Consider the following 72,089-nt stretch of genomic DNA (forward strand, 5'->3'; position numbering starts at 1 on the left):
GCTTAGCTTGCAAGAACTAAGAGACTCAGTATGGCCATGTGGCCTTAATGAGAGAGACTGACTCCAACTTAACTTGCAAGAACTAAGATACACTGTGTGGCCATGTGGCCTTAATGAGAGAGACTCACTCCAGCTTAGCTTGCAAGAACTAAGAAACACAGTGTGGCCATGTGGCCTTAATGAGAGACTCACTCCAGCTTAGCTTGCAAGAACTAAGAGACAGTGTGGCCATGTAGCCTTAATGAGAGAGACTGACTCCAGCTTAGCTTGCAAGAACTAAGAGACACAGTGTGGCGATGTGGCCTTAATGAGAGAGACTGACTCCAGCTTAGCTTGCAAGAACTAAGAGACACAGTGTGGCCATGTGGCCTTAATGAGAGAGACTGATTCCAGCTTAGCTTGCAAGAACTAAGAGACACAGTGTGGCCATGTGGCCTTAATGAGAGAGACTGACTCCAGCTTAGCTTGCAAGAACTAAGAGACACAGTGTGACCATGTCACCTTAATGAGAGAGACTGACTCCAGCTTAGCTTGCAAGAACTAAGAGATACTGTGTGGCCATGTGGCCTTAATGAGAGAGACTGACTCAAGCTTAGCTTGCAAGAACTAAGAGACACAGTGTGGCCATGTGGCCTTAATGAGAGAGACTCACCAGCTTAGCTTGCAAGAACTAAGAGACACTGTGTGGCCATGTGGCCTTAATGAGAGAGACTCACTCCAGCTTAGCTTGCAAGAACTAAGAGACTCAGTGTGGCCATGTGGCCTTAATGAGAGAGACTGACTCCAACTTAGCTTGCAAGAACTAAGAGACACAGTGTGGCCATGTGGCCTTAATGAGAGAGACTGACTCCAGCATAGCTTGCAAGAACTAAGAGACAGTGTGGCCATGTGGCCTTAATGAGAGACTCACTCCAGCTTAGCTTGCAAGAACTAAGAGACAGTGTGGCCATGTAGCCTTAATGAGAGAGACTGACTCCAGCTTAGCTTGCAAGAACTAAGAGACACAGTGTGGCCATGTGGCCTTAATGAGAGAGACTGACTCCAGCTTAGCTTGCAAGAACTAAGAGACACAGTGTGGCCATGTGGCCTTAATGAGAGAGACTGATTCCAGCTTAACTTGCAAGAACTAAGAGACACAGTGTGGCCATGTGGCCTTAATGAGAGAGACTGACTCCAGCTTAGCTTGCAAGAACTAAGAGACACAGTGTGCCCATGTGACCTTAATGAGAGAGACTGACTCCAGCTTACCTTGCAAGAACTAAGAGACACTGTGTGGCCATGTGGCCTTAATGAGAGAGACTGACTCAAGCTTAGCTTGCAAGAACTAAGAGACACAGTGTGGCCATGTGGCCTTAATGAGAGAGACTCACTCCAGCTTAGCTTGCAAGAACTAAGAGACACTGTGTGGCCATGTGGCCTTAATGAGAGAGACTCACTCCAGCTTAGCTTGCAAGAACTAAGCGACACTGTGTGGCCATGTGGCCTTAATGAGAGAGACTGATTCAAGCTTAGCTTGCAAGAACTAAGAGACACAGTGTGGCCATGTGGCCTTAATGAGAGAGACTCACTCCAGCTTAGCTTGCAAGAACTAAGAGACACTGTGTGGCCATGTGGCCTTAATGAGAGAGACTGATTCCAGCTTAGCTTGCAAGAACTAAGAGACACAGTGTGGCCATGTGGCCTTAATGAGAGAGACTGATTCCAGCTTAGCTTGCAAGAACTAAGAGACACAGTGTGACCATGTGACCTTAATGAGAGAGACTGACTCCATCTTACCTTGCAAGAACTAAGAGACACTGTATGGCCATGTGGCCTTAATGAGAGAGACTCACTCCAGCTTAGCTTGCAAGAACTGAGAGACACTGTGTGGCCATGTGGCCTTAATGAGAGAGACTCACTCCAGCTTAGCTTGCAAGAACTAAGAGACACAGTGTGGCCATGTGGCCTTAATGAGAGAGACTGATTCCAGCTTAGCTTGCAAGAACTAAGAGACAGTGTGGCCATGTGGCCTTAATGAGAGAGACTGACTCCAGCTTAGCTTGCAAGAACTAAGAGACACAGTGTGCCCATGTGACCTTAATGAGAGAGACTGACTCCAGCTTACCTTGCAAGAACTAAGAGACACTGTGTGGCCATGTGGCCTTAATGAGAGAGACTGACTCAAGCTTAGCTTGCAAGAACTAAGAGACACTGTGTGGCCATGTGGCATTAATGAGAGAGACTGATTCCAGCTTAGCTTGCAAGAACTAAGAGACACAGTGTGGCCATGTGGCCTTAATGAGAGAGACTGACTCCAGCTTAGCTTGCAAGAACTAAGAGACACAGTGTGACCATGTGACCTTAATGAGAGAGACTGATTCCAGCTTAGCTTGCAAGAACTAAGAGACACAGTGTGACCATGTGACCTTAATGAGAGAGAATGACTCCATCTTACCTTGCAAGAACTAAGAGACACTGTGTGGCCATGTGGCCTTAATGAGAGAGACTGACTCAAGCTTAGCTTGCAAGAACTAAGAGACACAGTGTGGCCATGTGGCCTTAATGAGAGAGACTCACTCCAGCTTAGCTTGCAAGAACTGAGAGACACTGTGTGGCCATGTGGCCTTAATGAGAGAGACTCACTCCAGCTTAGCTTGCAAGAACTAAGAGACACAGTGTGGCCATGTGGCCTTAATGAGAGAGACTGATTCCAGCTTAGCTTGCAAGAACTAAGAGACAGTGTGGCCATGTGGCCTTAATGAGAGAGACTGACTCCAGCTTAGCTTGCAAGAACTAAGAGACACAGTGTGCCCATGTGACCTTAATGAGAGAGACTGACTCCAGCTTACCTTGCAAGAACTAAGAGACACTGTGTGGCCATGTGGCCTTAATGAGAGAGACTGACTCAAGCTTAGCTTGCAAGAACTAAGAGACACAGTGTGGCCATGTGGCCTTAATGAGAGAGACTCACTCCAGCTTAGCTTGCAAGAACTAAGAGACACTGTGTGGCCATGTGGCCTTAATGAGAGAGACTGATTCCAGCTTAGCTTGCAAGAACTAAGAGACACAGTGTGGCCATGTGGCCTTAATGAGAGAGACTGACTCCAGCTTAGCTTGCAAGAACTAAGAGACACAGTGTGACCATGTGACCTTAATGAGAGAGACTGACTCCAGCTTAGCATGCAAGAACTAAGAGACACTGTGTGGCCATGTGGCCTTAATGAGAGAGACTGACTCAAGCTTAGCTTGCAAGAACTAAGAGACACAGTGTGGCCATGTGGCCTTAATGAGAGAGACTGATTCCAGCTTAACTTGCAAGAACTAAGAGACACAGTGTGGCCATGTGGCCTTAATGAGAGAGACTGACTCCAGCTTAGCTTGCAAGAACTAAGAGACACAGTGTGCCCATGTGACCTTAATGAGAGAGACTGACTCCAGCTTACCTTGCAAGAACTAAGAGACACTGTGTGGCCATGTGGCCTTAATGAGAGAGACTGACTCAAGCTTAGCTTGCAAGAACTAAGAGACACAGTGTGGCCATGTGGCCTTAATGAGAGAGTCACTCCAGCTTAGCTTGCAAGAACTAAGAGACACTGTGTGGCCATGTGGCCTTAATGAGAGAGACTCACTCCAGCTTAGCTTGCAAAAACTAAGAGACACAGTGTGGCCATGTGGCCTTAATGAGAGAGACTGATTCCAGCTTAGCTTGCAAGAACTAAGAGACAGTGTGGCCATGTGGCCTTAATGAGAGAGACTGACTCCAGCTTAGCTTGCAAGAACTAAGAGACACAGTGTGACCATGTGACCTTAATGAGAGAGACTGATTCCAGCTTAGCTTGCAAGAACTAAGAGACACTGTGTGGCCATGTGGCCTTAATGAGAGAGACTGACTCAAGCTTAGCTTGCAAGAACTAAGAGACACAGTGTGGCCATGTGGCCTTAATGAGAGAGACTCACTCCAGCTTAGCTTGCAAGAACTAAGAGACACTGTGTGGCCATGTGGCCTTAATGAGAAAGACTCACTCCAGCTTAGCTTGCAAGAACTAAGAGACTCAGTATGGCCATGTGGCCTTAATGAGAGAGACTGACTCCAACTTAACTTGCAAGAACTAAGATACACTGTGTGGCCATGTGGCCTTAATGAGAGAGACTCACTCCAGCTTAGCTTGCAAGAACTAAGAAACACAGTGTGGCCATGTGGCCTTAATGAGAGACTCACTCCAGCTTAGCTTGCAAGAACTAAGAGACAGTGTGGCCATGTAGCCTTAATGAGAGAGACTGACTCCAGCTTAGCTTGCAAGAACTAAGAGACACAGTGTGGCGATGTGGCCTTAATGAGAGAGACTGACTCCAGCTTAGCTTGCAAGAACTAAGAGACACAGTGTGGCCATGTGGCCTTAATGAGAGAGACTGATTCCAGCTTAGCTTGCAAGAACTAAGAGACACAGTGTGGCCATGTGGCCTTAATGAGAGAGACTGACTCCAGCTTAGCTTGCAAGAACTAAGAGACACAGTGTGACCATGTCACCTTAATGAGAGAGACTGACTCCAGCTTAGCTTGCAAGAACTAAGAGATACTGTGTGGCCATGTGGCCTTAATGAGAGAGACTGACTCAAGCTTAGCTTGCAAGAACTAAGAGACACAGTGTGGCCATGTGGCCTTAATGAGAGAGACTCACTCCAGCTTAGCTTGCAAGAACTAAGAGACAGTGTGGCCATGTGGCCTTAATGAGAGAGACTCACTCCAGCTTAGCTTGCAAGAACTAAGAGACTCAGTGTGGCCATGTGGCCTTAATGAGAGAGACTGACTCCAACTTAGCTTGCAAGAACTAAGAGACACAGTGTGGCCATGTGGCCTTAATGAGAGAGACTGACTCCAGCATAGCTTGCAAGAACTAAGAGACAGTGTGGCCATGTGGCCTTAATGAGAGACTCACTCCAGCTTAGCTTGCAAGAACTAAGAGACAGTGTGGCCATGTAGCCTTAATGAGAGAGACTGACTCCAGCTTAGCTTGCAAGAACTAAGAGACACAGTGTGGCGATGTGGCCTTAATGAGAGAGACTGACTCCAGCTTAGCTTGCAAGAACTAAGAGACACAGTGTGCCCATGTGACCTTAATGAGAGAGACTGACTCCAGCTTACCTTGCAAGAACTAAGAGACACTGTGTGGCCATGTGGCCTTAATGAGAGAGACTGACTCAAGCTTAGCTTGCAAGAACTAAGAGACACAGTGTGGCCATGTGGCCTTAATGAGAGAGACTCACTCCAGCTTAGCTTGCAAGAACTAAGAGACACTGTGTGGCCATGTGGCCTTAATGAGAGAGACTGATTCCAGCTTAGCTTGCAAGAACTAAGAGACACAGTGTGGCCATGTGGCCTTAATGAGAGAGACTGACTCCAGCTTAGCTTGCAAGAACTAAGAGACACAGTGTGACCATGTGACCTTAATGAGAGAGACTGACTCCAGCTTAGCATGCAAGAACTAAGAGACACTGTGTGGCCATGTGGCCTTAATGAGAGAGACTGACTCAAGCTTAGCTTGCAAGAACTAAGAGACACAGTGTGGCCGTGTGGCCTTAATGAGAGAGAATGATTCCAGCTTAACTTGCAAGAACTAAGAGACACAGTGTGGCCATGTGGCCTTAATGAGAGAGACTGACTCCAGCTTAGCTTGCAAGAACTAAGAGACACAGTGTGCCCATGTGACCTTAATGAGAGAGACTGACTCCAGCTTACCTTGCAAGAACTAAGAGACACTGTGTGGCCATGTGGCCTTAATGAGAGAGACTGACTCAAGCTTAGCTTGCAAGAACTAAGAGACACAGTGTGGCCATGTGGCCTTAATGAGAGAGTCACTCCAGCTTAGCTTGCAAGAACTAAGAGACATTGTGTGGCCATGTGGCCTTAATGAGAGAGACTCACTCCAGCTTAGCTTGCAAAAACTAAGAGACACAGTGTGGCCATGTGGCCTTAATGAGAGAGACTGATTCCAGCTTAGCTTGCAAGAACTAAGAGACAGTGTGGCCATGTGGCCTTAATGAGAGAGACTGACTCCAGCTTAGCTTGCAAGAACTAAGAGACACAGTGTGACCATGTGACCTTAATGAGAGAGACTGATTCCAGCTTAGCTTGCAAGAACTAAGAGACACTGTGTGGCCATGTGGCCTTAATGAGAGAGACTGACTCAAGCTTAGCTTGCAAGAACTAAGAGACACAGTGTGGCCATGTGGCCTTAATGAGAGAGACTCACTCCAGCTTAGCTTGCAAGAACTAAGAGACACTATGTGGCCATGTGGCCTTAATGAGAAAGACTCACTCCAGCTTAGCTTGCAAGAACTAAGAGACTCAGTATGGCCATGTGGCCTTAATGAGAGAGACTGACTCCAACTTAACTTGCAAGAACTAAGATACACTGTGTGGCCATGTGGCCTTAATGAGAGAGACTCACTCCAGCTTAGCTTGCAAGAACTAAGAAACACAGTGTGGCCATGTGGCCTTAATGAGAGACTCACTCCAGCTTAGCTTGCAAGAACTAAGAGACAGTGTGGCCATGTAGCCTTAATGAGAGAGACTCACTCCAGCTTAGCTTGCAAGAACTAAGAGACACAGTGTGGCGATGTGGCCTTAATGAGAGAGACTGACTCCAGCTTAGCTTGCAAGAACTAAGAGACACAGTGTGGCCATGTGGCCTCAATGAGAGAGACTGATTCCAGCTTAGCTTGCAAGAACTAAGAGACACAGTGTGGCCATGTGGCCTTAATGAGAGAGACTGACTCCAGCTTAGCTTGCAAGAACTAAGAGACACAGTGTGACCATGTCACCTTAATGAGAGAGACTGACTCCAGCTTAGCTTGCAAGAACTAAGAGATACTGTGTGGCCATGTGGCCTTAATGAGAGAGACTGACTCAAGCTTAGCTTGCAAGAACTAAGAGACACAGTGTGGCCATGTGGCCTTAATGAGAGAGACTCACTCCAGCTTAGCTTGCAAGAACTAAGAGACACTGTGTGGCCATGTGGCCTTAATGAGAGAGACTCACTCCAGCTTAGCTTGCAAGAACTAAGAAACACAGTGTGGCCATGTGGCCTTAATGAGAGATTCACTCCAGCTTAGCTTGCAAGAACTAAGAGACAGTGTGGCCATGTAGCCTTAATGAGAGAGACTGACTCCAGCTTAGCTTGCAAGAACTAAGAGACACAGTGTGGCGATGTGGCCTTAATGAGAGAGACTGACTCCAGCTTAGCTTGCAAGAACTAAGAGACACAGTGTGGCCATGTGGCCTTAATGAGAGAGACTGATTCCAGCTTAGCTTGCAAGAACTAAGAGACACAGTGTGGCCATGTGGCCTTAATGAGAGAGACTGACTCCAGCTTAGCTTGCAAGAACTAAGAGACACAGTGTGACCATGTCACCTTAATGAGAGAGACTGACTCCAGCTTAGCTTGCAAGAACTAAGAGATACTGTGTGGCCATGTGGCCTTAATGAGAGAGACTGACTCAAGCTTAGCTTGCAAGAACTAAGAGACACAGTGTGGCCATGTGGCCTTAATGAGAGAGACTCACTCCAGCTTAGCTTGCAAGAACTAAGAGACACTGTGTGGCCATGTGGCCTTAATGAGAGAGACTCACTCCAGCTTAGCTTGCAAGAACTAAGAGACTCAGTGTGGCCATGTGGCCTTAATGAGAGAGACTGACTCCAACTTAGCTTGCAAGAACTAAGAGACACAGTGTGGCCATGTGGCCTTAATGAGAGAGACTGACTCCAGCATAGCTTGCAAGAACTAAGAGACAGTGTGGCCATGTGGCCTTAATGAGAGACTCACTCCAGCTTAGCTTGCAAGAACTAAGAGACAGTGTGGCCATGTAGCCTTAATGAGAGAGACTGACTCCAGCTTAGCTTGCAAGAACTAAGAGACACAGTGTGGCCATGTGGCCTTAATGAGAGAGACTGACTCCAGCTTAGCTTGCAAGAACTAAGAGACACAGTGTGGCCATGTGGCCTTAATGAGAGAGACTGATTCCAGCTTAACTTGCAAGAACTAAGAGACACAGTGTGGCCATGTGGCCTTAATGAGAGAAACTGACTCCAGCTTAGCTTGCAAGAACTAAGAGACACAGTGTGCCCATGTGACCTTAATGAGAGAGACTGACTCCAGCTTACCTTGCAAGAACTAAGAGACACTGTGTGGCCATGTGGCCTTAATGAGAGAGACTGACTCAAGCTTAGCTTGCAAGAACTAAGAGACACAGTGTGGCCATGTGGCCTTAATGAGAGAGACTCACTCCAGCTTAGCTTGCAAGAACTAAGAGACACTGTGTGGCCATGTGGCCTTAATGAGAGAGACTCACTCCAGCTTAGCTTGCAAGAACTAAGCGACACAGTGTGGCCATGTGGCCTTAATGAGAGAGACTGATTCCAGCTTAGCTTGCAAGAACTAAGAGACAGTGTGGCCATGTGGCCTTAATGAGAGAGACTGACTCTAGCTTAGCTTGCAAGAACTAAGAGACACAGTGTGCCCATGTGACCTTAATGAGAGAGACTGACTCCAGCTTACCTTGCAAGAACTAAGAGACACTGTGTGGCCATGTGGCCTTAATGAGAGAGACTGACTCAAGCTTAGCTTGCAAGAACTAAGAGACACAGTGTGGCCATGTGGCCTTAATGAGAGAGACTCACTCCAGCTTAGCTTGCAAGAACTAAGAGACACTGTGTGGCCATGTGGCCTTAATGAGAGAGACTGATTCCAGCTTAGCTTGCAAGAACTAAGAGACACAGTGTGGCCATGTGGCCTTAATGAGAGAGACTGATTCCAGCTTAGCTTGCAAGAACTAAGAGACACAGTGTGACCATGTGACCTTAATGAGAGAGACTGACTCCAGCTTAGCTTGCAAGAACTAAGAGACACTGTGTGGCCATGTGGCCTTAATGAGAGAGACTGACTCAAGCTTAACTTGCAAGAACTAAGAGACACAGTGTGGCCATGTGGCCTTAATGAGAGAGACTGATTCCAGCTTAACTTGCAAGAATTAAGAGACACAGTGTGGCCATGTGGCCTTAATGAGAGATACTGACTCCAGCTTAGCTTGCAAGAACTAAGAGACACAGTGTGCCCATGTGACCTTAATGAGAGAGACTGACTCCAGCTTACCTTGCAAGAACTAAGAGACACTGTGTGGCCATGTGGCCTTAATGAGAGAGACTGACTCAAGCTTAGCTTGCAAGAACTAAGAGACACAGTGTGGCCATGTGGCCTTAATGAGAGAGACTCACTCCAGCTTAGCTTGCAAGAACTAAGAGACACTGTGTGGCCATGTGGCCTTAATGAGAGAGACTCACTCCAGCTTAGCTTGCAAGAACTAAGAGACACAGTGTGGCCATGTGGCCTTAATGAGAGAGACTGACTCCAGCTTAGCTTGCAAGAACTAAGAGACACAGTGTGACCATGTGACCTTAATGACAGAGACTGATTCCAGCTTAGCTTGCAAGAACTAAGAGACACTGTGTGGCCATGTGGCCTTAATGAGAGAGACTCACTCCAGCTTAGCTTGCAAGAACTAAGAGACACTGTGTGGCCATGTGGCCTTAATGAGAAAGACTCACTCCAGCTTAGCTTGCAAGAACTAAGAGACTCAGTATGGCCATGTGGCCTTAATGAGAGAGACTGACTCCAACTTAACTTGCAAGAACTAAGATACACTGTGTGGCCATGTGGCCTTAATGAGAGATACTGACACCAGCTTAGCTTGCAAGAACTAAGAGACACAGTGTGGCCATGTGGCCTTAATGAGAGAGACTCACTCCAGCTTAGCTTGCAAGAACTAAGAGACACTGTGTGGCCATGTGGGCTTAATGAGAGAGACTCACTCCAGCTTAGCTTTCAAGAACTAAGAGACACAGTGTGGCCATGTGGCCTTAATGAGAGAGACTGACTCAAGCTTAGCTTGCAAGAACTAAGAAACACAGTGTGGCCATGTGGCCTTAATGAGAGAGACTGATTCCAGCTTAGCTTGCAAGAACTAAGAGACACAGTGTGGCCATGTGGCCTTAATGAGAGAGACTGACTCCAGCTTAGCTTGCAAGAACTAAGAGACACAGTGTGACCATGTCACCTTAATGAGAGAGACTGACTCCAGCTTAGCTTGCAAGAACTAAGAGATACTGTGTGGCCATGTGGCTTTAATGAGAGAGACTGACTCAAGCTTAGCTTGCAAGAACTAAGAGACACAGTGTGGCCATGTGGCCTTAATGAGAGAGACTCACTCCAGCTTAGCTTGCAAGAACTAAGAGACACTGTGTGGCCATGTGGCCTTAATGAGAGAGACTCACTCCAGCTTAGCTTGCAAGAACTAAGAGACTCAGTGTGGCCATGTGGCCTTAATGAGAGAGACTGACTCCAACTTAGCTTGCAAGAACTAAGAGACACAGTGTGGCCATGTGGCCTTAATGAGAGAGACTGACTCCAGCATAGCTTGCAAGAACTAAGAGACAGTGTGGCCATGTGGCCTTAATGAGAGACTCACTCCAGCTTAGCTTGCAAGAACTAAGAGACAGTGTGGCCATGTAGCCTTAATGAGAGAGACTGACTCCAGCTTAGCTTGCAAGAACTAAGAGACACAGTGTGGCCATGTGGCCTTAATGAGAGAGACTGACTCCAGCTCAGCTTGCAAGAACTAAGAGACACAGTGTGGCCATGTGGCCTTAATGAGAGAGACTGATTCCAGCTTAACTTGCAAGAACTAAGAGACACAGTGTGGCCATGTGGCCTTAATGAGAGAGACTGACTCCAGCTTAGCTTGCAAGAACTAAGAGACACAGTGTGCCCATGTGACCTTAATGAGAGAGACTGACTCCAGCTTACCTTGCAAGAACTAAGAGACACTGTGTGGCCATGTGGCCTTAATGAGAGAGACTGACTCAAGCTTAGCTTGCAAGAACTAAGAGACACAGTGTGGCCATGTGGCCTTAATGAGAGAGACTCACTCCAGCTTAGCTTGCAAGAACTAAGAGACACTGTGTGGCCATGTGGCCTTAATGAGAGAGACTCACTCCAGCTTAGCTTGCAAGAACTAAGCGACACTGTGTGGCCATGTGGCCTTAATGAGAGAGACTGACTCAAGCTTAGCTTGCAAGAACTAAGAGACACAGTGTGGCCATGTGGCCTTAATGAGAGAGACTCACTCCAGCTTAGCTTGCAAGAACTAAGAGACTCAGTATGGCCATGTGGCCTTAATGAGAGAGACTGACTCCAACTTAACTTGCAAGAACTAAGATACACTGTGTGGCCATGTGGCCTTAATGAGAGAGACTCACTCCAGCTTAGCTTGCAAGAACTAAGAAACACAGTGTGGCCATGTGGCCTTAATGAGAGACTCACTCCAGCTTAGCTTGCAAGAACTAAGAGACAGTGTGGCCATGTAGCGTTAATGAGAGAGACTGACTCCAGCTTAGCTTGCAAGAACTAAGAGACACAGTGTGGCGATGTGGCCTTAATGAGAGAGACTGACTCCAGCTTAGCTTGCAAGAACTAAGAGACACAGTGTGGCCATGTGGCCTTAATGAGAGAGACTGACTCCAGCTTAGCTTGCAAGAACTAAGAGACACAGTGTGGCCATGTGGCCTTAATGAGAGAGACTGATTCCAGCTTAACTTGCAAGAACTAAGAGACACAGTGTGGCCATGTGGCCTTAATGAGAGAGACTGACTCCAGCTTAGCTTGCAAGAACTAAGAGACACAGTGTGCCCATGTGACCTTAATGAGAGAGACTGACTCCAGCTTACCTTGCAAGAACTAAGAGACAGTGTGGCCATGTAGCCTTAATGAGAGAGACTGACTCCAGCTTAGCTTGCAAGAACTAAGAGACACAGTGTGGCCATGTGGCCTTAATGAGAGAGACTGACTCCAGCTTAGCTTGCAAGAACTAAGAGACACAGTGTGGCCATGTGGCCTTAATGAGAGAGACTGATTCCAGCTTAACTTGCAAGAACTAAGAGACACAGTGTGGCCATGTGGCCTTAATGAGAGAGACTGACTCCAGCTTAGCTTGCAAGAACTAAGAGACACAGTGTGCGCATGTGACCTTAATGAGAGAGACTGACTCCAGCTTACCTTGCAAGAACTAAGAGACACTGTGTGGCCATGTGGCCTTAATGAGAGAGACTGACTCAAGCTTAGCTTGCAAGAACTAAGAGACACAGTGTGGCCATGTGGCCTTAATGAAAGAGACTCACTCCAGCTTAGCTTGCAAGAACTAAGAGACACTGTGTGGCCATGTGGCCTTAATGAGAGAGACTCACTCCAGCTTAGCTTGCAAGAACTAAGCGACACTGTGTGGCCATGTGGCCTTAATGAGAGAGACTGACTCAAGCTTAGCTTGCAAGAACTAAGAGACACAGTGTGGCCATGTGGCCTTAATGAGAGAGACTCACTCCAGCTTAGCTTGCAAGAACTAAGAGACACTGTGTGGCCATGTGGCCTTAATGAGAGAGACTCACTCCAGCTTAGCTTGCAAGAACTAAGAGACACAGTGTGGCCATGTGGCCTTAATGAGAGAGACTGATTCCAGCTTAGCTTGCAAGAACTAAGAGACAGTGTGGCCATGTGGCCTTAATGAGAGAGACTGACTCCAGCTTAGCTTGCAAGAACTAAGAGACACAGTGTGACCATGTGACCTTAATGACAGAGACTGATTCCAGCTTAGCTTGCAAGAACTAAGAGACACTGTGTGGCCATGTGGCCTTAATGAGAGAGACTCACTCCAGCTTAGCTTGCAAGAACTAAGAGACACTGTGTGGCCATGTGGCCTTAATGAGAAAGACTCACTCCAGCTTAGCTTGCAAGAACTAAGAGACTCAGTATGGCCATGTGGCCTTAATGAGAGAGACTGACTCCAACTTAACTTGCAAGAACTAAGATACACTGTGTGGCCATGTGGCCTTAATGAGAGATACTGACACCAGCTTAGCTTGCAAGAACTAAGAGACACAGTGGGGCCATGTGGCCTTAATGAGAGAGACTCACTCCAGCTTAGCTTGCAAGAACTAAGAGACACTGTGTGGCCATGTGGCCTTAATGAGAGAGACTCACTCCAGCTTAGCTTGCAAGAACTAAGAGACACAGTGTGGCCATGTGGCCTTAATGAGAGAGACTGATTCCAGCTTAGCTTGCAAGAACTAAGAGACAGTGTGGCCATGTGGCCTTAATGAGAGAGACTGACTCCAGCTTAGCTTGCAAGAACTAAGAGACACAGTGTGACCATGTGACCTTAATGAGAGAGACTGATTCCAGCTTAGCTTGCAAGAACTAAGAGACACTGTGTGGCCATGTGGCCTTAATGAGAGAGACTGACTCAAGCTTAGCTTGCAAGAACTAAGAAACACAGTGTGGCCATGTGGCCTTAATGAGAGAGACTGATTCCAGCTTAGCTCGCAAGAACTAAGAGACACAGTGTGGCCATGTGGCCTTAATGAGAGAGACTGACTCCAGCTTAGCTTGCAAGAACTAAGAGACACAGTGTGACCATGTCACCTTAATGAGAGAGACTGACTCCAGCTTAGCTTGCAAGAACTAAGAGATATTGTGTGGCCATGTGGCTTTAATGAGAGAGACTGACTCAAGCTTAGCTTGCAAGAACTAAGAGACACAGTGTGGCCATGTGGCCTTAATGAGAGAGACTCACTCCAGCTTAGCTTGCAAGAACTAAGAGACACTGTGTGGCCATGTGGCCTTAATGAGAGAGACTCACTCCAGCTTAGCTTGCAAGAACTAAGAGACTCAGTGTGGCCATGTGGCCTTAATGAGAGAGAATGACTCCAACTTAGCTTGCAAGAACTAAGAGACACAGTGTGGCCATGTGGCCTTAATGAGAGAGACTGACTCCAGCATAGCTTGCAAGAACAAAGAGACAGTGTGGCCATGTGGCCTTAATGAGAGACTCACTCCAGCTTAGCTTGCAAGAACTAAGAGACAGTGTGGACATGTAGCCTTAATGAGAGAGACTGACTCCAGCTTAGCTTGCAAGAACTAAGAGACACAGTGTGGCCATGTGGCCTTAATGAGAGAGACTGACTCCAGCTTAGCTTGCAAGAACTAAGAGACACAGTGTGGCCATGTGGCCTTAATGAGAGAGACTGATTCCAGCTTAACTTGCAAGAACTAAGAGACACAGTGTGGCCATGTGGCCTTAATGAGAGAGACTGACTCCAGCTTAGCTTGCAAGAACTAAGAGACACAGTGTGCCCATGTGACCTTAATGAGAGAGACTGACTCCAGCTTACCTTGCAAGAACTAAGAGACACTGTGTGGCCATGTGGCCTTAATGAGAGAGACTGACTCAAGCTTAGCTTGCAAGAACTAAGAGACACAGTGTGGCCATGTGGCCTTAATGAGAGAGACTCACTCCAGCTTAGCTTGCAAGAACTAAGAGACACTGTGTGGCCATGTGGCCTTAATGAGAGAGACTCACTCCAGCTTAGCTTGCAAGAACTAAGCGACACTGTGTGGCCATGTGGCCTTAATGAGAGAGACTGACTCAAGCTTAGCTTGCAAGAACTAAGAGACACAGTGTGGCCATGTGGCCTTAATGAGAGAGACTCACTCCAGCTTAGCTTGCAAGAACTAAGAGACTCAGTATGGCCATGTGGCCTTAATGAGAGAGACTGACTCCAACTTAACTTGCAAGAACTAAGATACACTGTGTGGCCATGTGGCCTTAATGAGAGAGACTCACTCCAGCTTAGCTTGCAAGAACTAAGAAACACAGTGTGGCCATGTGGCCTTAATGAGAGACTCACTCCAGCTTAGCTTGCAAGAACTAAGAGACAGTGTGGCCATGTAGCCTTAATGAGAGAGACTGACTCCAGCTTAGCTTGCAAGAACTAAGAGACACAGTGTGGCGATGTGGCCTTAATGAGAGAGACTGACTCCAGCTTAGCTTTCAAGAACTAAGAGACACAGTGTGGCCATGTGGTCTTAATGAGAGAGACTGACTCCAGCTTAGCTTGCAAGAACTAAGAGACACAGTGTGGCCATGTGGCCTTAATGAGAGAGACTGATTCCAGCTTAACTTGCAAGAACTAAGAGACACAGTGTGGCCATGTGGCCTTAATGAGAGAGACTGACTCCAGCTTAGCTTGCAAGAACTAAGAGACACAGTGTGCCCATGTGACCTTAATGAGAGAGACTGACTCCAGCTTACCTTGCAAGAACTAAGAGACAGTGTGGCCATGTAGCCTTAATGAGAGAGACTGACTCCAGCTTAGCTTGCAAGAACTAAGAGACACAGTGTGGCGATGTGGCCTTAATGAGAGAGACTGACTCCAGCTTAGCTTGCAAGAACTAAGAGACACAGTGTGGCCATGTGGCCTTAATGAGAGAGACTGACTCCAGCTTAGCTTGCAAGAACTAAGAGACACAGTGTGGCCATGTGGCCTTAATGAGAGAGACTGATTCCAGCTTAACTTGCAAGAACTAAGAGACACAGTGTGGCCATGTGGCCTTAATGAGAGAGACTGACTCCAGCTTAGCTTGCAAGAACTAAGAGACACAGTGTGCCCATGTGACCTTAATGAGAGAGACTGACTCCAGCTTACCTTGCAAGAACTAAGAGACAGTGTGGCCATGTAGCCTTAATGAGAGAGACTGACTCCAGCTTAGCTTGCAAGAACTAAGAGACACAGTGTGGCCATGTGGCCTTAATGAGAGAGACTGACTCCAGCTTAGCTTGCAAGAACTAAGAGACACAGTGTGGCCATGTGGCCTTAATGAGAGAGACTGATTCCAGCTTAACTTGCAAGAACTAAGAGACACAGTGTGGCCATGTGGCCTTAATGAGAGAGACTGACTCCAGCTTAGCTTGCAAGAACTAAGAGACACAGTGTGCGCATGTGACCTTAATGAGAGAGACTGACTCCAGCTTACCTTGCAAGAACTAAGAGACACTGTGTGGCCATGTGGCCTTAATGAGAGAGACTGACTCAAGCTTAGCTTGCAAGAACTAAGAGACACAGTGTGGCCATGTGGCCTTAATGAAAGAGACTCACTCCAGCTTAGCTTGCAAGAACTAAGAGACACTGTGTGGCCATGTGGCCTTAATGAGAGAGACTCACTCCAGCTTAGCTTGCAAGAACTAAGAGACACTGTGTGGCCATGTGGCCTTAATGAGAGAGAATCACTCCAGCTTAGCTTGCAAGAACTAAGAGACACAGTGTGGCCATGTGGCCTTAATGAGAGAGACTGATTCCAGCTTAGCTTGCAAGAACTAAGAGACAGTGTGGCCATGTGGCCTTAATGAGAGAGACTGACTCCAGCTTAGCTTGCAAGAACTAAGAGACACAGTGTGACCATGTGACCTTAATGAGAGAGACTGATTCCAGCTTAGCTTGCAAGAACTAAGAGACACTGTGTGGCCATGTGGCCTTAATGAGAGAGACTGACTCAAGCTTAGCTTGCAAGAACTAAGAAACACAGTGTGGCCATGTGGCCTTAATGAGAGAGACTGATTCCAGCTTAGCTCGCAAGAACTAAGAGACACAGTGTGGCCATGTGGCCTTAATGAGAGAGACTGACTCCAGCTTAGCTTGCAAGAACTAAGAGACACAGTGTGACCATGTCACCTTAATGAGAGAGACTGACTCCAGCTTAGCTTGCAAGAACTAAGAGATACTGTGTGGCCATGTGGCTTTAATGAGAGAGACTGACTCAAGCTTAGCTTGCAAGAACTAAGAGACACAGTGTGGCCATGTGGCCTTAATGAGAGAGACTCACTCCAGCTTAGCTTGCAAGAACTAAGAGACACTGTGTGGCCATGTGGCCTTAATGAGAGAGACTCACTCCAGCTTAGCTTGCAAGAACTAAGAGACTCAGTGTGGCCATGTGGCCTTAATGAGAGAGACTGACTCCAACTTAGCTTGCAAGAACTAAGAGACACAGTGTGGCCATGTGGCCTTAATGAGAGAGACTGACTCCAGCATAGCTTGCAAGAACTAAGAGACAGTGTGGCCATGTGGCCTTAATGAGAGACTCACTCCAGCTTAGCTTGCAAGAACTAAGAGACAGTGTGGACATGTAGCCTTAATGAGAGAGACTGACTCCAGCTTAGCTTGCAAGAACTAAGAGACACAGTGTGGCCATGTGGCCTTAATGAGAGAGACTGACTCCAGCTTAGCTTGCAAGAACTAAGAGACACAGTGTGGCCATGTGGCCTTAATGAGAGAGACTGATTCCAGCTTAACTTGCAAGAACTAAGAGACACAGTGTGGCCATGTGGCCTTAATGAGAGAGACTGACTCCAGCTTAGCTTGCAAGAACTAAGAGACACAGTGTGCCCATGTGACCTTAATGAGAGAGACTGACTCCAGCTTACCTTGCAAGAACTAAGAGACACTGTGTGGCCATGTGGCCTTAATGAGAGAGACTGACTCAAGCTTAGCTTGCAAGAACTAAGAGACACAGTGTGGCCATGTGGCCTTAATGAGAGAGACTCACTCCAGCTTAGCTTGCAAGAACTAAGAGACACTGTGTGGCCATGTGGCCTTAATGAGAGAGACTCACTCCAGCTTAGCTTGCAAGAACTAAGCGACACTGTGTGGCCATGTGGCCTTAATGAGAGAGACTGACTCAAGCTTAGCTTGCAAGAACTAAGAGACACAGTGTGGCCATGTGGCCTTAATGAGAGAGACTCACTCCAGCTTAGCTTGCAAGAACTAAGAGACTCAGTATGGCCATGTGGCCTTAATGAGAGAGACTGACTCCAACTTAACTTGCAAGAACTAAGATACACTGTGTGGCCATGTGGCCTTAATGAGAGAGACTCACTCCAGCTTAGCTTGCAAGAACTAAGAAACACAGTGTGGCCATGTGGCCTTAATGAGAGACTCACTCCAGCTTAGCTTGCAAGAACTAAGAGACAGTGTGGCCATGTAGCCTTAATGAGAGAGACTGACTCCAGCTTAGCTTGCAAGAACTAAGAGACACAGTGTGGCGATGTGGCCTTAATGAGAGAGACTGACTCCAGCTTAGCTTGCAAGAACTAAGAGACACAGTGTGGCCATGTGGTCTTAATGAGAGAGACTGACTCCAGCTTAGCTTGCAAGAACTAAGAGACACAGTGTGGCCATGTGGCCTTAATGAGAGAGACTGATTCCAGCTTAACTTGCAAGAACTAAGAGACACAGTGTGGCCATGTGGCCTTAATGAGAGAGACTGACTCCAGCTTAGCTTGCAAGAACTAAGAGACACAGTGTGCCCATGTGACCTTAATGAGAGAGACTGATTCCAGCTTACCTTGCAAGAACTAAGAGACAGTGTGGCCATGTAGCCTTAATGAGAGAGACTGACTCCAGCTTAGCTTGCAAGAACTAAGAGACACAGTGTGGCCATGTGGCCTTAATGAGAGAGACTGACTCCAGCTTAGCTTGCAAGAACTAAGAGACACAGTGTGGCCATGTGGCCTTAATGAGAGAGACTGATTCCAGCTTAACTTGCAAGAACTAAGAGACACAGTGTGGCCATGTGGCCTTAATGAGAGAGACTGACTCCAGCTTAGCTTGCAAGAACTAAGAGACACAGTGTGCGCATGTGACCTTAATGAGAGAGACTGACTCCAGCTTACCTTGCAAGAACTAAGAGACACAGTGTGGCCATGTGGCCTTAATGAAAGAGACTCACTCCAGCTTAGCTTGCAAGAACTAAGAGACACTGTGTGGCCATGTGGCCTTAATGAGAGAGACTCACTCCAGCTTAGCTTGCAAGAACTAAGAGACACTGTGTGGCCATGTGGCCTTAATGAGAAAGACTCACTCCAGCTTAGCTTGCAAGAACTAAGAGACTCAGTATGGCCATGTGGCCTTAATGAGAGAGACTGACTCCAACTTAACTTGCAAGAACTAAGATACACTGTGTGGCCATGTGGCCTTAATGAGAGATACTGACACCAGCTTAGCTTGCAAGAACTAAGAGACACAGTGTGGCCATGTGGCCTTAATGAGAGAGACTCACTCCAGCTTAGCTTGCAAGAACTAAGAGACACTGTGTGGCCATGTGGCCTTAATGAGAGAGACTCACTCCAGCTTAGCTTGCAAGAACTAAGAGACACAGTGTGGCCATGTGGCCTTAATGAGAGAGACTGATTCCAGCTTAGCTTGCAAGAACTAAGAGACAGTGTGGCCATGTGGCCTTAATGAGAGAGACTGACTCCAGCTTAGCTTGCAAGAACTAAGAGACACAGTGTGGCCATGTGGCCTTAATGAGAGAGACTGACTCCAGCTTAGCTTGCAAGAACTAAGAGACACAGTGTGGCCATGTGGCCTTAATGAGAGAGACTGATTCCAGCTTAACTTGCAAGAACTAAGAGACACAGTGTGGCCATGTGGCCTTAATGAGAGAGACTGACTCCAGCTTAGCTTGCAAGAACTAAGAGACACAGTGTGCGCATGTGACCTTAATGAGAGAGACTGACTCCAGCTTACCTTGCAAGAACTAAGAGACACTGTGTGGCCATGTGGCCTTAATGAGAGAGACTGACTCAAGCTTAGCTTGCAAGAACTAAGAGACACAGTGTGGCCATGTGGCCTTAATGAAAGAGACTCACTCCAGCTTAGCTTGCAAGAACTAAGAGACACTGTGTGGCCATGTGGCCTTAATGAGAGAGACTGACTCCAGCTTAGCTTGCAAGAACTAAGAGACACAGTGTGCGCATGTGACCTTAATGAGAGAGACTGACTCCAGCTTACCTTGCAAGAACTAAGAGACACTGTGTGGCCATGTGGCCTTAATGAGAGAGACTGATTCCAGCTTAGCTTGCAAGAACTAAGAGACAGTGTGGCCATGTGGCCTTAATGAGAGAGACTGACTCCAGCTTAGCTTGCAAGAACTAAGAGACACAGTGTGACCATGTGACCTTAATGAGAGAGACTGATTCCAGCTTAGCTTGCAAGAACTAAGAGACACTGTGTGGCCATGTGGCCTTAATGAGAGAGACTGACTCAAGCTTAGCTTGCAAGAACTAAGAAACACAGTGTGGCCATGTGGCCTTAATGAGAGAGACTGACTCCAGCTTAGCTTGCAAGAACTAAGAGATACTGTGTGGCCATGTGGCTTTAATGAGAGAGACTGACTCAAGCTTAGCTTGCAAGAACTAAGAGACACAGTGTGGCCATGTGGCCTTAATGAGAGAGACTCACTCCAGCTTAGCTTGCAAGAACTAAGAGACACTGTGTGGCCATGTGGCCTTAATGAGAGAGACTCACTCCAGCTTAGCTTGCAAGAACTAAGAGACTCAGTGTGGCCATGTGGCCTTAATGAGAGAGACTGACTCCAACTTAGCTTGCAAGAACTAAGAGACACAGTGTGGCCATGTGGCCTTAATGAGAGAGACTGACTCCAGCATAGCTTGCAAGAACTAAGAGACAGTGTGGCCATGTGGCCTTAATGAGAGACTCACTCCAGCTTAGCTTGCAAGAACTAAGAGACAGTGTGGACATGTAGCCTTAATGAGAGAGACTGACTCCAGCTTAGCTTGCAAGAACTAAGAGACACAGTGTGGCCATGTGGCCTTAATGAGAGAGACTGACTCCAGCTTAGCTTGCAAGAACTAAGAGACACAGTGTGGCCATGTGGCCTTAATGAGAGAGACTGATTCCAGCTTAACTTGCAAGAACTAAGAGACACAGTGTGGCCATGTGGCCTTAATGAGAGAGACTGACTCCAGCTTAGCTTGCAAGAACTAAGAGACACAGTGTGCCCATGTGACCTTAATGAGAGAGACTGACTCCAGCTTACCTTGCAAGAACTAAGAGACACTGTGTGGCCATGTGGCCTTAATGAGAGAGACTGACTCAAGCTTAGCTTGCAAGAACTAAGAGACACAGTGTGGCCATGTGGCCTTAATGAGAGAGACTCACTCCAGCTTAGCTTGCAAGAACTAAGAGACACTGTGTGGCCATGTGGTCTTAATGAGAGAGACTCACTCCAGCTTAGCTTGCAAGAACTAAGCGACACTGTGTGGCCATGTGGCCTTAATGAGAGAGACTGACTCAAGCTTAGCTTGCAAGAACTAAGAGACACAGTGTGGCCATGTGGCCTTAATGAGAGAGACTCACTCCAGCTTAGCTTGCAAGAACTAAGAGACTCAGTATGGCCATGTGGCCTTAATGAGAGAGACTGACTCCAACTTAACTTGCAAGAACTAAGATACACTGTGTGGCCATGTGGCCTTAATGAGAGAGACTCACTCCAGCTTAGCTTGCAAGAACTAAGAAACACAGTGTGGCCATGTGGCCTTAATGAGAGACTCACTCCAGCTTAGCTTGCAAGAACTAAGAGACAGTGTGGCCATGTAGCCTTAATGAGAGAGACTGACTCCAGCTTAGCTTGCAAGAACTAAGAGACACAGTGTGGCGATGTGGCCTTAATGAGAGAGACTGACTCCAGCTTAGCTTGCAAGAACTAAGAGACACAGTGTGGCCATGTGGTCTTAATGAGAGAGACTGACTCCAGCTTAGCTTGCAAGAACTAAGAGACACAGTGTGGCCATGTGGCCTTAATGAGAGAGACTGATTCCAGCTTAACTTGCAAGAACTAAGAGACACAGTGTGGCCATGTGGCCTTAATGAGAGAGACTGACTCCAGCTTAGCTTGCAAGAACTAAGAGACACAGTGTGCCCATGTGACCTTAATGAGAGAGACTGACTCCAGCTTACCTTGCAAGAACTAAGAGACAGTGTGGCCATGTAGCCTTAATGAGAGAGACTGACTCCAGCTTAGCTTGCAAGAACTAAGAGACACAGTGTGGCCATGTGGCCTTAATGAGAGAGACTGACTCCAGCTTAGCTTGCAAGAACTAAGAGACACAGTGTGGCCATGTGGCCTTAATGAGAGAGACTGATTCCAGCTTAACTTGCAAGAACTAAGAGACACAGTGTGGCCATGTGGCCTTAATGAGAGAGACTGACTCCAGCTTAGCTTGCAAGAACTAAGAGACACAGTGTGCGCATGTGACCTTAATGAGAGAGACTGACTCCAGCTTACCTTGCAAGAACTAAGAGACACTGTGTGGCCATGTGGCCTTAATGAGAGAGACTGACTCAAGCTTAGCTTGCAAGAACTAAGAGACACAGTGTGGCCATGTGGCCTTAATGAAAGAGACTCACTCCAGCTTAGCTTGCAAGAACTAAGAGACACTGTGTGGCCATGTGGCCTTAATGAGAGAGACTCACTCCAGCTTAGCTTGCAAGAACTAAGAGACACTGTGTGGCCATGTGGCCTTAATGAGAAAGACTCACTCCAGCTTAGCTTGCAAGAACTAAGAGACTCAGTATGGCCATGTGGCCTTAATGAGAGAGACTGACTCCAACTTAACTTGCAAGAACTAAGATACACTGTGTGGCCATGTGGCCTTAATGAGAGATACTGACACCAGCTTAGCTTGCAAGAACTAAGAGACACAGTGTGGCCATGTGGCCTTAATGAGAGAGACTCACTCCAGCTTAGCTTGCAAGAACTAAGAGACACTGTGTGGCCATGTGGCCTTAATGAGAGAGACTCACTCCAGCTTAGCTTGCAAGAACTAAGAGACACAGTGTGGCCATGTGGCCTTAATGAGAGAGACTGATTCCAGCTTAGCTTGCAAGAACTAAGAGACAGTGTGGCCATGTGGCCTTAATGAGAGAGACTGACTCCAGCTTAGCTTGCAAGAACTAAGAGACACAGTGTGACCATGTGACCTTAATGAGAGAGACTGATTCCAGCTTAGCTTGCAAGAACTAAGAGACACTGTGTGGCCATGTGGCCTTAATGAGAGAGACTGACTCAAGCTTAGCTTGCAAGAACTAAGAAACACAGTGTGGCCATGTGGCCTTAATGAGAGAGACTGATTCCAGCTTAGCTCGCAAGAACTAAGAGACACAGTGTGGCCATGTGGCCTTAATGAGAGAGACTGACTCCAGCTTAGCTTGCAAGAACTAAGAGACACAGTGTGACCATGTCACCTTAATGAGAGAGACTGACTCCAGCTTAGCTTGCAAGAACTAAGAGATACTGTGTGGCCATGTGGTTTTAATGAGAGAGACTGACTCAAGCTTAGCTTGCAAGAACTAAGAGACACAGTGTGGCCATGTGGCCTTAATGAGAGAGACTCACTCCAGCTTAGCTTGCAAGAACTAAGAGACACTGTGTGGCCATGTGGCCTTAATGAGAGAGACTCACTCCAGCTTAGCTTGCAAGAACTAAGAGACTCAGTGTGGCCATGTGGCCTTAATGAGAGAGACTGACTCCAACTTAGCTTGCAAGAACTAAGAGACACAGTGTGGCCATGTGGCCTTAATGAGAGAGACTGACTCCAGCATAGCTTGCAAGAACTAAGAGACAGTGTGGCCATGTGGCCTTAATGAGAGACTCACTCCAGCTTAGCTTGCAAGAACTAAGAGACAGTGTGGACATGTAGCCTTAATGAGAGAGACTGACTCCAGCTTAGCTTGCAAGAACTAAGAGACACAGTGTGGCCATGTGGCCTTAATGAGAGAGACTGACTCCAGCTTAGCTTGCAAGAACTAAGAGACACAGTGTGGCCATGTGGCCTTAATGAGAGAGACTGATTCCAGCTTAACTTGCAAGAACTAAGAGACACAGTGTGGCCATGTGGCCTTAATGAGAGAGACTGACTCCAGCTTAGCTTGCAAGAACTAAGAGACACAGTGTGCCCATGTGACCTTAATGAGAGAGACTGACTCCAGCTTACCTTGCAAGAACTAAGAGACACTGTGTGGCCATGTGGCCTTAATGAGAGAGACTGACTCAAGCTTAGCTTGCAAGAACTAAGAGACACAGTGTGGCCATGTGGCCTTAATGAGAGAGACTCACTCCAGCTTAGCTTGCAAGAACTAAGAGACACTGTGTGGCCATGTGGCCTTAATGAGAGAGACTCACTCCAGCTTAGCTTGCAAGAACTAAGCGACACTGTGTGGCCATGTGGCCTTAATGAGAGAGACTGACTCAAGCTTAGCTTGCAAGAACTAAGAGACACAGTGTGGCCATGTGGCCTTAATGAGAGAGACTCACTCCAGCTTAGCTTGCAAGAACTAAGAGACTCAGTATGGCCATGTGGCCTTAATGAGACTGACTCCAACTTAACTTGCAAGAACTAAGATACACTGTGTGGCCATGTGGCCTTAATGAGAGAGACTCACTCCAGCTTAGCTTGCAAGAACTAAGAAACACAGTGTGGCCATGTGGCCTTAATGAGAGACTCACTCCAGCTTAGCTTGCAAGAACTAAGAGACAGTGTGGCCATGTAGCCTTAATGAGAGAGACTGACTCCAGCTTAGCTTGCAAGAACTAAGAGACACAGTGTGGCGATGTGGCCTTAATGAGAGAGACTGACTCCAGCTTAGCTTGCAAGAACTAAGAGACACAGTGTGGCCATGTGGTCTTAATGAGAGAGACTGACTCCAGCTTAGCTTGCAAGAACTAAGAGACACAGTGTGGCCATGTGGCCTTAATGAGAGAGACTGATTCCAGCTTAACTTGCAAGAACTAAGAGACACAGTGTGGCCATGTGGCCTTAATGAGAGAGACTGACTCCAGCTTAGCTTGCAAGAACTAAGAGACACAGTGTGCCCATGTGACCTTAATGAGAGAGACTGACTCCAGCTTACCTTGCAAGAACTAAGAGACAGTGTGGCCATGTAGCCTTAATGAGAGAGACTGACTCCAGCTTAGCTTGCAAGAACTAAGAGACACAGTGTGGCCATGTGGCCTTAATGAGAGAGACTGACTCCAGCTTAGCTTGCAAGAACTAAGAGACAGTGTGGCCATGTGGCCTTAATGAGAGAGACTGATTCCAGCTTAACTTGCAAGAACTAAGAGACACAGTGTGGCCATGTGGCCTTAATGAGAGAGACTGACTCCAGCTTAGCTTGCAAGAACTAAGAGACACAGTGTGCCCATGTGACCTTAATGAGAGAGACTGACTCCAGCTTACCTTGCAAGAACTAAGAGACACTGTGTGGCCATGTGGCCTTAATGAGAGAGACTGACTCAAGCTTAGCTTGCAAGAACTAAGAGACACAGTGTGGCCATGTGGCCTTAATGAAAGAGACTCACTCCAGCTTAGCTTGCAAGAACTAAGAGACACTGTGTGGCCATGTGGCCTTAATGAGAGAGACTCACTCCAGCTTAGCTTGCAAGAACTAAGCGACACTGTGTGGCCATGTGGCCTTAATGAGAGAGACTGACTCAAGCTTAGCTTGCAAGAACTAAGAGACACAGTGTGGCCATGTGGCCTTAATGAGAGAGACTCACTCCAGCTTAGCTTGCAAGAACTAAGAGACTAAGTATGGCCATGTGGCCTTAATGAGAGAGACTGACTCCAACTTAACTTGCAAGAACTAAGATACACTGTGTGGCCATGTGGCCTTAATGAGAGAGACTCACTCCAGCTTAGCTTGCAAGAACTAAGAAACACAGTGTGGCCATGTGGCCTTAATGAGAGACTCACTCCAGCTTAGCTTGCAAGAACTAAGAGACAGTGTGGCCATGTAGCCTTAATGAGAGAGACTGACTCCAGCTTAGCTTGCAAGAACTAAGAGACACAGTGTGGCGATGTGGCCTTAATGAGAGAGACTGACTCCAGCTTAGCTTGCAAGAACTAAGAGACACAGTGTGGCCATGTGGCCTTAATGAGAGAGACTGATTCCAGCTTAGCTTGCAAGAACTAAGAGACACAGTGTGGCCATGTGGCCGTAATGAGAGAGACTGACTCCAGCTTAGCTTGCAAGAACTAAGAGACACAGTGTGACCATGTCACCTTAATGAGAGAGACTGACTCCAGCTTAGCTTGCAAGAACTAAGAGATACTGTGTGGCCATGTGGCCTTAATGAGAGAGACTGACTCAAGCTTAGCTTGCAAGAACTAAGAGACACAGTGTGGCCATGTGGCCTTAATGAGAGAGACTCACTCCAGCTTAGCTTGCAAGAACTAAGAGACACTGTGTGGCCATGTGGCCTTAATGAGAGAGACTCACTCCAGCTTAGCTTGCAAGAACTAAGAGACTCAGTGTGGCCATGTGGCCTTAATGAGAGAGACTGACTCCAACTTAGCTTGCAAGAACTAAGAGACACAGTGTGGCCATGTGGCCTTAATGAGAGAGACTGACTCCAGCATAGCTTGCAAGAACTAAGAGACAGTGTGGCCATGTGGCCTTAATGAGAGACTCACTCCAGCTTAGCTTGCAAGAACTAAGAGACAGTGTGGCCATGTAGCCTTAATGAGAGAGACTGACTCCAGCTTAGCTTGCAAGAACTAAGAGACACAGTGTGGCCATGTGGCCTTAATGAGAGAGACTGACTCCAGCTTAGCTTGCAAGAACTAAGAGACACAGTGTGGCCATGTGGCCTTAATGAGAGAGACTGATTCCAGCTTAACTTGCAAGAACTAAGAGACACAGTGTGGCCATGTGGCCTTAATGAGAGAGACTGACTCCAGCTTAGCTTGCAAGAACTAAGAGACACAGTGTGCCCATGTGACCTTAATGAGAGAGACTGACTCCAGCTTACCTTGCAAGAACTAAGAGACACTGTGTGGCCATGTGGCCTTAATGAGAGAGACTGACTCAAGCTTAGCTTGCAAGAACTAAGAGACACAGTGTGGCCATGTGGCCTTAATGAGAGAGACTCACTCCAGCTTAGCTTGCAAGAACTAAGAGACACTGTGTGGCCATGTGGCCTTAATGAGAGAGACTCACTCCAGCTTAGCTTGCAAGAACTAAGCGACACTGTGTGGCCATGTGGCCTTAATGAGAGAGACTGACTCAAGCTTAGCTTGCAAGAACTAAGAGACACAGTGTGGCCATGTGACCTTAATGAGAGAGACTGACTCCAGCTTAGCTTGCAAGAACTAAGAGACACTGTGTGGCCATGTGGCCTTAATGAGAGAGACTGACTCCAACTTAACTTGCAAGAACTAAGATACACTGTGTGGCCATGTGGCCTTAATGAGAGATACTGACACCAGCTTAGCTTGCAAGAACTAAGAGACACAGTGTGGCCATGTGGCCTTAATGAGAGAGACTCACTCCAGCTTAGCTTGCAAGAACTAAGAGACACTGTGTGGCCATGTGGCCTTAATGAGAGAGACTCACTCCAGCTTAGCTTGCAAGAACTAAGAGACACAGTGTGGCCATGTGGCCTTAATGAGAGAGACTGATTCCAGCTTAGCTTGCAAGAACTAAGAGACAGTGTGGCCATGTGGCCTTAATGAGAGAGACTGACTCCAGCTTAGCTTGCAAGAACTAAGAGACACAGTGTGACCATGTGACCTTAATGAGAGAGACTGATTCCAGCTTAGCTTGCAAGAACTAAGAGACACTGTGTGGCCATGTGGCCTTAATGAGAGAGACTGACTCAAGCTTAGCTTGCAAGAACTAAGAAACACAGTGTGGCCATGTGGCCTTAATGAGAGAGACTGATTCCAGCTTAGCTCGCAAGAACTAAGAGACACAGTGTGGCCATGTGGCCTTAATGAGAGAGACTGACTCCAGCTTAGCTTGCAAGAACTAACAGACACAGTGTGACCATGTCACCTTAATGAGAGAGACTGACTCCAGCTTAGCTTGCAAGAACTAAGAGATACTGTGTGGCCATGTGGCTTTAATGAGAGAGACTGACTCAAGCTTAGCTTGCAAGAACTAAGAGACACAGTGTGGCCATGTGGCCTTAATGAGAGAGACTCACTCCAGCTTAGCTTGCAAGAACTAAGAGACACTGTGTGGCCATGTGGCCTTAATGAGAGAGACTCACTCCAGCTTAGCTTGCAAGAACTAAGAGACTCAGTGTGGCCATGTGGCCTTAATGAGAGAGACTGACTCCAACTTAGCTTGCAAGAACTAAGAGACACAGTGTGGCCATGTGGCCTTAATGAGAGAGACTGACTCCAGCATAGCTTGCAAGAACTAAGAGACAGTGTGGCCATGTGGCCTTAATGAGAGACTCACTCCAGCTTAGCTTGCAAGAACTAAGAGACAGTGTGGACATGTAGCCTTAATGAGAGAGACTGACTCCAGCTTAGCTTGCAAGAACTAAGAGACACAGTGTGGCCATGTGGCCTTAATGAGAGAGACTGACTCCAGCTTAGCTTGCAAGAACTAAGAGACACAGTGTGGCCATGTGGCCTTAATGAGAGAGACTGATTCCAGCTTAACTTGCAAGAACTAAGAGACACAGTGTGGCCATGTGGCCTTAATGAGAGAGACTGACTCCAGCTTAGCTTGCAAGAACTAAGAGACACAGTGTGCCCATGTGACCTTAATGAGAGAGACTGACTCCAGCTTACCTTGCAAGAACTAAGAGACACTGTGTGGCCATGTGGCCTTAATGAGAGAGACTGACTCAAGCTTAGCTTGCAAGAACTAAGAGACACAGTGTGGCCATGTGGCCTTAATGAGAGAGACTCACTCCAGCTTAGCTTGCAAGAACTAAGAGACACTGTGTGGCCATGTGGCCTTAATGAGAGAGACTCACTCCAGCTTAGCTTGCAAGAACTAAGCGACACTGTGTGGCCATGTGGCCTTAATGAGAGAGACTGACTCAAGCTTAGCTTGCAAGAACTAAGAGACACAGTGTGGCCATGTGGCCTTAATGAGAGAGACTCACTCCAGCTTAGCTTGCAAGAACTAAGAGACTCAGTATGGCCATGTGGCCTTAATGAGACTGACTCCAACTTAACTTGCAAGAACTAAGATACACTGTGTGGCCATGTGGCCTTAATGAGAGAGACTCACTCCAGCTTAGCTTGCAAGAACTAAGAAACACAGTGTGGCCATGTGGCCTTAATGAGAGACTCACTCCAGCTTAGCTTGCAAGAACTAAGAGACAGTGTGGCCATGTAGCCTTAATGAGAGAGACTGACTCCAGCTTAGCTTGCAAGAACTAAGAGACACAGTGTGGCGATGTGGCCTTAATGAGAGAGACTGACTCCAGCTTAGCTTGCAAGAACTAAGAGACACAGTGTGGCCATGTGGTCTTAATGAGAGAGACTGACTCCAGCTTAGCTTGCAAGAACTAAGAGACACAGTGTGGCCATGTGGCCTTAATGAGAGAGACTGATTCCAGCTTAACTTGCAAGAACTAAGAGACACAGTGTGGCCATGTGGCCTTAATGAGAGAGACTGACTCCAGCTTAGCTTGCAAGAACTAAGAGACACAGTGTGCCCATGTGACCTTAATGAGAGAGACTGACTCCAGCTTACCTTGCAAGAACTAAGAGACAGTGTGGCCATGTAGCCTTAATGAGAGAGACTGACTCCAGCTTAGCTTGCAAGAACTAAGAGACACAGTGTGGCCATGTGGCCTTAATGAGAGAGACTGACTCCAGCTTAGCTTGCAAGAACTAAGAGACAGTGTGGCCATGTGGCCTTAATGAGAGAGACTGATTCCAGCTTAACTTGCAAGAACTAAGAGACACAGTGTGGCCATGTGGCCTTAATGAGAGAGACTGACTCCAGCTTAGCTTGCAAGAACTAAGAGACACAGTGTGCCCATGTGACCTTAATGAGAGAGACTGACTCCAGCTTACCTTGCAAGAACTAAGAGACACTGTGTGGCCATGTGGCCTTAATGAGAGAGACTGACTCAAGCTTAGCTTGCAAGAACTAAGAGACACAGTGTGGCCATGTGGCCTTAATGAAAGAGACTCACTCCAGCTTAGCTTGCAAGAACTAAGAGACACTGTGTGGCCATGTGGCCTTAATGAGAGAGACTCACTCCAGCTTAGCTTGCAAGAACTAAGCGACACTGTGTGGCCATGTGGCCTTAATGAGAGAGACTGACTCAAGCTTAGCTTGCAAGAACTAAGAGACACAGTGTGGCCATGTGGCCTTAATGAGAGAGACTCACTCCAGCTTAGCTTGCAAGAACTAAGAGACTAAGTATGGCCATGTGGCCTTAATGAGAGAGACTGACTCCAACTTAACTTGCAAGAACTAAGATACACTGTGTGGCCATGTGGCCTTAATGAGAGAGACTCACTCCAGCTTAGCTTGCAAGAACTAAGAAACACAGTGTGGCCATGTGGCCTTAATGAGAGACTCACTCCAGCTTAGCTTGCAAGAACTAAGAGACAGTGTGGCCATGTAGCCTTAATGAGAGAGACTGACTCCAGCTTAGCTTGCAAGAACTAAGAGACACAGTGTGGCGATGTGGCCTTAATGAGAGAGACTGACTCCAGCTTAGCTTGCAAGAACTAAGAGACACAGTGTGGCCATGTGGCCTTAATGAGAGAGACTGATTCCAGCTTAGCTTGCAAGAACTAAGAGACACAGTGTGGCCATGTGGCCGTAATGAGAGAGACTGACTCCAGCTTAGCTTGCAAGAACTAAGAGACACAGTGTGACCATGTCACCTTAATGAGAGAGACTGACTCCAGCTTAGCTTGCAAGAACTAAGAGATACTGTGTGGCCATGTGGCCTTAATGAGAGAGACTGACTCAAGCTTAGCTTGCAAGAACTAAGAGACACAGTGTGGCCATGTGGCCTTAATGAGAGAGACTCACTCCAGCTTAGCTTGCAAGAACTAAGAGACACTGTGTGGCCATGTGGCCTTAATGAGAGAGACTCACTCCAGCTTAGCTTGCAAGAACTAAGAGACTCAGTGTGGCCATGTGGCCTTAATGAGAGAGACTGACTCCAACTTAGCTTGCAAGAACTAAGAGACACAGTGTGGCCATGTGGCCTTAATGAGAGAGACTGACTCCAGCATAGCTTGCAAGAACTAAGAGACAGTGTGGCCATGTGGCCTTAATGAGAGACTCACTCCAGCTTAGCTTGCAAGAACTAAGAGACAGTGTGGCCATGTAGCCTTAATGAGAGAGACTGACTCCAGCTTAGCTTGCAAGAACTAAGAGACACAGTGTGGCCATGTGGCCTTAATGAGAGAGACTGACTCCAGCTTAGCTTGCAAGAACTAAGAGACACAGTGTGGCCATGTGGCCTTAATGAGAGAGACTGATTCCAGCTTAACTTGCAAGAACTAAGAGACACAGTGTGGCCATGTGGCCTTAATGAGAGAGACTGACTCCAGCTTAGCTTGCAAGAACTAAGAGACACAGTGTGCCCATGTGACCTTAATGAGAGAGACTGACTCCAGCTTACCTTGCAAGAACTAAGAGACACTGTGTGGCCATGTGGCCTTAATGAGAGAGACTGACTCAAGCTTAGCTTGCAAGAACTAAGAGACACAGTGTGGCCATGTGGCCTTAATGAGAGAGACTCACTCCAGCTTAGCTTGCAAGAACTAAGAGACACTGTGTGGCCATGTGGCCTTAATGAGAGAGACTCACTCCAGCTTAGCTTGCAAGAACTAAGCGACACTGTGTGGCCATGTGGCCTTAATGAGAGAGACTGACTCAAGCTTAGCTTGCAAGAACTAAGAGACACAGTGTGGCCATGTGACCTTAATGAGAGAGACTGACTCCAGCTTAGCTTGCAAGAACTAAGAGACACTGTGTGGCCATGTGGCCTTAATGAGAGAGACTGACTCAAGCTTAACTTGCAAGAACTAAGAGACACAGTGTGGCCATGTGGCCTTAATGAGAGAGACTGATTCCAGCTTAACTTGCAAGAACTAAGAGACACAGTGTGGCCATGTGGCCTTAATGAGAGAGACTGACTCCAGCTTAGCTTGCAAGAACTAAGAGACACAGTGTGCCCATGTGACCTTAATGAGAGAGACTGACTCCAGCTTACCTTGCAAGAACTAAGAGACACTGTGTGGCCATGTGGCCTTAATGAGAGAGACTGACTCAAGCTTAGCTTGCAAGAACTAAGAGACACAGTGTGGCCATGTGGCCTTAATGAGAGAGACTCACTCCAGCTTAGCTTGCAAGAACTAAGAGACACTGTGTGGCCATGTGGCCTTAATGAGAGAGACTCACTCCAGCTTAGCTTGCAAGAACTAAGCGACACTGTGTGGCCATGTGGCCTTAATGAGAGAGACTGACTCAAGCTTAGCTTGCAAGAACTAAGAGACACAGTGTGGCCATGTGACCTTAATGAGAGAGACTGACTCCAGCTTAGCTTGCAAGAACTAAGAGACACTGTGTGGCCATGTGGCCTTAATGAGAGAGACTGACTCCAACTTAACTTGCAAGAACTAAGATACACTGTGTGGCCATGTGGCCTTAATGAGAGATACTGACACCAGCTTAGCTTGCAAGAACTAAGAGACACAGTGTGGCCATGTGGCCTTAATGAGAGAGACTCACTCCAGCTTAGCTTGCAAGAACTAAGAGACACTGTGTGGCCATGTGGCCTTAATGAGAGAGACTCACTCCAGCTTAGCTTGCAAGAACTAAGAGACACAGTGTGGCCATGTGGCCTTAATGAGAGAGACTGATTCCAGCTTAGCTTGCAAGAACTAAGAGACAGTGTGGCCATGTGGCCTTAATGAGAGAGACTGACTCCAGCTTAGCTTGCAAGAACTAAGAGACACAGTGTGACCATGTGACCTTAATGAGAGAGACTGATTCCAGCTTAGCTTGCAAGAACTAAGAGACACTGTGTGGCCATGTGGCCTTAATGAGAGAGACTGACTCAAGCTTAGCTTGCAAGAACTAAGAAACACAGTGTGGCCATGTGGCCTTAATGAGAGAGACTGATTCCAGCTTAGCTCGCAAGAACTAAGAGACACAGTGTGGCCATGTGGCCTTAATGAGAGAGACTGACTCCAGCTTAGCTTGCAAGAACTAAGAGACACAGTGTGACCATGTCACCTTAATGAGAGAGACTGACTCCAGCTTAGCTTGCAAGAACTAAGAGATACTGTGTGGCCATGTGGCTTTAATGAGAGAGACTGACTCAAGCTTAGCTTGCAAGAACTAAGAGACACAGTGTGGCCATGTGGCCTTAATGAGAGAGACTCACTCCAGCTTAGCTTGCAAGAACTAAGAGACACTGTGTGGCCATGTGGCCTTAATGAGAGAGACTCACTCCAGCTTAGCTTGCAAGAACTAAGAGACTCAGTGTGGCCATGTGGCCTTAATGAGAGAGACTGACTCCAACTTAGCTTGCAAGAACTAAGAGACACAGTGTGGCCATGTGGCCTTAATGAGAGAGACTGACTCCAGCATAGCTTGCAAGAACTAAGAGACAGTGTGGCCATGTGGCCTTAATGAGAGACTCACTCCAGCTTAGCTTGCAAGAACTAAGAGACAGTGTGGACATGTAGCCTTAATGAGAGAGACTGACTCCAGCTTAGCTTGCAAGAACTAAGAGACACAGTGTGGCCATGTGGCCTTAATGAGAGAGACTGACTCCAGCTTAGCTTGCAAGAACTAAGAGACACAGTGTGGCCATGTGGCCTTAATGAGAGAGACTGATTCCAGCTTAACTTGCAAGAACTAAGAGACACAGTGTGGCCATGTGGCCTTAATGAGAGAGACTGACTCCAGCTTAGCTTGCAAGAACTAAGAGACACAGTGTGCCCATGTGACCTTAATGAGAGAGACTGACTCCAGCTTACCTTGCAAGAACTAAGAGACACTGTGTGGCCATGTGGCCTTAATGAGAGAGACTCACTCCAGCTTAGCTTGCAAGAACTAAGCGACACTGTGTGGCCATGTGGCCTTAATGAGAGAGACTGACTCAAGCTTAGCTTGCAAGAACTAAGAGACACAGTGTGGCCATGTGGCCTTAATGAGAGAGACTCACTCCAGCTTAGCTTGCAAGAACTAAGAGACTCAGTATGGCCATGTGGCCTTAATGAGACTGACTCCAACTTAACTTGCAAGAACTAAGATACACTGTGTGGCCATGTGGCCTTAATGAGAGAGACTCACTCCAGCTTAGCTTGCAAGAACTAAGAAACACAGTGTGGCCATGTGGCCTTAATGAGAGACTCACTCCAGCTTAGCTTGCAAGAACTAAGAGACAGTGTGGCCATGTAGCCTTAATGAGAGAGACTGACTCCAGCTTAGCTTGCAAGAACTAAGAGACACAGTGTGGCGATGTGGCCTTAATGAGAGAGACTGACTCCAGCTTAGCTTGCAAGAACTAAGAGACACAGTGTGGCCATGTGGTCTTAATGAGAGAGACTGACTCCAGCTTAGCTTGCAAGAACTAAGAGACACAGTGTGGCCATGTGGCCTTAATGAGAGAGACTGATTCCAGCTTAACTTGCAAGAACTAAGAGACACAGTGTGGCCATGTGGCCTTAATGAGAGAGACTGACTCCAGCTTAGCTTGCAAGAACTAAGAGACACAGTGTGCCCATGTGACCTTAATGAGAGAGACTGACTCCAGCTTACCTTGCAAGAACTAAGAGACAGTGTGGCCATGTAGCCTTAATGAGAGAGACTGACTCCAGCTTAGCTTGCAAGAACTAAGAGACACAGTGTGGCCATGTGGCCTTAATGAGAGAGACTGACTCCAGCTTAGCTTGCAAGAACTAAGAGACAGTGTGGCCATGTGGCCTTAATGAGAGAGACTGATTCCAGCTTAACTTGCAAGAACTAAGAGACACAGTGTGGCCATGTGGCCTTAATGAGAGAGACTGACTCCAGCTTAGCTTGCAAGAACTAAGAGACACAGTGTGCCCATGTGACCTTAATGAGAGAGACTGACTCCAGCTTACCTTGCAAGAACTAAGAGACACTGTGTGGCCATGTGGCCTTAATGAGAGAGACTGACTCAAGCTTAGCTTGCAAGAACTAAGAGACACAGTGTGGCCATGTGGCCTTAATGAAAGAGACTCACTCCAGCTTAGCTTGCAAGAACTAAGAGACACTGTGTGGCCATGTGGCCTTAATGAGAGAGACTCACTCCAGCTTAGCTTGCAAGAACTAAGCGACACTGTGTGGCCATGTGGCCTTAATGAGAGAGACTGACTCAAGCTTAGCTTGCAAGAACTAAGAGACACAGTGTGGCCATGTGGCCTTAATGAGAGAGACTCACTCCAGCTTAGCTTGCAAGAACTAAGAGACTAAGTATGGCCATGTGGCCTTAATGAGAGAGACTGACTCCAACTTAACTTGCAAGAACTAAGATACACTGTGTGGCCATGTGGCCTTAATGAGAGAGACTCACTCCAGCTTAGCTTGCAAGAACTAAGAAACACAGTGTGGCCATGTGGCCTTAATGAGAGACTCACTCCAGCTTAGCTTGCAAGAACTAAGAGACAGTGTGGCCATGTAGCCTTAATGAGAGAGACTGACTCCAGCTTAGCTTGCAAGAACTAAGAGACACAGTGTGGCGATGTGGCCTTAATGAGAGAGACTGACTCCAGCTTAGCTTGCAAGAACTAAGAGACACAGTGTGGCCATGTGGCCTTAATGAGAGAGACTGATTCCAGCTTAGCTTGCAAGAACTAAGAGACACAGTGTGGCCATGTGGCCGTAATGAGAGAGACTGACTCCAGCTTAGCTTGCAAGAACTAAGAGACACAGTGTGACCATGTCACCTTAATGAGAGAGACTGACTCCAGCTTAGCTTGCAAGAACTAAGAGATACTGTGTGGCCATGTGGCCTTAATGAGAGAGACTGACTCAAGCTTAGCTTGCAAGAACTAAGAGACACAGTGTGGCCATGTGGCCTTAATGAGAGAGACTCACTCCAGCTTAGCTTGCAAGAACTAAGAGACACTGTGTGGCCATGTGGCCTTAATGAGAGAGACTCACTCCAGCTTAGCTTGCAAGAACTAAGAGACTCAGTGTGGCCATGTGGCCTTAATGAGAGAGACTGACTCCAACTTAGCTTGCAAGAACTAAGAGACACAGTGTGGCCATGTGGCCTTAATGAGAGAGACTGACTCCAGCATAGCTTGCAAGAACTAAGAGACAGTGTGGCCATGTGGCCTTAATGAGAGACTCACTCCAGCTTAGCTTGCAAGAACTAAGAGACAGTGTGGCCATGTAGCCTTAATGAGAGAGACTGACTCCAGCTTAGCTTGCAAGAACTAAGAGACACAGTGTGGCCATGTGGCCTTAATGAGAGAGACTGACTCCAGCTTAGCTTGCAAGAACTAAGAGACACAGTGTGGCCATGTGGCCTTAATGAGAGAGACTGATTCCAGCTTAACTTGCAAGAACTAAGAGACACAGTGTGGCCATGTGGCCTTAATGAGAGAGACTGACTCCAGCTTAGCTTGCAAGAACTAAGAGACACAGTGTGCCCATGTGACCTTAATGAGAGAGACTGACTCCAGCTTACCTTGCAAGAACTAAGAGACACTGTGTGGCCATGTGGCCTTAATGAGAGAGACTGACTCAAGCTTAGCTTGCAAGAACTAAGAGACACAGTGTGGCCATGTGGCCTTAATGAGAGAGACTCACTCCAGCTTAGCTTGCAAGAACTAAGAGACACTGTGTGGCCATGTGGCCTTAATGAGAGAGACTCACTCCAGCTTAGCTTGCAAGAACTAAGCGACACTGTGTGGCCATGTGGCCTTAATGAGAGAGACTGACTCAAGCTTAGCTTGCAAGAACTAAGAGACACAGTGTGGCCATGTGACCTTAATGAGAGAGACTGACTCCAGCTTAGCTTGCAAGAACTAAGAGACACTGTGTGGCCATGTGGCCTTAATGAGAGAGACTGACTCAAGCTTAACTTGCAAGAACTAAGAGACACAGTGTGGCCATGTGGCCTTAATGAGAGAGACTGATTCCAGCTTAACTTGCAAGAATTAAGAGACACAGTGTGGCCATGTGGCCTTAATGAGAGATACTGACTCCAGCTTAGCTTGCAAGAACTAAGAGACACAGTGTGCCCATGTGACCTTAATGAGAGAGACTGACTCCAGCTTACCTTGCAAGAACTAAGAGACACTGTGTGGCCATGTGGCCTTAATGAGAGAGACTGACTCAAGCTTAGCTTGCAAGAACTAAGAGACACAGTGTGGCCATGTGGCCTTAATGAGAGAGACTCACTCCAGCTTAGCTTGCAAGAACTAAGAGACACTGTGTGGCCATGTGGCCTTAATGAGAGAGACTCACTCCAGCTTAGCTTGCAAGAACTAAGAGACACAGTGTGGCCATGTGGCCTTAATGAGAGAGACTGATTCCAGCTTAGCTTGCAAGAACTAAGAGACACTGTGTGGCCATGTGGCCTTAATGAGAGAGACTGACTCAAGCTTAGCTTGCAAGAACTAAGAGACACTGTGTGGCCATGTGGCCTTAATGAGAGAGACTGACTCAAGCTTAGCTTGCAAGAACTAAGAGACACAGTGTGGCCATGTGGCCTTAATGAGAGAGACTCACTCCAGCTTAGCTTGCAAGAACTAAGAGACACAGTGTGACCATGTGAGCTTAATGACAGAGACTGATTCCAGCTTAGCTTGCAAGAACTAAGAGACACTGTGTGGCCATGTGGCCTTAATGAGAGAGACTCACTCCAGCTTAGCTTGCAAGAACTAAGAGACACTGTGTGGCCATGTGGCCTTAATGAGAAAGACTCACTCCAGCTTAGCTTGCAAGAACTAAGAGACTCAGTATGGCCATGTGGCCTTAATGAGAGAGACTGACTCCAACTTAACTTGCAAGAACTAAGATACACTGTGTGGCCATGTGGCCTTAATGAGAGATACTGACTCCAGCTTAGCTTGCAAGAACTAAGAGACACAGTGTGGCCATGTGGCCTTAATGAGAGAGACTCACTCCAGCTTAGCTTGCAAGAACTAAGAGACACTGTGTGGCCATGTGGCCTTAATGAGAGAGACTCACTCCAGCTTAGCTTGCAAGAACTAAGAGACACAGTGTGGCCATGTGGCCTTAATGAGAGAGACTGATTCCAGCTTAGCTTGCAAGAACTAAGAGACAGTGTGGCCATGTGGCCTTAATGAGAGAGACTGACTCCAGCTTAGCTTGCAAGAACTAAGAGACACAGTGTGACCATGTGACCTTAATGAGAGAGACTGATTCCAGCTTAGCTTGCAAGAACTAAGAGACACTGTGTGGCCATGTGGCCTTAATGAGAGAGACTGACTCAAGCTTAGCTTGCAAGAACTAAGAGACACAGTGTGGCCATGTGGCCTTAATGAGAGAGACTCACTCCAGCTTAGCTTGCAAGAACTAAGAGACACTGTGTGGCCATGTGGCCTTAATGAGAAAGACTTACTCCAGCTTAGCTTGCAAGAACTAAGAGACTCAGTATGGCCATGTGGCCTTAATGAGAGAGACTGACTCCAACTTAACTTGCAAGAACTAAGATACACTGTGTGGCCATGTGGCCTTAATGAGAGAGACTCACTCCAGCTTAGCTTGCAAGAACTAAGAAACACAGTGTGGCCATGTGGCCTTAATGAGAGACTCACTCCAGCTTAGCTTGCAAGAACTAAGAGACAGTGTGGCCATGTAGCCTTAATGAGAGAGACTGACTCCAGCTTAGCTTGCAAGAACTAAGAGACATAGTGTGGCGATGTGGCCTTAATGAGAGAGACTGACTCCAGCTTAGCTTGCAAGAACTAAGAGACACAGTGTGGCCATGTGGCCTTAATGAGAGAGACTGATTCCAGCTTAGCTTGCAAGAACTAAGAGACACAGTGTGGCCATGTGGCCTTAATGAGAGAGACTGACTCCAGCTTAGCTTGCAAGAACTAAGAGATACTGTGTGGCCATGTGGCCTTAATGAGAGAGACTGACTCAAGCTTAGCTTGCAAGAACTAAGAGACGCAGTGTGGCCATGTGGCCTTAATGAGAGAGACTCACTCCAGCTTAGCTTGCAAGAACTAAGAGACACTGTGTGGCCATGTGGCCTTAATGAGAGAGACTCACTCCAGCTTAGCTTGCAAGAACTAAGAGACTCAGTGTGGCCATGTGGCCTTAATGAGAGAGACTGACTCCAACTTAGCTTGCAAGAACTAAGAGACACAGTGTGGCCATGTGGCCTTTATGAGAGAGACTGACTCCAGCATAGCTTGCAAGAACTAAGAGACAGTGTGGCCATGTGGCCTTAATGAGAGACTCACTCCAGCTTAGCTTGCAAGAACTAAGAGACAGTGTGGCCATGTAGCCTTAATGAGAGAGACTGACTCCAGCTTAGCTTGCAAGAACTAAGAGACACAGTGTGGCCATGTGGCCTTAATGAGAGAGACTGACTCCACCTTAGCTTGCAAGAACTAAGAGACACAGTGTGGCCATGTGGCCTTAATGAGAGAGACTGATTCCAGCTTAACTTGCAAGAACTAAGAGACACAGTGTGGCCATGTGGCCTTAATGAGAGAGACTCACTCCAGCTTAGCTTGCAAGAACTAAGAAACACAGTGTGGCCATGTGGCCTTAATGAGAGACTCACTCCAGCTTAGCTTGCAAGAACTAAGAGACAGTGTGGCCATGTAGCCTTAATGAGAGAGACTGACTCCAGCTTAGCTTGCAAGAACTAAGAGACATAGTGTGGCGATGTGGCCTTAATGAGAGAGACTGACTCCAGCTTAGCTTGCAAGAACTAAGAGACACAGTGTGGCCATGTGGCCTTAATGAGAGAGACTGATTCCAGCTTAGCTTGCAAGAACTAAGAGACACAGTGTGGCCATGTGGCCTTAATGAGAGAGACTGACTCCAGCTTAGCTTGCAAGAACTAAGAGATACTGTGTGGCCATGTGGCCTTAATGAGAGAGACTGACTCAAGCTTAGCTTGCAAGAACTAAGAGACGCAGTGTGGCCATGTGGCCTTAATGAGAGAGACTCACTCCAGCTTAGCTTGCAAGAACTAAGAGACACTGTGTGGCCATGTGGCCTTAATGAGAGAGACTCACTCCAGCTTAGCTTGCAAGAACTAAGAGACTCAGTGTGGCCATGTGGCCTTAATGAGAGAGACTGACTCCAACTTAGCTTGCAAGAACTAAGAGACAGTGTGGCCATGTGGCCTTTATGAGAGAGACTGACTCCAGCATAGCTTGCAAGAACTAAGAGACAGTGTGGCCATGTGGCCTTAATGAGAGACTCACTCCAGCTTAGCTTGCAAGAACTAAGAGACAGTGTGGCCATGTAGCCTTAATGAGAGAGACTGACTCCAGCTTAGCTTGCAAGAACTAAGAGACACAGTGTGGCCATGTGGCCTTAATGAGAGAGACTGACTCCACCTTAGCTTGCAAGAACTAAGAGACACAGTGTGGCCATGTGGCCTTAATGAGAGAGACTGATTCCAGCTTAACTTGCAAGAACTAAGAGACACAGTGTGGCCATGTGGCCTTAATGAGAGAGACTGACTCCAGCTTAGCTTGCAAGAACTAAGAGACACAGTGTGCCCATGTGACCTTAATGAGAGAGACTGACTCCAGCTTAGCTTGCAAGAACTAAGAGACACAGTGTGGCCATGTGGCCTTAATGAGAGAGACTCACTCCAGCTTAGCTTGCAAGAACTAAGCGACACTGTGTGGCCATGTGGCCTTAATGAGAGAGACTGATTCCAGCTTAGCTTGCAAGAACTAAGAGACACAGTGTGGCCATGTGGCCTTAATGAGAGAGACTGATTCCAGCTTAGCTTGCAAGAACTAAGAGACACAGTGTGGCCATGTGGCCTTAATGAGAGAGACTGATTCCAGCTTAACTTGCAAGAACTAAGAGACACAGTGTGGCCATGTGGCCTTAATGAGAGAGACTGACTCCAGCTTAGCTTGCAAGAACTAAGAGACACAGTGTGCCCATGTGACCTTAATGAGAGAGACTGACTCCAGCTTACCTTGCAAGAACTAAGAGACACTGTGTGGCCATGTGGCCTTAATGAGAGAGACTGACTCAAGCTTAGCTTGCAAGAACTAAGAGACACAGTGTGGCCATGTGGCCTTAATGAGAGAGACTCACTCCAGCTTAGCTTGCAAGAACTAAGAGACACTGTGTGGCCATGTGGCCTTAATGAGAGAGACTCACTCCAGCTTAGCTTGCAAGAACTAAGCGACACTGTGTGGCCATGTGGCCTTAATGAGAGAGACTGACTCAAGCTTAGCTTGCAAGAACTAAGAGACACAGTGTGGCCATGTGACCTTAATGAGAGAGACTGACTCCAGCTTAGCTTGCAAGAACTAAGAGACACTGTGTGGCCATGTGGCCTTAATGAGAGAGACTGACTCAAGCTTAACTTGCAAGAACTAAGAGACACAGTGTGGCCATGTGGCCTTAATGAGAGAGACTGATTCCAGCTTAACTTGCAAGAATTAAGAGACACAGTGTGGCCATGTGGCCTTAATGAGAGATACTGACTCCAGCTTAGCTTGCAAGAACTAAGAGACACAGTGTGCCCATGTGACCTTAATGAGAGAGACTGACTCCAGCTTACCTTGCAAGAACTAAGAGACACTGTGTGGCCATGTGGCCTTAATGAGAGAGACTGACTCAAGCTTAGCTTGCAAGAACTAAGAGACACAGTGTGGCCATGTGGCCTTAATGAGAGAGACTCACTCCAGCTTAGCTTGCAAGAACTAAGAGACACTGTGTGGCCATGTGGCCTTAATGAGAGAGACTCACTCCAGCTTAGCTTGCAAGAACTAAGAGACACAGTGTGGCCATGTGGCCTTAATGAGAGAGACTGATTCCAGCTTAGCTTGCAAGAACTAAGAGACACTGTGTGGCCATGTGGCCTTAATGAGAGAGACTGACTCAAGCTTAGCTTGCAAGAACTAAGAGACACTGTGTGGCCATGTGGCCTTAATGAGAGAGACTGACTCAAGCTTAGCTTGCAAGAACTAAGAGACACAGTGTGGCCATGTGGCCTTAATGAGAGAGACTCACTCCAGCTTAGCTTGCAAGAACTAAGAGACACAGTGTGACCATGTGAGCTTAATGACAGAGACTGATTCCAGCTTAGCTTGCAAGAACTAAGAGACACTGTGTGGCCATGTGGCCTTAATGAGAGAGACTCACTCCAGCTTAGCTTGCAAGAACTAAGAGACACTGTGTGGCCATGTGGCCTTAATGAGAAAGACTCACTCCAGCTTAGCTTGCAAGAACTAAGAGACTCAGTATGGCCATGTGGCCTTAATGAGAGAGACTGACTCCAACTTAACTTGCAAGAACTAAGATACACTGTGTGGCCATGTGGCCTTAATGAGAGATACTGACTCCAGCTTAGCTTGCAAGAACTAAGAGACACAGTGTGGCCATGTGGCCTTAATGAGAGAGACTCACTCCAGCTTAGCTTGCAAGAACTAAGAGACACTGTGTGGCCATGTGGCCTTAATGAGAGAGACTCACTCCAGCTTAGCTTGCAAGAACTAAGAGACACAGTGTGGCCATGTGGCCTTAATGAGAGAGACTGATTCCAGCTTAGCTTGCAAGAACTAAGAGACAGTGTGGCCATGTGGCCTTAATGAGAGAGACTGACTCCAGCTTAGCTTGCAAGAACTAAGAGACACAGTGTGACCATGTGACCTTAATGAGAGAGACTGATTCCAGCTTAGCTTGCAAGAACTAAGAGACACTGTGTGGCCATGTGGCCTTAATGAGAGAGACTGACTCAAGCTTAGCTTGCAAGAACTAAGAGACACAGTGTGGCCATGTGGCCTTAATGAGAGAGACTCACTCCAGCTTAGCTTGCAAGAACTAAGAGACACTGTGTGGCCATGTGGCCTTAATGAGAAAGACTTACTCCAGCTTAGCTTGCAAGAACTAAGAGACTCAGTATGGCCATGTGGCCTTAATGAGAGAGACTGACTCCAACTTAACTTGCAAGAACTAAGATACACTGTGTGGCCATGTGGCCTTAATGAGAGAGACTCACTCCAGCTTAGCTTGCAAGAACTAAGAAACACAGTGTGGCCATGTGGCCTTAATGAGAGACTCACTCCAGCTTAGCTTGCAAGAACTAAGAGACAGTGTGGCCATGTAGCCTTAATGAGAGAGACTGACTCCAGCTTAGCTTGCAAGAACTAAGAGACATAGTGTGGCGATGTGGCCTTAATGAGAGAGACTGACTCCAGCTTAGCTTGCAAGAACTAAGAGACACAGTGTGGCCATGTGGCCTTAATGAGAGAGACTGATTCCAGCTTAGCTTGCAAGAACTAAGAGACACAGTGTGGCCATGTGGCCTTAATGAGAGAGACTGACTCCAGCTTAGCTTGCAAGAACTAAGAGATACTGTGTGGCCATGTGGCCTTAATGAGAGAGACTGACTCAAGCTTAGCTTGCAAGAACTAAGAGACGCAGTGTGGCCATGTGGCCTTAATGAGAGAGACTCACTCCAGCTTAGCTTGCAAGAACTAAGAGACACTGTGTGGCCATGTGGCCTTAATGAGAGAGACTCACTCCAGCTTAGCTTGCAAGAACTAAGAGACTCAGTGTGGCCATGTGGCCTTAATGAGAGAGACTGACTCCAACTTAGCTTGCAAGAACTAAGAGACACAGTGTGGCCATGTGGCCTTTATGAGAGAGACTGACTCCAGCATAGCTTGCAAGAACTAAGAGACAGTGTGGCCATGTGGCCTTAATGAGAGACTCACTCCAGCTTAGCTTGCAAGAACTAAGAGACAGTGTGGCCATGTAGCCTTAATGAGAGAGACTGACTCCAGCTTAGCTTGCAAGAACTAAGAGACACAGTGTGGCCATGTGGCCTTAATGAGAGAGACTGACTCCACCTTAGCTTGCAAGAACTAAGAGACACAGTGTGGCCATGTGGCCTTAATGAGAGAGACTGATTCCAGCTTAACTTGCAAGAACTAAGAGACACAGTGTGGCCATGTGGCCTTAATGAGAGAGACTGACTCCAGCTTAGCTTGCAAGAACTAAGAGACACAGTGTGCCCATGTGACCTTAATGAGAGAGACTGACTCCAGCTTAGCTTGCAAGAACTAAGAGACACAGTGTGGCCATGTGGCCTTAATGAGAGAGACTCACTCCAGCTTAGCTTGCAAGAACTAAGCGACACTGTGTGGCCATGTGGCCTTAATGAGAGAGACTGATTCCAGCTTAGCTTGCAAGAACTAAGAGACACAGTGTGGCCATGTGGCCTTAATGAGAGAGACTGATTCCAGCTTAGCTTGCAAGAACTAAGAGACACAGTGTGACCATGTGACCTTAATGAGAGAGACTGACTCCAGCTTAGCTTGCAAGAACTAAGAGACACAGTGTGGCCATGTGGCCTTAATGAGAGAGACTCACTCCAGCTTAGCTTGCAAGAACTAAGAGACACTGTGTGGCCATGTGGCCTTAATGAGAGAGACTCACTCCAGCTTAGCTTGCAAGAACTAAGCGACACTGTGTGGCCATGTGGCCTTAATGAGAGAGACTGACTCAAGCTTAGCTTGCAAGAACTAAGAGACACAGTGTGGCCATGTGACCTTAATGAGAGAGACTGACTCCAGCTTAGCTTGCAAGAACTAAGAGACACTGTGTGGCCATGTGGCCTTAATGAGAGAGACTGACTCAAGCTTAACTTGCAAGAACTAAGAGACACAGTGTGGCCATGTGGCCTTAATGAGAGAGACTGATTCCAGCTTAACTTGCAAGAATTAAGAGACACAGTGTGGCCATGTGGCCTTAATGAGAGATACTGACTCCAGCTTAGCTTGCAAGAACTAAGAGACACAGTGTGCCCATGTGACCTTAATGAGAGAGACTGACTCCAGCTTACCTTGCAAGAACTAAGAGACACTGTGTGGCCATGTGGCCTTAATGAGAGAGACTGACTCCAGCTTAGCTTGCAAGAACTAAGAGACACAGTGTGGCCATGTGGCCTTAATGAGAGAGACTGATTCCAGCTTAGCTTGCAAGAACTAAGAGACACAGTGTGGCCATGTGGCCTTAATGAGACTGACTCCAGCTTAGCTTGCAAGAACTAAGAGACACAGTGTGACCATGTGACCTTAATGAGAGAGACTGATTCCAGCTTAGCTTGCAAGAACTAAGAGACACTGTGTGGCCATGTGGCCTTAATGAGAGAGACTGACTCAAGCTTAGCTTGCAAGAACTAAGAGACACAGTGTGGCCATGTGGCCTTAATGAGAGAGACTGACTCCAGCTTAGCTTGCAAGAACTAAGAGACACAGTGTGCCCATGTGACCTTAATGAGAGAGACTGACTCCAGCTTACATTGCAAGAACTAAGAGACACAGTGTGGCCATGTGGCCTTAATGAGAGAGACTCACTCCAGCTTAGCTTGCAAGAACTAAGAGACACTGTGTGGCCATGTGGCCTTAATGAGAGAGACTCATTCCAGCTTAGCTTGCAAGAACTAAGAGACAGTGTGGCCATGTGGCCTTAATGAGACTGACTCCAGCTTAGCTTGCAAGAACTAAGAGACACAGTGTGGCCATGTGGCCTTAATGAGAGAGACTGACTCCAGCTTAGCTTGCAAGAACTAAGAGACACAGTGTGGCCATGTGGCCTTAATGAGAGAGACTGATTCCAGCTTAGCTTGCAAGAACTAAGAGACACAGTGTGGCCATGTGGCCTTAATGAGACTGACTCCAGCTTAGCTTGCAAGAACTAAGAGACACAGTGTGACCATGTGACCTTAATGAGAGAGACTGATTCCAGCTTAGCTTGCAAGAACTAAGAGACACTGTGTGGCGATGTGGCCTTAATGAGAGAGACTGACTCAAGCTTAGCTTGCAAGAACTAAGAGACACAGTGTGCCCATGTGACCTTAATGAGAGAGACTGACTCCAGCTTACCTTGCAAGAACTAAGAGACACTGTGTGGCCATGTGGCCTTAATGAGAGAGACTGACTCAAGCTTAGCTTGCAAGAACTAAGAGACACAGTGTGGCCATGTGGCCTTAATGAGAGAGACTCACTCCAGCTTAGCTTGCAAGAACTAAGAGACACTGTGTGGCCATGTGGCCTTAATGAGAGAGACTCACTCCAGCTTAGCTTGCAAGAACTAAGAGACACAGTGTGGCCATGTGGCCTTAATGAGAGAGACTGATTCCAGCTTAGCTTGCAAGAACTAAGAGACAGTGTGGCCATGTGGCCTTAATGAGAGAGACTGACTCCAGCTTAGCTTGCAAGAACTAAGAGACACAGTGTGCCCATGTGACCTTAATGAGAGAGACTGACTCCAGCTTACCTTGCAAGAACTAAGAGACACTGTGTGGCCATGTGGCCTTAATGAGAGAGACTGACTCAAGCTTAGCTTGCAAGAACTAAGAGACACAGTGTGGCCATAATGAGAGAGACTCACTCCAGCTTAGCTTGCAAGAACTAAGAGACACTGTGTGGCCATGTGGCCTTAATGAGAGAGACTGACTCCAGCTTAGCTTGCAAGAACTAAGAGACACAGTGTGACCATGTGACCTTAATGAGAGAGACTGACTCCAGCTTAGCTTGCAAGAACTAAGAGACACTGTGTGGCCATGTGGCCTTAATGAGAGAGACTGACTCAAGCTTAGCTGGCAAGAACTAAGAGACACAGTGTGGCCATGTGGCCTTAATGAGAGAGACTGATTCCAGCTTAACTTGCAAGAACTAAGAGACACAGTGTGGCCATGTGGCCTTAATGAGAGAGACTGACTCCAGCTTAGCTTGCAAGAACTAAGAGACACAGTGTGCCCATGTGACCTTAATGAGAGAGACTGACTCCAGCTTACCTTGCAAGAACTAAGAGACACTGTGTGGCCATGTGGCCTTAATGAGAGAGACTGACTCAAGCTTAGCTTGCAAGAACTAAGAGACACAGTGTGGCCATGTGGCCTTAATGAGAGAGACTGACTCCAGCTTAGCTTGCAAGAACTAAGAGACACAGTGTGGCCATGTGGCCTTAATGAGAGAGACTGATTCCAGCTTAGCTTGCAAGAACTAAGAGACACAGTGTGGCCATGTGGCCTTAATGAGACTGACTCCAGCTTAGCTTGCAAGAACTAAGAGACACAGTGTGACCATGTGACCTTAATGAGAGAGACTGATTCCAGCTTAGCTTGCAAGAACTAAGAGACACTGTGTGGCCATGTGGCCTTAATGAGAGAGACTGACTCAAGCTTAGCTTGCAAGAACTAAGAGACACAGTGTGGCCATGTGGCCTTAATGAGAGAGACTGACTCCAGCTTACCTTGCAAGAACTAAGAGACACAGTGTGCCCATGTGACCTTAATGAGAGAGACTGACTCCAGCTTACATTGCAAGAACTAAGAGACACAGTGTGGCCATGTGGCCTTAATGAGAGAGACTCACTCCAGCTTAGCTTGCAAGAACTAAGAGACACTGTGTGGCCATGTGGCCTTAATGAGAGAGACTCATTCCAGCTTAGCTTGCAAGAACTAAGAGACAGTGTGGCCATGTGGCCTTAATGAGACTGACTCCAGCTTAGCTTGCAAGAACTAAGAGACACAGTGTGGCCATGTGGCCTTAATGAGAGAGACTGACTCCAGCTTAGCTTGCAAGAACTAAGAGACACAGTGTGGCCATGTGGCCTTAATGAGAGAGACTGATTCCAGCTTAGCTTGCAAGAACTAAGAGACACAGTGTGGCCATGTGGCCTTAATGAGACTGACTCCAGCTTAGCTTGCAAGAACTAAGAGACACAGTGTGACCATGTGACCTTAATGAGAGAGACTGATTCCAGCTTAGCTTGCAAGAACTAAGAGACACTGTGTGGCCATGTGGCCTTTATGAGAGAGACTGACTCAAGCTTAGCTTGCAAGAACTAAGAGACACAGTGTGCCCATGTGACCTTAATGAGAGAGACTCACTCCAGCTTAGCTTGCAAGAACTAAGAGACTCAGTATGGCCATGTGGCCTTAATGAGAGAGACTGACTCCAACTTAACTTGCAAGAACTAAGATACACTGTGTGGCCATGTGGCCTTAATGAGAGAGACTCACTCCAGCTTAGCTTGCAAGAACTAAGAGACAGTGTGGCCATGTGGCCTTAATGAGAGAGACTGATTCCAGCTTAGCTTGCAAGAACTAAGAGACACAGTGTGGCCATGTGGCCTTGATGAGAGAGACTGACTCCAGCTTAGCTTGCAAGAACTAAGAGACACAGTGTGACCATGTGACCTTAATGAGAGAGACTGACTCCAGCTTAGCTTGCAAGAACTAAGAGATACTGTGTGGCCATGTGGCCTTAATGAGAGAGACTGACTCAAGCTTAGCTTGCAAGAACTAAGAGACACAGTGTGGCCATGTGGCCTTAATGAGAGAGACTCACTCCAGCTTAGCTTGCAAGAACTAAGAGACACTGTGTGGCCATGTGGCCTTAATGAGAGAGACTCACTCCAGCTTAGCTTGCAAGAACTAAGAGACTCAGTGTGGCCATGTGGCCTTAATGAGAGAGACTGACTCCAACTTAGCTTGCAAGAACTAAGAGACAGTGTGGCCATGTAGCCTTAATGAGAGAGACTGACTCCAGCTTAGCTTGCAAGAACTAAGAGACACAGTTGTGGCCATGTGGCCTTAATGAGAGAGACTGACTCCAGCTTAGCTTGCAAGAACTAAGAGACACAGCGTGGCCATGTGGCCTTAATGAGATAGACTGATTCCAGCTTCACTTGCAAGAACTAAGAGACACAGTGTGGCCATGTGGCCTTAATGAGAGAGACTGACTCCAGCTTCACTTGCAAGAACTAAGAGACACAGTGTGGCCATGTGGCCTTAATGAGAGAGACTGACTCCAGCTTAGCTTGCAAGAACTAAGAGACACAGTGTGCCCATGTGACCTTAATGAGAGAGACTGACTCCAGCTTACCTTGCAAGAACTAAGAGACACTGTGTGGCCATGTGGCCTTAATGAGAGAGACTGACTCAAGCTTAGCTTGGAAGAACTAAGAGACACAGTGTGGCCATGTGGCCTTAATGAGAGAGACTCACTCCAGCTTAGCTTGCAAGAACTAAGAGACACTGTGTGGCCATGTGGCCTTAATGAGAGAGACTCACTCCAGCTTAGCTTGCAAGAACTAAGAGACACAGTGTGGCCATGTGGCCTTAATGACAGAGACTGATTCCAGCTTAGCTTGCAAGAACTAAGAGACAGTGTGGCCATGTGGCCTTAATGAGAGAGACTGACTCCAGCTTAGCTTGCAAGAACTAAGAGACACAGTGTGCCCATGTGACCTTAATGAGAGAGACTGACTCCAGCTTACCTTGCAAGAACTAAGAGACACTGTGTGGCCATGTGGCCTTAATGAGAGAGACTGACTCAAGCTTAGCTAGCAAGAACTAAGAGACACAGTGTGGCCATGTGGCCTTAATGAGAGAGACTGACTCCAGCTTAGCTTGCAAGAACTAAGAGACACAGTGTGCCCATGTGACCTTAATGAGAGAGACTCACTCCAGCTTAGCTTGCAAGAACTAAGAGACACTGTGTGGCCATGTGGCCTTAATGAGAGAGACTCACTCCAGCTTAGCTTGCAAGAACTAAGAGACAGTGTGGCCATGTGGCCTTAATGAGAGAGACTGACTCCAGCTTAGCTTGCAAGAACTAAGAGACACAGTGTGGCCATGTGGCCTTAATGAGAGAGACTGACTCCAGCTTAGCTTGCAAGAACTAAGAGACACAGTGTGGCCATGTGGCCTTAATGAGAGAGACTGATTCCAGCTTAGCTTGCAAGAACTAAGAGACACAGTGTGGCCATGTGGCCTTAATGAGACTGACTCCAGCTTAGCTTGCAAGAACTAAGAGACACAGTGTGACCATGTGACCTTAATGAGAGAGACTGATTCCAGCTTAGCTTGCAAGAACTAAGAGACACTGTGTGGCCATGTGGCCTTAATGAGAGAGACTGACTCAAGCTTAGCTTGCAAGAACTAAGAGACACAGTGTGGCCATGTGGCCTTAATGAGAGAGACTGACTCCAGCTTAGCTTGCAAGAACTAAGAGACACAGTGTGCCCATGTGACCTTAATGAGAGAGACTGACTCCAGCTTACATTGCAAGAACTAAGAGACACAGTGTGGCCATGTGGCCTTAATGAGAGAGACTCACTCCAGCTTAGCTTGCAAGAACTAAGAGACACTGTGTGGCCATGTGGCCTTAATGAGAGAGAATCATTCCAGCTTAGCTTGCAAGAACTAAGAGACAGTGTGGCCATGTGGCCTTAATGAGACTGACTCCAGCTTAGCTTGCAAGAACTAAGAGACACAGTGTGGCCATGTGGCCTTAATGAGAGAGACTGACTCCAGCTTAGCTTGCAAGAACTAAGAGACACAGTGTGGCCATGTGGCCTTAATGAGAGAGACTGATTCCAGCTTAGCTTGCAAGAACTAAGAGACACAGTGTGGCCATGTGGCCTTAATGAGACTGACTCCAGCTTAGCTTGCAAGAACTAAGAGACACAGTGTGACCATGTGACCTTAATGAGAGAGACTGATTCCAGCTTAGCTTGCAAGAACTAAGAGACACTGTGTGGCGATGTGGCCTTAATGAGAGGGACTGACTCAAGCTTAGCTTGCAAGAACTAAGAGACACAGTGTGCCCATGTGACCTTAATGAGAGAGACTGACTCCAGCTTACCTTGCAAGAACTAAGAGACACTGTGTGGCCATGTGGCCTTAATGAGAGAGACTGACTCAAGCTTAGCTTGCAAGAACTAAGAGACACAGTGTGGCCATGTGGCCTTAATGAGAGAGACTCACTCCAGCTTAGCTTGCAAGAACTAAGAGACACTGTGTGGCCATGTGGCCTTAATGAGAGAGACTCACTCCAGCTTAGCTTGCAAGAACTAAGAGACACAGTGTGGCCATGTGGCCTTAATGAGAGAGACTGATTCCAGCTTAGCTTGCAAGAACTAAGAGACAGTGTGGCCATGTGGCCTTAATGAGAGAGACTGACTCCAGCTTAGCTTGCAAGAACTAAGAGACACAGTGTGCCCATGTGACCTTAATGAGAGAGACTGACTCCAGCTTACCTTGCAAGAACTAAGAGACACTGTGTGGCCATGTGGCCTTAATGAGAGAGACTGACTCAAGCTTAGCTTGCAAGAACTAAGAGACACAGTGTGGCCATGTGGCCTTAATGAGAGAGACTCACTCCAGCTTAGCTTGCAAGAACTAAGAGACACTGTGTGGCCATGTGGCCTTAATGAGAGAGACTGACTCCAGCTTAGCTTGCAAGAACTAAGAGACACAGTGTGACCATGTGACCTTAATGAGAGAGACTGACTCCAGCTTAGCTTGCAAGAACTAAGAGACACTGTGTGGCCATGTGGCCTTAATGAGAGAGACTGACTCAAGCTTAGCTGGCAAGAACTAAGAGACACAGTGTGGCCATGTGGCCTTAATGAGAGAGACTGATTCCAGCTTAACTTGCAAGAACTAAGAGACACAGTGTGGCCATGTGGCCTTAATGAGAGAGACTGACTCCAGCTTAGCTTGCAAGAACTAAGAGACACAGTGTGCCCATGTGACCTTAATGAGAGAGACTGACTCCAGCTTACCTTGCAAGAACTAAGAGACACTGTGTGGCCATGTGGCCTTAATGAGAGAGACTGACTCAAGCTTAGCTTGCAAGAACTAAGAGACACAGTGTGGCCATGTGGCCTTAATGAGAGAGACTGACTCCAGCTTAGCTTGCAAGAACTAAGAGACACAGTGTGGCCATGTGGCCTTAATGAGAGAGACTGATTCCAGCTTAGCTTGCAAGAACTAAGAGACACAGTGTGGCCATGTGGCCTTAATGAGACTGACTCCAGCTTAGCTTGCAAGAACTAAGAGACACAGTGTGACCATGTGACCTTAATGAGAGAGACTGATTCCAGCTTAGCTTGCAAGAACTAAGAGACACTGTGTGGCCATGTGGCCTTAATGAGAGAGACTGACTCAAGCTTAGCTTGCAAGAACTAAGAGACACAGTGTGGCCATGTGGCCTTAATGAGAGAGACTGACTCCAGCTTACCTTGCAAGAACTAAGAGACACAGTGTGCCCATGTGACCTTAATGAGAGAGACTGACTCCAGCTTACATTGCAAGAACTAAGAGACACAGTGTGGCCATGTGGCCTTAATGAGAGAGACTCACTCCAGCTTAGCTTGCAAGAACTAAGAGACACTGTGTGGCCATGTGGCCTTAATGAGAGAGACTCATTCCAGCTTAGCTTGCAAGAACTAAGAGACAGTGTGGCCATGTGGCCTTAATGAGACTGACTCCAGCTTAGCTTGCAAGAACTAAGAGACACAGTGTGGCCATGTGGCCTTAATGAGAGAGACTGACTCCAGCTTAGCTTGCAAGAACTAAGAGACACAGTGTGGCCATGTGGCCTTAATGAGAGAGACTGATTCCAGCTTAGCTTGCAAGAACTAAGAGACACAGTGTGGCCATGTGGCCTTAATGAGACTGACTCCAGCTTAGCTTGCAAGAACTAAGAGACACAGTGTGACCATGTGACCTTAATGAGAGAGACTGATTCCAGCTTAGCTTGCAAGAACTAAGAGACACTGTGTGGCCATGTGGCCTTTATGAGAGAGACTGACTCAAGCTTAGCTTGCAAGAACTAAGAGACACAGTGTGCCCATGTGACCTTAATGAGAGAGACTGACTCCAGCTTACCTTGCAAGAACTAAGAGACACTGTGTGGCCATGTGGCCTTAATGAGAGAGACTGACTCAAGCTTAGCTTGCAAGAACTAAGAGACTCAGTGTGGCCATGTGGCCTTAATGAGAGAGACTCACTCCAGCTTAGCTTGCAAGAACTAAGAGACACTGTGTGGCCATGTGGCCTTAATGAGAGAGACTCACTCCAGCTTAGCTTGCAAGAACTAAGAGACACAGTGTGGCCATGTGGCCTTAATGAGAGAGACTGATTCCAGCTTAGCTTGCAAGAACTAAGAGACAGTGTGGCCATGTGGCCTTAATGAGAGAGACTGACTCCAGCTTAGCTTGCAAGAACTAAGAGACACAGTGTGGCCATGTGGCCTTAATGAGAGAGACTCACTCCAGCTTACCTTGCAAGAACTAAGAGACACTGTGTGGCCATGTGGCCTTAATGAGAGAGACTGACTCAAGCTTAGCTTGCAAGAACTAAGAGACACAGTGTGGCCATGTGGCCTTAATGAGAGACTCACTCCAGCTTAGCTTGCAAGAACTAAGAGACACTGTGTGGCCATGTGGCCTTAATGAGAGAGACTGACTCCAGCTTAGCTTGCAAGAACTAAGAGACACATTGTGGCCATGTGGCCTTAATGAGAGAGACTGACTCCAGCTTAGCTTGCAAGAACTAAGAGACACTGTGTGGCCATGTGGCCTTAATGAGAGAGACTGACTCAAGCTTAGCTGGCAAGAACTAAGAGACACAGTGTGGCCATGTGGCCTTAATGAGAGAGACTGATTCCAGCTTAACTTGCAAGAACTAAGAGACACAGTGTGGCCATGTGGCCTTAATGAGAGAGACTGACTCCAGCTTAGCTTGCAAGAACTAAGAGACACAGTGTGGCCATGTGGCCTTAATGAGAGAGACTCACTCCAGCTTACCTTGCAAGAACTAAGAGACACTGTGTGGCCATGTGGCCTTAATGAGAGAGACTGACTCAAGCTTAGCTTGCAAGAACTAAGAGACACAGTGTGGCCATGTGGCCTTAATGAGAGACTCACTCCAGCTTAGCTTGCAAGAACTAAGAGACACTGTGTGGCCATGTGGCCTTAATGAGAGAGACTGACTCCAGCTTAGCTTGCAAGAACTAAGAGACACATTGTGGCCATGTGGCCTTAATGAGAGAGACTGACTCCAGCTTAGCTTGCAAGAACTAAGAGACACTGTGTGGCCATGTGGCCTTAATGAGAGAGACTGACTCAAGCTTAGCTGGCAAGAACTAAGAGACACAGTGTGGCCATGTGGCCTTAATGAGAGAGACTGATTCCAGCTTAACTTGCAAGAACTAAGAGACACAGTGTGGCCATGTGGCCTTAATGAGAGAGACTGACTCCAGCTTAGCTTGCAAGAACTAAGAGACACTGTGTGGCCATGTGGCCTTAATGAGAGAGACTGACTCCAGCTTACCTTGCAAGAACTAAGAGACACTGTGTGGCCATGTGGCCTTAATGAGAGAGACTGACTCAAGCTTAGCTTGCAAGAACTAAGAGACACAGTGTGGCCATGTGGCCTTAATGAGAGAGACTCACTCCAGCTTAGCTTGCAAGAACTAAGAGACACTGTGTGGCCATGTGGCCTTAATGAGAGAGACTCACTCCAGCTTAGCTTGCAAGAACTAAGAGACACAGTGTGGACATGTGGCCTTAATGAGAGAGACTGATTCCAGCTTAGCTTGCAAGAACTAAGAGACACAGTGTGCCCATGTGACCTTAATGAGAGAGACTGATTCCAGCTTAACTTGCAAGAACTAAGAGACACAGTGTGGCCATGTGGCCTTAATGAGAGAGACTGACTCCAGCTTAGCTTGCAAGAACTAAGAGACACAGTGTGCCCATGTGACCTTAATGAGAGAGACTGACTCCAGCTTACCTTGCAAGAACTAAGATACACTGTGTGGCCATGTGGCCTTAATGAGAGAGACTGACTCAAGCTTAGCTTGCAAGAACTAAGAGACACAGTGTGGCCATGTGGCCTTAATGAGAGAGACTCACTCCAGCTTAGCTTGCAAGAACTAAGAGACACTGTGTGGCCATGTGGCCTTAATGAGAGAGACTCACTCCAGCTTAGCTTGCAAGAACTAAGAGACAGTGTGGCCATGTGGCCTTAATGAGAGAGACTGACTCCAGCTTAGCTTGCAAGAACTAAGAGACACAGTGTGGCCATGTGGCCTTAATGAGAGAGACTGACTCCAGCTTAGCTTGCAAGAACTAAGAGACACAGTGTGGCCATGTGGCCTTAATGAGAGAGACTGATTCCAGCTTAGCTTGCAAGAACTAAGAGACACAGTGTGGCCATGTGGCCTTAATGAGACTGACTCCAGCTTAGCTTGCAAGAACTAAGAGACACAGTGTGACCATGTGACCTTAATGAGAGAGACTGATTCCAGCTTAGCTTGCAAGAACTAAGAGACACTGTGTGGCCATGTGGCCTTTATGAGAGAGACTGACTCAAGCTTAGCTTGCAAGAACTAAGAGACACAGTGTGGCCATGTGGCCTTAATGAGAGAGACTCACTCCAGCTTAGCTTGCAAGAACTAAGAGACACTGTGTGGCCATGTGGCCTTAATGAGAAAGACTCACTCCAGCTTAGCTTGCAAGAACTAAGAGACTCAGTATGGCCATGTGGCCTTAATGAGAGAGACTGATTCCAGCTTAACTTGCAAGAACTAAGCGACACAGTGTGGCCATGTGGCCTTAATGAGAGAGACTGTCTCCAGCTTAGCTAGCAAGAATTAAGAGACACAGTGTGCCCATGTGACCTTAATGAGAGAGACTGACTCCAGCTTACCTTGCAAGAACTAAGAGACACTGTGTGGCCATGTGGCCTTAATGAGACTGACTCAAGCTTAGCTTGCAAGAACTAAGAGACACAGTGTGGCCATGTGGCCTTAATGAGAGAGACTCACTCCAGCTTAGCTTGCAAGAACTAAGATACACTGTGTGGCCATGTGGCCTTAATGAGAGAGACTCACTCCAGCTTAGCTTGCAAGAACTAAGAGACACAGTGTGGCCATGTGGCCTTAATGAGAGACTCACTCCAGCTTAGCTTGCAAGAACTAAGAGACAGTGTGGCCATGTAGCCTTAATGAGAGAGACTGACTCCAGCTTAGCTTGCAAGAACTAAGAGACACATTGTGGCCATGTGGCCTTAATGAGAGAGACTGACTCCAGCTTAGCTTGCAAGAACTAAGAGACACAGTGTGGCCATGTGGCCTTAATGAGAGAGACTGAATCCAGCTTAGCTTGCAAGAACTAAGAGACACAGTGTGGCCATGTGGCCTTAATGAGAGAGACTGACTCCAGCTTAGCTTGCAAGAACTAAGAGACACAGTGTGACTATGTGACCTTAATGAGAGAGACTGACTCCAGCTTAGCTTGCAAGAACTAAGAGACACTGTGTGGCCATGTGGCCTTAATGAGAGAGACTGACTCAAGCTTAGCTTGCAAGAACTAAGAGACACAGTGTGGCCATGTGGCCTTAATGAGAGAGACTCCAGCTTAGCTTGCAAGAACTAAGAGACTCAGTGTGGCCATGTGGCCTTAATGAGAGAGACTGACTCCAACTTAGCTTGCAAGAACTAAGAGACACTGTGTGGCCATGTGGCCTTAATGAGAGAGACTCACTCCAGCTTAGCTTGCAAGAACTAAGAGACAGTGTGGCCATGTAGCCTTAATGAGAGAGACTGACTCCAGCTTAGCTTGCAAGAACTAAGAGACACAGTGTGGCCATGTGGCCATAATGAGAGAGACTGCCTCCAGCTTAGCTTGCAAGAACTAAGAGACAGTGTGGCCATGTGGCCGTAATGAGAGAGACTGATTCCAGCTTAGCTTGCAAGAATTAAGAGACACAGTGTGGCCATGTGGCCTTAATGAGAGAGACTCACTCCAGCTTAGCTTGCAAGAACTAAGAGACACTGTGTGGCCATGTGGCCTTAATGAGAGAGACTCACTCCAGCTTAGCTTGCAAGAACTAAGAGACACAGTGTGGCCATGTGGCCTTAATGAGAGAGACTGATTCCAGCTTAGCTTGCAAGATCTAAGAGACAGTGTGGCCATGTGGCCTTAATGAGAGAGACTGACTCCAGCTTAGCTTGCAAGAACTAAAAGACACAGTGTGCCCATGTGACCTTAATGAGAGAGACTGACTCCAGCTTACCTTGCAAGAACTAAGAGACACTGTGTGGCCATGTGGCCTTAATGAGAGAGACTGACTCAAGCTTAGCTTGCAAGAACTAAGAGACACAGTGTGGCCATGTGGCCTTAATGAGACTCACTCCAGCTTAGCTTGCAAGAACTAAGAGACACTGTGTGGCCATGTGGCCTTAATGAGAGAGACTCACTCCAGCTTAGCTTGCAAGAACTAAGAGACAGTGTGGCCATGTGGCCTTAATGAGATAGACTGACTCCAGCTTAGCTTGCAAGAACTAAGAGACACAGTGTGGCCATGTGGCCTTAATGAGAGAGACTGACTCCAGCTTAGCTTGCAAGAACTAAGAGACACAGTGTGGCCATGTGGCCTTAATGAGAGAGACTGATTCCAGCTTAGCTTGCAAGAACTAAGAGACACAGTGTGGCCATGTGGCCTTAATGAGAGAGACTGACTCCAGCTTAGCTTGCAAGAACTAAGAGACACAGTGTGACAATGTGACCTTAATGAGAGAGACTGATTCCAGCTTAGCTTGCAAGAACTAAGAGACACTGTGTGGCCATGTGGCCTTAATGAGAGAGACTGACTCAAGCTTAGCTTGCAAGAACTAAGAGACACAGTGTGGCCATGTGGCCTTAATGAGAGAGACTCACACCAGGTTAGCTTGCAAGAACTAAGAGACACTGTGTGGCCATGTGGCCTTAATGAGAAAGACTCACTCCAGCTTAGCTTGCAAGAACTAAGAGACTCAGTATGGCCATGTGGCCTTAATGAGAGAGACTGACTCCAACTTAACTTGCAAGAACTAAGATAAACTGTGTGGCCATGTAGCCTTAATGAGAGAGACTGACTCCAGCTTAGCTTGCAAGAACTAAGAGACACATTGTGGCCATGTGGCCTTAATGAGAGAGACTGACTCCAGCTTAGCTTGCAAGAACTAAGAGACACAGTGTGGCCATGTGGCCTTAATGAGAGAGACTGAATCCAGCTTAGCTTGCAAGAACTAAGAGACACAGTGTGGCCATGTGGCCTTAATGAGAGAGACTGACTCCAGCTTAGCTTGCAAGAACTAAGAGACACAGTGTGACTATGTGACCTTAATGAGAGAGACTGACTCCAGCTTAGCTTGCAAGAACTAAGAGACACTGTGTGGCCATGTGGCCTTAATGAGAGAGACTGACTCAAGCTTAGCTTGCAAGAACTAAGAGACACAGTGTGGCCATGTGGCCTTAATGAGAGAGACTCCAGCTTAGCTTGCAAGAACTAAGAGACTCAGTGTGGCCATGTGGCCTTAATGAGAGAGACTGACTCCAACTTAGCTTGCAAGAACTAAGAGACACTGTGTGGCCATGTGGCCTTAATGAGAGAGACTCACTCCAGCTTAGCTTGCAAGAACTAAGAGACAGTGTGGCCATGTAGCCTTAATGAGAGAGACTGACTCCAGCTTAGCTTGCAAGAACTAAGAGACACAGTGTGGCCATGTGGCCATAATGAGAGAGACTGCCTCCAGCTTAGCTTGCAAGAACTAAGAGACAGTGTGGCCATGTGGCCGTAATGAGAGAGACTGATTCCAGCTTAGCTTGCAAGAATTAAGAGACACAGTGTGGCCATGTGGCCTTAATGAGAGAGACTCACTCCAGCTTAGCTTGCAAGAACTAAGAGACACTGTGTGGCCATGTGGCCTTAATGAGAGAGACTCACTCCAGCTTAGCTTGCAAGAACTAAGAGACACAGTGTGGCCATGTGGCCTTAATGAGAGAGACTGATTCCAGCTTAGCTTGCAAGATCTAAGAGACAGTGTGGCCATGTGGCCTTAATGAGAGAGACTGACTCCAGCTTAGCTTGCAAGAACTAAAAGACACAGTGTGCCCATGTGACCTTAATGAGAGAGACTGACTCCAGCTTACCTTGCAAGAACTAAGAGACACTGTGTGGCCATGTGGCCTTAATGAGAGAGACTGACTCAAGCTTAGCTTGCAAGAACTAAGAGACACAGTGTGGCCATGTGGCCTTAATGAGACTCACTCCAGCTTAGCTTGCAAGAACTAAGAGACACTGTGTGGCCATGTGGCCTTAATGAGAGAGACTCACTCCAGCTTAGCTTGCAAGAACTAAGAGACAGTGTGGCCATGTGGCCTTAATGAGATAGACTGACTCCAGCTTAGCTTGCAAGAACTAAGAGACACAGTGTGGCCATGTGGCCTTAATGAGAGAGACTGACTCCAGCTTAGCTTGCAAGAACTAAGAGACACAGTGTGGCCATGTGGCCTTAATGAGAGAGACTGATTCCAGCTTAGCTTGCAAGAACTAAGAGACACAGTGTGGCCATGTGGCCTTAATGAGAGAGACTGACTCCAGCTTAGCTTGCAAGAACTAAGAGACACAGTGTGACAATGTGACCTTAATGAGAGAGACTGATTCCAGCTTAGCTTGCAAGAACTAAGAGACACTGTGTGGCCATGTGGCCTTAATGAGAGAGACTGACTCAAGCTTAGCTTGCAAGAACTAAGAGACACAGTGTGGCCATGTGGCCTTAATGAGAGAGACTCACACCAGGTTAGCTTGCAAGAACTAAGAGACACTGTGTGGCCATGTGGCCTTAATGAGAAAGACTCACTCCAGCTTAGCTTGCAAGAACTAAGAGACTCAGTATGGCCATGTGGCCTTAATGAGAGAGACTGACTCCAACTTAACTTGCAAGAACTAAGATAAACTGTGTGGCCATGTGGCCTTAATGAGAGAGACTCACTCCAGCTTAGCTTGCAAGAACTAAGAGACACAGTGTGGCCATGTGGCCTTAATGAGAGACTCACTCCAGCTTAGCTTGCAAGAACTAAGAGACAGTGTGGCCATGTAGCCTTAATGAGAGAGACTGACTCCAGCTTAGCTTGCAAGAACTAAGAGACACTGTGTGGCCATGTGGCCTTAATGAGAGAGACTCACTCCAGCTTAGTGTGCAAGAACTAAGAGACAGTGTGGCCATGTGGCCTTAATGAGAGACTCACTCCAACTTAGCTTGCAAGAACTAAGAGACAGTGTGGCCATGTAGCCTTAATGAGAGAGACTGACTCCAGCTTAGCTTGCAAGAACTAAGAGACACTGTGTGGCCATGTGGCCTTAATGAGAGAGACTCACTCCAGCTTAGCTTGCAAGAACTAAGAGACAGTGTGGCCATGTGGCCTTAATGAGAGACTCACTCCAGCTTAGCTTGCAAGAACTAAGAGACAGTGTGGCCATGTAGCCTTAATGAGAGAGACTGACTCCAGCTTAGCTTGCAAGAACTAAGAGACACAGTGTGGCCATGTGGCCTTAATGAGAGACTCACTCCAGCTTAGCTTGCAAGTACTAAGAGACAGTGTGGCCATGTAGCCTTAATGAGAGAGACTGACTCCAGCTTAGCTTGCAAGAACTAAGAGACACAGTGTGGCCATGTGGCCTTAATGAGAGAGACTGACTCCAGCTTAGCTTGCAAGAACTAAGAGACACTGTGTGGCCATGTGGCCTTAATGAGAGAGACTCACTCCAGCTTAGCGTGCAAGAACTAAGAGACAGTGTGGCCATGTGGCCTTAATGAGAGACTCACTCCAACTTAGCTTGCAAGAACTAAGAGACAGTGTGGCCATGTAGCCTTAATGAGAGAGACTGACTCCAGCTTAGCTTGCAAGAACTAAGAGACACTGTGTGGCCATGTGGCCTTAATGAGAGAGACTCACTCCAGCTTAGCTTGCAAGAACTAAGAGACAGTGTGGCCATGTGGCCTTAATGAGAGACTCACTCCAGCTTAGCTTGCAAGAACTAAGAGACAGTGTGGCCATGTAGCCTTAATGAGAGAGACTGACTCCAGCTTAGCTTGCAAGAACTAAGAGACACAGTGTGGCCATGTGGCTTTAATGAGAGAGACTGCCTCCAGCTTAGCTTGCAAGAACTAAGAGACAGTGTGGCCATGTGGCCTTAATGAGAGAGACTGATTCCAGCTTAACTTGCAAGAACAAAGCGACACAGTGTGGCCATGTGGCCTTAATGAGACTGACTCCAGCTTAGCTTGCAAGAATTAAGAGACACAGTGTGCCCATGTGACCTTAATGAGAGAGACTGACTCCAGCTTACCTTGCAAGAACTAAGAGACACTGTGTGGCCATGTGGCCTTAATGAGAGAGACTGACTCAAGCTTAGCTTGCAAGAACCAAGAGACACAGTGTGGCCATGTGGCCTTAATGAGAGAGACTCACTCCAGCTTAGCTTGCAAGAACTAAGAGACACTGTGTGGCCATGTGGCCTTAATGAGAGAGACTCACTCCAGCTTAGCTTGCAAGAACTAAGAGACACAGTGTGGCCATGTGGCCTTAATGAGAGAGACTGATTCCAGCTTAGCTTGCAAGAACTAAGAGACAGTGTGGCCATGTGGCCTTAATGAGAGAGACTGACTCCAGCTTAGCTTGCAAGAACTAAGAGACACAGTGTGCCCATGTGACCTTAATGAGAGAGACTGACTCCAGCTTACCTTGCAAGAACTAAGAGACACTGTGTGGCCATGTGGCCTTAATGAGAGAGACTGACTCAAGCTTAGCTTGCAAGAACTAAGAGACACAGTGTGGCCATGTGGCCTTAATGAGAGAGACTCACTCCAGCTTAGCTTGCAAGAACTAAGAGACACAGTGTGGCCATGTGGCCTTAATGAGAGAGACTCACTCCAGCTTAGCTTGCAAGAACTAAGAGACAGTGTGGCCATGTGGCCTTAATGAGAGAGACTGATTCCAGCTTAGCTTGCAAGAACTAAGAGACACAGTGTGGCCATGTGGCCTTAATGAGACTGACTCCAGCTTAGCTTGCAAGAACTAAGAGACACAGTGTGACCATGTGACCTTAATGAGAGAGACTGATTCCAGCTTAGCTTGCAAGAACTAAGAGACACTGTGTGGCCATGTGGCCTTAATGAGAGAGACTGACTCAAGCTTAGCTTGCAAGAACTAAGAGACACAGTGTGGCCATGTGGCCTTAATGAGAGAGACTCACTCCAGCTTAGCTTGCAAGAACTAAGAGACACTGTGTGGCCATGTGGCCTTAATGAGAAAGACTCACTCCAGCTTAGCTTGCAAGAACTAAGAGACTCAGTATGGCCATATGGCCTTAATGAGAGAGACTGACTCCAACTTAACTTGAAAGAACTAAGAGACACAGTGTGGCCATGTGGCCTTAATGAGAGAGACTCACTCCAGCTTAGCTTGCAAGAACTAAGAGACACTGTGTGGCCATGTGGCCTTAATGAGAGAGACTCACTCCAGCTTAGCTTGCAAGAACTAAGAGACTCAGTATGGCCATGTGGCCTTAATGAGAGAGACTGACTCCAACTTAGCTTGCAAGAACTAAGAGACACAGTGTGGCCATGTGGCCTTAATGAGAGAGACTGACTCCAGCTTAGCTTGCAAGAACTAAGAGACTCAGTGTGGCCATGTGGCCTTAATGAGAGAGACTGACTCCAACTTAGCTTGCAAGAACTAAGAGACACAGTGTGGCCATGTGGCCTTAATGAGAGAGACTGACTCCAGCTTAGCTTGCAAGAACTAAGAGACACAGTGTGGCCATGTGGCCTTAATGAGAGACTCACTCCAGCTTAGCTTGCAAGAACTAAGAGACAGTGTGGCCATGTAGCCTTAATGAGAGAGACTGACTCCAGCTTAGCTTGCAAGAACTAAGAGACACAGTGTGGCCATGTGGCCTTAATGAGAGAGACTGACTCCAGCTTAGCTTGCAAGAACTAAGAGACACTGTGTGGCCATGTGGCCTTAATGAGAGAGACTGACTCAAGCTTAGCTTGCAAGAACTAAGAGACACAGTGTGGCCATGTGGCCTTAATGAGAGAGACTCACACCAGGTTAGCTTGCAAGAACTAAGAGACACTGTGTGGCCATGTGGCCTTAATGAGAAAGACTCACTCCAGCTTAGCTTGCAAGAACTAAGAGACTCAGTATGGCCATGTGGCCTTAATGAGAGAGACTGACTCCAACTTAACTTGCAAGAACTAAGATAAACTGTGTGGCCATGTGGCCTTAATGAGAGAGACTCACTCCAGCTTAGCTTGCAAGAACTAAGAGACACAGTGTGGCCATGTGGCCTTAATGAGAGACTCACTCCAGCTTAGCTTGCAAGAACTAAGAGACAGTGTGGCCATGTAGCCTTAATGAGAGAGACTGACTCCAGCTTAGCTTGCAAGAACTAAGAGACACAGTGTGGCCATGTGGCCTTAATGAGAGAGACTGACTCCAGCTTAGCTTGCAAGAACTAAGAGACACTGTGTGGCCATGTGGCCTTAATGAGAGAGACTCACTCCAGCTTAGCGTGCAAGAACTAAGAGACAGTGTGGCCATGTGGCCTTAATGAGAGACTCACTCCAACTTAGCTTGCAAGAACTAAGAGACAGTGTGGCCATGTAGCCTTAATGAGAGAGACTGACTCCAGCTTAGCTTGCAAGAACTAAGAGACACTGTGTGGCCATGTGGCCTTAATGAGAGAGACTCACTCCAGCTTAGCTTGCAAGAACTAAGAGACACAGTGTGGCCATGTGGCCTTAATGAGAGACTCACTCCAGCTTAGCTTGCAAGAACTAAGAGACACTGTGTGGCCATGTGGCCTTAATGAGAGAGACTGACTCAAGCTTAGCTTGCAAGAACTAAGAGACACAGTGTGGCCATGTGGCCTTAATGAGAGAGACTCACACCAGGTTAGCTTGCAAGAACTAAGAGACACTGTGTGGCCATGTGGCCTTAATGAGAAAGACTCACTCCAGCTTAGCTTGCAAGAACTAAGAGACTCAGTATGGCCATGTGGCCTTAATGAGAGAGACTGACTCCAACTTAACTTGCAAGAACTAAGATAAACTGTGTGGCCATGTGGCCTTAATGAGAGAGACTCACTCCAGCTTAGCTTGCAAGAACTAAGAGACACAGTGTGGCCATGTGGCCTTAATGAGAGACTCACTCCAGCTTAGCTTGCAAGAACTAAGAGACAGTGTGGCCATGTAGCCTTAATGAGAGAGACTGACTCCAGCTTAGCTTGCAAGAACTAAGAGACACAGTGTGGCCATGTGGCCTTAATGAGAGAGACTGACTCCAGCTTAGCTTGCAAGAACTAAGAGACACTGTGTGGCCATGTGGCCTTAATGAGAGAGACTCACTCCAGCTTAGCGTGCAAGAACTAAGAGACAGTGTGGCCATGTGGCCTTAATGAGAGACTCACTCCAGCTTAGCTTGCAAGAACTAAGAGACAGTGTGGCCATGTAGCCTTAATGAGAGAGACTGACTCCAGCTTAGCTTGCAAGAACTAAGAGACACAGTGTGGCCATGTGGCCTTAATGAGAGACTCACTCCAGCTTAGCTTGCAAGTACTAAGAGACAGTGTGGCCATGTAGCCTTAATGAGAGAGACTGACTCCAGCTTAGCTTGCAAGAACTAAGAGACACAGTGTGGCCATGTGGCCTTAATGAGAGAGACTGACTCCAGCTTAGCTTGCAAGAACTAAGAGACACTGTGTGGCCATGTGGCCTTAATGAGAGAGACTCACTCCAGCTTAGCGTGCAAGAACTAAGAGACAGTGTGGCCATGTGGCCTTAATGAGAGACTCACTCCAACTTAGCTTGCAAGAACTAAGAGACAGTGTGGCCATGTAGCCTTAATGAGAGAGACTGACTCCAGCTTAGCTTGCAAGAACTAAGAGACATTGTGTGGCCATGTGGCCTTAATGAGAGAGACTCACTCCAGCTTAGCTTGCAAGAACTAAGAGACAGTGTGGCCATGTGGCCTTAATGAGAGACTCACTCCAGCTTAGCTTGCAAGAACTAAGAGACAGTGTGGTCATGTAGCCTTAATGAGAGAGACTGACTCCAGCTTAGCTTGCAAGAACTAAGAGACACAGTGTGGCCATGTGGCTTTAATGAGAGAGACTGCCTCCAGCTTAGCTTGCAAGAACTAAGAGACAGTGTGGCCATGTGGCCTTAATGAGAGAGACTGATTCCAGCTTAACTTGCAAGAACAAAGCGACACAGTGTGGCCATGTGGCCTTAATGAGACTGACTCCAGCTTAGCTTGCAAGAATTAAGAGACACAGTGTGCCCATGTGACCTTAATGAGAGAGACTGACTCCAGCTTACCTTGCAAGAACTAAGAGACACTGTGTGGCCATGTGGCCTTAATGAGAGAGACTGACTCAAGCTTAGCTTGCAAGAACCAAGAGACACAGTGTGGCCATGTGGCCTTAATGAGAGAGACTCACTCCAGCTTAGCTTGCAAGAACTAAGAGACACTGTGTGGCCATGTGGCCTTAATGAGAGAGACTCACTCCAGCTTAGCTTGCAAGAACTAAGAGACACAGTGTGGCCATGTGGCCTTAATGAGAGAGACTGATTCCAGCTTAGCTTGCAAGAACTAAGAGACAGTGTGGCCATGTGGCCTTAATGAGAGAGACTGACTCCAGCTTAGCTTGCAAGAACTAAGAGACACAGTGTGCCCATGTGACCTTAATGAGAGAGACTGACTCCAGCTTACCTTGCAAGAACTAAGAGACACTGTGTGGCCATGTGGCCTTAATGAGAGAGACTGACTCAAGCTTAGCTTGCAAGAACTAAGAGACACAGTGTGGCCATGTGGCCTTAATGAGAGAGACTCACTCCAGCTTAGCTTGCAAGAACTAAGAGACACAGTGTGGCCATGTGGCCTTAATAAGAGAGACTCACTCCAGCTTAGCTTGCAAGAACTAAGAGACAGTGTGGCCATGTGGCCTTAATGAGAGAGACTGATTCCAGCTTAGCTTGCAAGAACTAAGAGACACAGTGTGGCCATGTGGCCTTAATGAGACTGACTCCAGCTTAGCTTGCAAGAACTAAGAGACACAGTGTGACCATGTGACCTTAATGAGAGAGACTGATTCCAGCTTAGCTTGCAAGAACTAAGAGACACTGTGTGGCCATGTGGCCTTAATGAGAGAGACTGACTCAAGCTTAGCTTGCAAGAACTAAGAGACACAGTGTGGCCATGTGGCCTTAATGAGAGAGACTCACTCCAGCTTAGCTTGCAAGAACTAAGAGACACTGTGTGGCCATGTGGCCTTAATGAGAAAGACTCACTCCAGCTTAGCTTGCAAGAACTAAGAGACTCAGTATGGCCATGTGGCCTTAATGAGAGAGACTGACTCCAACTTAACTTGAAAGAACTAAGAGACACAGTGTGGCCATGTGGCCTTAATGAGAGAGACTCACTCCAGCTTAGCTTGCAAGAACTAAGAGACACTGTGTGGCCATGTGGCCTTAATGAGAGAGACTCACTCCAGCTTAGCTTGCAAGAACTAAGAGACTCAGTATGGCCCTGTGGCCTTAATGAGAGAGACTGACTCCAACTTAGCTTGCAAGAACTAAGAGACACAGTGTGGCCATGTGGCCTTAATGAGAGAGACTGACTCCAGCTTAGCTTGCAAGAACTAAGAGACTCAGTGTGGCCATGTGGCCTTAATGAGAGAGACTGACTCCAACTTAGCTTGCAAGAACTAAGAGACACAGTGTGGCCATGTGGCCTTAATGAGAGAGACTGACTCCAGCTTAGCTTGCAAGAACTAAGAGACACAGTGTGGCCATGTGGCCTTAATGAGAGACTCACTCCAGCTTAGCTTGCAAGAACTAAGAGACAGTGTGGCCATGTAGCCTTAATGAGAGAGACTGACTCCAGCTTAGCTTGCAAGAACTAAGAGACACAGTGTGGCCATGTGGCCTTAATGAGAGAGACTGACTCCAGCTTAGCTTGCAAGAACTAAGAGACACAGTGTGGCCATGTGGCCTTAATGAGCTTAACTTGCAAGAACTAGCTGTTAAATTTGACTCTCAGCTGTTAAATTTTGATTTAAAGCTTTAGTGACTGCAGAGATTCATATTCTTGGTTCTTTCAAATTTTCTTGTTGTGGTTTTCACACCTGATGATGATTGCTTGTGTTGCAGTCAAAAGGTCGTGAGAATTTGATTGTTTTATATTTGTATTATTTTATTGTTCCCCTTCGACGTGACTTTCCCAAAAGAACCAAGAATATGAATCTTAGCTGTTTTTTGGTGTAGAGGGGGTCACGTGTGTCACCATAATTGCCCTTATCCTACAACTCGTGCTGCGTAATATTTTCCTTGCCATATTACCTGTGATACACATAATGAGGACAACCGGTAATTCAAATGAAACCAGTGGTCACGCCCATGCATGACATCTTCTGAAGGACTGCCTGGCTTCGCTTTCCTCATTCTGGTCCCTTTCTCTGTATGGGTTTACTCCCATAGCAAAACAACAACAACAACATACAATGTAACTGGTACTAGCCAAACATCCAAATTACTCCTGCGAAAAGTTGGCAGGCCCCTCCTGAAAAAATAGTCTTGAGACTCAGTGAGGCTTTCCCAGGGAAACAAGCCTACTAACAACATTGTTTCACTGCATGTGAAAAATAAAGATTTTCAGTATTAAATCTCAGTGGCTGATTTAATTGAAACATCAAGTTACGTTCAAGTGATAATTGTAACTGGCACACAGTATTCCTTCACTTTGGCGCGAGGAACTACAGATGAGAGAAGGCGGCAGTCAAATGGTGAGCAGCTGGCAACAAATCCCCCCCCACCACTCCTGCCCATGCTCTGTGGTCCTCTTTATATAAAGATGTTATCGGCCAATTAATGAGTTTCGATTTAAAGCTTTCGTGACTGCAAGGATTCATCTTCTTTGGTTCTCTCGGTAAAGTCACGTAGAATGAGAATAAAATAATAAATTGATCAAATAAAATAACACAATAATATTCTCACGACGTTTCGGCTCCAACACAAGCGGCCTTCATCAGGTGAAGGGGATGAGACTGTCTGGAGGACAGCGCTGGAGTGAGAAAGCCACGCTGAGATCACGACCTTTAAGCTGTGTGAGAAGAAACAAAGCGCCTTGACAAAGAAATTAGCATATAATTTAGCATTGAAATGGCTGAGTGATTAGCTTGTGACTGGTCAGAGAAAAGGCTATGTTAAAGTTAAAGCATACACATCCGCAAAGGCACCCCTTGACAAAGGAATTAGCATAGAATTTAGCATTGAAATAGCTAAGTTAAAGTATACACATCCGCAAAGGCACCCCTTGACAAAGGAATTAGCATAGAATTTAGCATTGAAATAGCTGAGTGATTAGCTTCTGACTGGTCACAGAAATAGCTATGTTAAAGTCAGAGCATATACATTCACTGATGCACCTAGTACAAATCAAACAGGAGAATTTAGCATTGAAATAACTAGGCGAAGGCCTTCGCGACCAATATTACCGGCAATAGAGATTTTTGGATTAGGTCGAATAAATAGTGCATATTTACGCGTTTTATTGAGTGCATATTTACGTGATCTAACCCAAAAATCTCGATTATGGACTCAAAAAAACGCTGGCAGACTTCTCACTCACACCCGTATGCAAGACGATATCGCCCCAATATTCCAATTGTTCAACTATCCCCCGAACCAGTCCAGAATCAATTTCAAGTTCACACTCAGCATTCTGAAGGTCCTCCGTGGTCTGATCCCTTATGTAAAATATAAGAAACTACATTTTATTCAGATTGTGCTTTCGATATCGTGTCATGAGACGGAGTATCCACTCGGATCTCTCACAGAGCAGCGGAACCCGTCCTATTGGAGAATGGCCCGCAGAAGAGAACATCACAAAGCTACCTCTGACATTGCTTCTAGTGACCTCTAGGCCACAGAGTAAAGGGAAGCACATTCCCACCCACTCTGTTGAACAGATATTAAGTGCATAGCCATTTATTTAGTATGTTTTGGGTTTTTTTGACAGTCATTAATGACCGAGCTGAGACCATCAACTGGCTGCACTTGACAAAAGCAAGTTTAATCACAGGTGGTTACCCAGATTCGAACCCAGGATCTCAGCGTTTCCAGCTCAACGCTAATAATCTCTCTCAGCCACCCGGGCCATCTCGACGTAAATTTGACAAACTGATGCGTCGTGATATGCCAAACTCTTACTAATGCATTAGTAATAATCGAGACGAGATGTGAAATAAGGTGTTTAGAGAAGCTACGACAATTCAGCGCGCGTGCAATCCAGTAGACTCTTGATTATCCGTGTGCGGTTTATCTGATTTGCGGATTAACCACGCACATGAGATTTTTACTTATTAATAACTCATGGATTTTCCCTTAGGCCCAAATTAATAATCTAAAAATAGTTATACATTGTAATTCTTGGAAATGTTTGTTACAAGTCACGTGCTTATATCGAGCAAATATGTGCGCCCATGAATCCGAAATCTACGTGATCACCTCGACAGTACAGTAGTTGCATATCTTTACAACAGTGGGTGGAGTTTGATTGATGGTGATTGGCGTGGCTCTGCTATCCACTTAGAGGGCCGAGTCTTCTGCTCGGGAGCAGGAAAGTTTTATCACCGACCACGTGCATCAATCGGTTGATCATTAGTTTGTGGCATAGAGATCCGCAGAATATAGATATCTTTGGATCATCCGACATTTTTTATCATCCGCAGCCATCCTCCACGTCATTAGCGCGGATAATCGAGAGTCTACTGTATGTGAAAATTTGTCTCCTTACTCCCCGGAAGAAGCGGCGGTCTGGTGTCGGGAGTGCTGATGTTGCCGAGAAACCCGGCCGGTTTCTCCTTGACCACGAGGTCGCGAGGAGTCTCGAGGGAGCCACAGCACAGGGCCAACTGAAACAGCTTCCGGGCCAGCGTGTCCCCTTTCACCTGCCCCAGGAAGTCCTGCACACACTGTCGGTGGAAACAACAAAGGACCCAAACCACGTGCAGCCATATCACTCTGTTGGGACAAATAGAGGGTGATACATGCATCGATGTCCGACCAATTTCAATGCCCCCCCTTACTTTTGTCTCAACGTGTGACTGAATTTTGTGAAAGCGATGGCCCTAAATATTATAGAGGAGAGTTAATTCAGTGGTAGAGCAAGTCTTTTGATACTGGTGGAAGTATCTACAGACTTGAAACGTATGGCGATTATCACTCATTAAATAATTCCCGAGGACAAATGTATTATGGAAAATTTTGACAAATATAAGCAGATCCATGAATTTTCTCGCACGGTAATTACTCTTACTTCCGATATTAGGAAGCCATTGGAGCTATGCACTTTTAAATCTAGATTGAAAACAATTTCTTTAGAACTGCTTTTTGTGTTCAGTTTGTTGCCCTCCACACCTCCGATTAGCACAGTTGGCTACGTACAGTGCGAAAGAAGTTCAACATATATACATGTGGTTTTACCCAATCCAGTCATTTCTGAGTACTTGTTTAGATTTGCAAATTTTGATTCTGACGCCGGCACACATGTCCTCCTCATTCATTAATAACAACACGGGATTTTTTTTACATTATTTGTGAAGCATATAGAAATGCAGTTTTGGATAATACACCCGCAATATTAACTAGGGCGACTCCTGGGATCGAATCGCGAACCTCTGAAACAAGCGACAAATGCACAACCACTCGGGAAAGAAGATTTCTGTAAGGAGCGGTACAGTAAAATAGGCCTCAGCCTTCAATACGATATATATTAACATGATGTACTTACACGAGCAGTTACTTCAGTGCTCTTGTCGCAGCACTGCACCCACAAAACTGAAGTCGTGTTGGAAGTCTGTCTCAGACTGCATGACAAAAGGATACACCACATTCACTTGACAGGGAGACAGGTGTGAAACTTGTGTGCCTGAGCAACTGAAGATAGCTCAGCATTGTGGCCGTGTAAGGCAAACGCAGGGGCGGGGGAATATTGGTAAAAGGCTGATGCAGTGTCACTCTCAGGTGTGAACACAGCGACACGTACGTTGTGGCTGTGTGTCAGCAATTCCAGAACGCATTTAATTCAGAAAGTAAACCCCCTCAAGGGCAACAACAATACATACTTGAGGCAATCTTGATTTGAAGCTTTCGCCACTGCAGGAATCCAGACTCTTTGGTTCTTTCGGTAAAGTCACGTAAAATCGAGGAGGCCGCTTTAATATCTTACAGTTACACGCTAATTTCTCACGTTAACATCACTAGCCCTGGCCACTTCTTTATGACCCATGGGCTACACACATTTCAAACCATTTAAAACAGTCTGCCACAGCAGCACACCAAGGCTTTCCCACCTGATGACGGACGCTTGTGTCGCACCCGAAACGTCGTGATTTATTTTATTTTATACCTACGTGACTTTACCGAAAGAACCAAAGAGTTTAACTTGAGGCATCCAATAATAATACAATTCGCAGTCAACAAGCGACGCAATGCATACACACGTACACACACACACACGCTCGTACACGCAGGCATGGCACGTACGGAAATGCCCAGAGGTATGCTGGTGAAACGGATGCCCAGATCCTGAATATCCGGAGCCCCGTATCGTTCCATGAGATGCTTCAGCAAGTCCGGCACCTTGAAGCGTGCCATCACTCCTTTGCCTCGGGAGCTGCGGCTCTTGGCCACGAAGGTCCTAAACTCTGCCGCAAACAACAACAACACGAGCGGGTTACGCAGAGCGCATGCTAGGGGAGCAACGACGACGCATTGATTCGGACGTGATCATTCATCCTGAAGATCGCGATATGCACACCGGATCGCGTGCGTAAGAATTTATGTTTTAGATTTGTATACGTTGCGTGTCATTGTTTCACATTGTCCAACACCCACCCACTCCAGTCACTAGAGCCGGCTGTGTTCACGTTTTAAAACAAGGCATTGAATCTAGAATTTATTCACGAGCCCTCAATCGCGATAATCGATTGATTCGCGACATGGGTGGCTGGGGTGGCGCGTATCGCTTCTGTTTATGTCTGCAAGGAATCACTTGCTGAGCCTTCGTATCATTTCAAATACCAAACAAATTCATGCATCAGTAGGACTGGGGCCTTGAAAAAGGAAAAAAAATCCGATAAGCGACGTTTCGGGCAATGACCCTTCTTCATATTGCATAGAAAGGCCAGAGAGATTGAGTGAACAATAAGAATTGGAAACTGCACTTCACAGCGATTACCGTGTTTCAAAAGTTATTAGGTAACCATTCATATGAACCTTATGGCGGGACCCCGGGGTCCCATAAGTCCCCGGTTCTCGCATAAACATTATATTATAATGTAAACATTATATTATATATAATATATAAACATAGTATATATTATATAATGTAAACATATTATATATGATATTATAATGTAAACATTATATTATAATGTAAACATAAACTTTGCTCTTTTTCACCAATGGGTTTGAAGGATGGTGGCAAGTGTTGTCTTGTTAAACTATGCCTTTAAAACTGAAAACTACGTACCTACAGTAGCTCTATTTAAATACACTATCTAAAAAATAATTTACTCCCCTCTGTCAATCATCGTGTTTCTCAGTGTGGATTTGTGAACACACTTGTTAAACAATACATAAAATAGTACGCGTTTTCAATGCGCTGTTCATATTGTAAAATGCGTTTATACCAATGTGACTCTACAGCAGTTGCA

The sequence above is a fragment of the Petromyzon marinus genome, unplaced genomic scaffold (genome assembly GCF_048934315.1).
Source record: "Petromyzon marinus isolate PM22_M1 ecotype Great Lakes invasive population unplaced genomic scaffold, UKy_Petmar_22M1.pri1.0 PM_Scaffold_2, whole genome shotgun sequence".
NCBI lineage: Eukaryota > Metazoa > Chordata > Hyperoartia > Petromyzontiformes > Petromyzontidae > Petromyzon > Petromyzon marinus.